Source organism: Misgurnus anguillicaudatus, chromosome 24, assembly GCF_027580225.2.
Source record: "Misgurnus anguillicaudatus chromosome 24, ASM2758022v2, whole genome shotgun sequence".
Classification (NCBI taxonomy): Eukaryota; Metazoa; Chordata; class Actinopteri; order Cypriniformes; family Cobitidae; genus Misgurnus; species Misgurnus anguillicaudatus.
Genome location: NC_073360.2, coordinates 8,061,811 through 8,121,425, shown reverse-complemented (window position 1 = coordinate 8,121,425; position 59,615 = coordinate 8,061,811). Strand labels below are relative to the sequence as shown.

Genomic DNA, 59,615 nt, shown 5'->3' with positions numbered 1-59,615 from the left:
CAAGACAACAAAGCTGATATATCTGGAAATCATCTCTTATTTGATTTCATCCTCAGATGATTTCCTCTTTATCTTTACTGCCACAAATATCTCAATTCTCACCTCATTTTCCTTTAATGGCACTGATTTATTTAATATTTTATAAAAACTGTTATAGGTATATATTATACTTGGAAGTAAATCTGGAACGAATACTTAATACAAAAGTTACACCGTTTTTTTAAATAATCTCTTTAAACTACATTATTCTCAAACTATTCAACAATAATATACTGTGGTCATAGTGTATGCTCTTTGTGCAGCTCTTACAATGTGTCTCTGTCTGAAATCTACAAATACAAATTCAGTTTTAATTCAAAGCATAAGTGGTTCTCAGTAGCGTCATGTCTGACAGACAGACAGACTCGTCGATTACATTTTACAATGGACACACTCAAATAATAATATCACTGTCAAATACAGAGTGTCATTTGTTTTATTCATTGTTATAAATGATGTACAACATTTTCTTTAATTGCTTTAATCGGTTCATGTGTTCAAAGATATACTGTATTATTATATTAAAATCCATAACATAGAAAGGCTTATATCTTGTGAAACACTAGACTTTCTGAATGTTATGAATCTGTAATACATAGCACATAACAAGCATTGACTCATTAAGTTTTCTTCATCACATGTAAGGCTATGATCTTTGCTGCCAGCAGAGCTTCATTACAGGCCTGAGGGATTAAGCTCGGAGGAAGAAGAAAGCCGTATTTTCCACGGTCCTGAAGCTCAAAAGTAAAGGAATATTTAATCCCAAGGTTATACGCCCAGTCATCAGATCCTCCAGGAGCCAAGTCTATAAACACAGAGATACAAAGCTTTACATTTTGATTGACTGATTTATAACATTTCTATTTGTCTTTATCCAAAGTGTCTTATAAATGACAAACATTTTGCCAATAAGCTTACAGATGGTTCTTGCACCGTGACCATATTTATAATTATTCCTGTAGTATCTGCGTATTTTTGTTGAGGCCTCCTTAGCAAGTTCAAGCTGTCAAAAAGACACAAAAACATGAAGATAAGAATTGTAAAACATCACAACTTTTCTTTATAAACACAACTTACAAACACATCATCATGACACCCACCAGCTCATTGTGATTTGGCACCTCATCATATGAACACGAGTATGGGAAGAGAAGCATCTGAGAGTAAGAATGAATACTAATGTATAGTTTGACTGTGTCTTTATGGGAGCGTAGAAACTTGGCCACAGCTCGAGCCTCGGGTTCAGATTCTGGATGTTGACCGCAGTATGTGGGATCACATGGATCACTGGAGGCGCCCTTTGCTTTATAACAGAACAGAAGAATAGATCATTATTACAAACACCAGAAAACATTTCATGTCACCTGAACCCAAGGTGGTGGGGGGGTGTTCAAAAATATTTTCTGAAAATAAATTATGAACCACAGGCTTATATTGATTATTCAGGGTATTAAGCTATTTCTTGTAACTGTTGAAATACTGCACAGCTCTCACAGACTAGCTGGCCTCCATTACAGACACTTAACAAAACAACTTGGAAAGTCCAGGCATGGATTAAAAAAGGATCATGACATAACTTAGACACGCTGTCAACTATTTGTTGTTGTTTGCAATATTGTGTGGCAGCATTTTTTTTTACTTATATTAAATTATCTTTATTTTAGGCTGTTTATATGGCCGTTTGATGACAATTAATCATGGGGGGATACATTTTGTGGAAAAAAAACATTTAACCAGAGGCAGGGATATAAAGTCAAGAAGGGGGATAATCCACCCATCCCTGCCAGCTCACTATGTGAACCAATATTTACATTCAAAATTACAACTGTATGCAGGCTTGTTTGTTTTTATGAATTACTGTTGGTGTTTGACACTTACTGCACCAGTTTGCATCAAAATTTCTGTTCAAATCAGCTCCAACACATTCACTTTCTTTTTGCGTCGAGCGATTTTTCCTCCACATTCGATCTGTTTGGTAAATGAATAAAAAAAATGCATTCTTTTATAAAACAATAAGATTCTGGTGTTGAAATAAACATCAAATGGAGTGTGTAGTTATTTTACATTAGCTTTGGAAATAGACATTAATAAGTACTGTGCTAAGTTTTGGGTTTTATTGGATCAATAAAAAAATCTTTCTCTTTTATGACACATAAGTGACTGAATATAATAAAAAATAGGTAATCTATTGTTTATATTACTGTTGTCCATGTGTACTTGTATCCATCTGGGTTCATGACGGGCAAGATGTAAATGTCCATGCTATTCAACATCTCTGTTATTTCAGGGTTCTGGGAGTAAAAGGTTAGTGCCTGACAAAAAAAATACAAAAACACTTTTACATTTCCCGTTTAATTAATTCATTTTATTTCACTTAAACAAATGAATCATTGTTAATTTTTCAGTTTTTGATTTGGTGTCATTTATTCTTCCGTGGAACATATGAGGGCAGATTTATCACTCGGTAAGCAGATTTGTTTCAGGTTTCCTACACTGACTTGTTGACCTTACATTTTTAAGTTTAAACAATTTGAATGAACAAGTCATTTCAACTTTCTTGACTACTATTTTAATAATTTAAAGCAACTTTAAACGTGTTAATTCAAGTTGTTTAAACTTCAACATTTAAATGCAACAATGAATTTGTACAGTGTACTGGTAAATACATATAAGTTACTCAAAAAAGTAATTAATTACTAGTTATTAATTACATCTTCAGTCATGTAATTAGATTACTGTACAATTTACTCCCTATAATATTTAATTATTTTATAAATTATTACCAGTGTTGGGGGTAACGCATTACACGTAAAGTGCATTACATAATAATAATACTTTTCTGAAGTAATGAGTAAAGTAATGCATTACTTCTGAATGCAGAACTTTTCAGTCATAAAAACACCTGCAAGACCTGAAAGAGATCAAGCCTCAGCAAAGTAAGAAGTACTTTCCATGAAAAGTAACTAAGTAACGCACTAGTTACTTTTTGGGGATTAACTTAATATTGTAATGCATTACTTTTAAAAGTAACTTTCCCCAATATTGCTCATTACTAATTACTTTCTAAATCCTATTTAAAAAACGATACAAAGATATACTTGAAACGGCTCAAATAAATCATATACAAGTACATCAATTATTCTGGACACACTTTTTAAGGTCCAATTCTCACTGTTAACTAACTATTAACTACTTTTGCCTCAATATACTCCCATTCACTGCTTATTAATACTTAGTAAAGTAGTAGTTAAAGTACAAGTTTGGTATTTTACACTTAAAGCCCTGTTTTCAGATTGTTTATGATGAAATAGAATGGTTTAGACTGAAATTTGGACATATGATGCTGGCGCGAGAATTTTCGGGTGTTTGTTGTATCACCCCCCACCTCTATAATGGCTCTATAGGTGCACAGGAACAGTCCTTCCTAAAATGCAGGTGAAACTCACCGAGTGGTCAGGGGTGTTCACTGATATGCTCACACAAAAATCGCTGCAAAAGACGCACTCCAACAGGTTGCCAACTCCATTGACTTGTATTAGATGTGCTGTGAGGTACGGTATTACTCTGCACCGGGAACTTTGTTTGTATTCTTGCAATTGGCAAAGGCGGATTATCGCCACCACCTGGGCTGGAGTGTCTATTATTCAAGCTCACAAAGGAAGAATGTACGGGTGTGAGGCCGTTTACAACGAACGGTAAAACACCTGTTGGAAAGCATCTTTTGCAGGGATTTTTGGGTGAGCATATCAGTGAACACCCCTGACCACTCAGTAAGTTTCACGTCTTTGTAAATGAAAGTTTAATGCATTTTAGGAAGGATTGTTCCAGTGCACCTATGCAGCCATTGTAGAGGTGGGAGGTGATACAAGAACACACGAAAATTCTCGGGCCAGCATATGTCCTAATTTCTGAAAACAGGGCTTTAAGTGTAAAATACCGAACTTGTCCTTTGATATTACCCCATTTCTCAGAGATCCCCAAGCGATTCGCTCAGTCTGCCTAAACCCCATTTTTCGGTAGCCTATTCTGCTCTGATTGGTCAACTGACACAGTCTCCTCACAGACCACAGATCAGTGGCACAGAACAACAATTGTGCAACATGTATTGACCTAGTGCTAACATGATTTACTGAGAAGACATTATCGACATCAATACACATCATTCATCATAAATCCAAGCAATAAAAACAACGATAGAAACTAACATTTTTGCACTCATTTAAGCATTTATGTAAGCTAACCGGGCCATAACAAACCCTAAGTGCAACATGCGTTAGCCGCTTGCTAATGTGACTTGCTGACAGTATATTAAGAGTTTAAACACCAACATCAAAACACATCATTCATCATTAGTCCAAGTTATAAAAACGATGACAGACATAAAATGTTTTACACTCATTTAAGTATGTATGTAGCTAACCGGATCATAGCCAAAATGTAAACACAAGTGCACACTGCACATGTTTTAGCCGCTTGCTAACTTGACTCCCAACAGTATGTTAAGAGTTTAAACACCATCAATACACATCATTCATCATTAGTCCAAGTTGTAAAAACGATGACAGAAATTAACATTTTTACACTCATTTAAGTAAGTATGTAGCTAACCGGGCCATAGCCAAAATGTAAACACAAGTGCACATGTGTTAGCCGCTTGCTAACATGACTCCCTAACAGTATGTTAAAGGAATAGTCTACTCATTTTCAATATTAAAATATGTTATTACCTTAACTAAGAATTGTTGATACATCCCTCTATCATCTGTGTGCGTGCACGTAAGCGCTGGAGTGCGCTGCGACGCTTCGATAGCATTTAGCTTAGCCCCATTCATTCAATGGTACCATTTAGAGATAAAGTTAGAAGTGACCAAACACATCAACGTTTTTCCTATTTAAGACGAGTAGTTATACGAGCAAGTTTGGTGGTACAAAATAAAACGTAGCGCTTTTCTAAGCGGATTTAAAAGAGGAACTATATTTTATGGCGTAATAGCACTTTTGGGAGTACTTCAACTCGCCTGAAAAGTCCGCTCCCCTTCTCACTCTCATAATGGGAGAGGGAGGGTGTTACTGCGCCGAGTCGAAGTAGCCTACTCCCAAAAGTGCTATTACGCCATAAAATATAGTTCCTCTTTTAAATCCGCTTAGAAAGTGCTATGTTTTATTTTGTACCACCAAACTTGCTCGTATAACTACTCGTCTTAAATAGGAAAAACGTTGATGTGTTTGGTCACTTCTAACTTTATCTCTAAATGTTTCCATTGAATGAATGGGGCTAAGCTAAATGCTATTGAAGCGTCGCAGCGCGCTCCAGCGCTTACGTGCACGCACACAGATGACAGAGGGATGCATCAACAACTCCCAGTCAAAGCAACAACACACCTTAACATTAAAAATGAGTAGACTATTCCTTTAAGAGTTTAAACACCAACATCAATACACATCATTCATCATTAGTCCAAGTTATAAAAACGACGACAGACATTAACATTTTTACGCTACTTTAAGTAAGTGTAACTTAAGCTAACCAGGCCACAGTTTAACTGCAACATGCGTTGCTAGCACAGCTTACTGATAAGACATTACAGTAAACTAGACATTTTAAAACACTCGGGGGAAAATAAACACAATTTAATAATCATACTTACAGGTTGTGGTTAGGAGACGCATGTTGTTCCAAATAAAGTGGGTACTGAACCATCTTTCATTGCCAAACGTCTAGTAAATCCCTCCGTGAAAAAGTAATTTTAACCACTGATTCTTCACAGCCAAACGTCTAGTAAATCCCTCCGTGAACAAGTAATTTTAACCACTGATTCTTCATATCTTCATCCTTTGGCAGTGAAAACAACACAAACTGAAAACACAGCGTGATATGATGTTTACACACTAACTAGCTGTGGGCAGGTCATAGTTTTTGTTTCTCCCGTGGGCAAGGATGTAGGTGGAGATTATTATGCAAAGTCTTCGTATTACGTGGATAAAGACAGGCAGGAGATTCAATCCATATGACGACTCGTTTCAGCGATTCATAGTCGACTCCCTACTTCAGAAGCCAATAACTTTATTAATCGTGCACTTTTTGGTTCAACCACTTTGCACATTGTTTACATTGATGGACAGCTACATGACACACTGCAATACAGGTCATTTTCGATTTTGGATCTGTGTGGCTCTTTAATATGTGATTTATACGTATTAATAAACAGACAATATCTCAGGAATATTAATGGTAATAACCAACTAGTTAATAGTGAGAATTGTAAACTACACTAGAGCGTTACCATTATTCTTATTAACTTACCAAAGTATTCAAAAACAGAAGAATACATTAAAAACCATGCATGCTTTTTCAAGAAAAATGTTATTTAATTACAGTTACTAATTACTTTGTAAGTATTTACACCAAAAACTGCATATATCTATAGAATAATGAAGTATCATATATTACAGATAAAAATTCCATTACAAATTGAGATTAAATAAATGATACTGACATAGTTTACAAACCAATAGCAGAAAGCTGGAGAGATCCACTCTCGCGCATGGATACCACAGTCCATCCACATGGCCTTCTTCACCTCAGCTCTTCTACCAGACAACTTCATGACATTGTATTATCATACAAACAATACGCAACAAAATTATAGTCATTCTACTGAAAACATCATAAAAGTGTGGAGCAATGAATATATGTACCTTCATGACATAAAGTGGTCTTTTCTCAAATGATGATCCAATGAAAATAACTTTCACCATGTCTGAATGCTCCTGACTTGTCTTATTGATCCAGTAATACATCTAAAATTTAGGAATCATTCAGTTGAGGTATGATTTAAAATATGAACATCGATTTTACATGGTATAGTTTAAAAGAAATTCAGATGTTTTTTATTTAAGACTGTACAGATCTTACATCCTCTAAAGAAAAGTATCTCTCATGATTTTCACCACCACTCCGGGGATCTGAGGATTCATTTCTGGTCTGCATCTCAAGCAGTGCTGCTGTGTTTTCTACAAGAACCCTGCAGAAATATTGAATGATGGACAGAATAAACCTTCAGATTTTATTCAAAAGCCTTTTGAATATGCAATAAAATGTCTTTAAAAAATCTTAGACTAAGAGGATTCAATTAAACAGATAAAAATATTATCTTTGATTTATTAAGGAGGATAATGATTCAGTATTAGATAGTGGTGAACTCAATAACTGCAACTACAGTAAACATTGATATTTTGAAGCATGATGATTCATGAGTATGTTTGTGTAACGTTACTGTTTATTATAAACAGACATCAAATGATTTTTAACACAATGAATTTTTTGAATAATACTCTCGCACAAATAACACTCAAATACAGATTTACATACGTAAAAGTGAGTCCATGTCTCTGTAAGAGTTGAGTTATGAACTCCACACTTGTTGACTGAATATAAAGATGAACCTCAGAGTTTGGTGTAATGTGACTAGATGAAGCTGGTTGCCATAATACTGTCTGAAAAACACACAACATCCAAACACAAATCAGACGAATTCATCTATTCAGTAAACTGCTTAATGATAGTTAGTAGCGGTAGGATGAATTCACTTTGATAAGATTATATAAATGCTAAAGCACTGAATACACATAAACTCTCACCTCATTGTGACTGGTTATGTTTTTCAGTGTATCCACATCATCCTCTGTTAATACAGTAATGGATAAAACCTGGTCACTGCATATGAAAAGAGAAACCGCTGACATTATTTACTTATAATGTATTCTTTAATATATTTGAATATTTAAATCCAAGTCAATGTCTCAAGCAAATAAATGTATATTTGTACAATGCATAGATAAAAAAAGATCAAGAATTTGACTTACTGTTCTGATTTGCAAATACAATTCTCAAGAAAGATGTGAAAACATATGAAGTAAATCAGCTTTATTACAAGCTTCATTTTTGTGTTTGTCTGTTCCCAAATATCTTGTGTAAGAATGTAGTTGTGTTAAGAGGGCAGTATTGATCCAGATCTGTTTGTTTGCTGGTTAAACTTTACTTTTCATTGGTCCTACAGTGTACATATATAACGTATATGTATTTCAAAATATTACTTTGAATTTATATGCTGTATGTAACTAAATCAAGACTGATCAATAAATGGTAAGAATGTGTGCATGTAAGCTGATCAACAGGAGAACATTACTTTATTACAATGAGCAATGAAACCACAAACTCAATCTGAACACTAAAGCACATCTTTCATATTAAAAGGGAAAACAAACCAACTACAGTCTTAAAAATAAAGGTGCTTAAAGGGGACATATCATGAAAATCTGTATATTTCCATGTTTAAAGGGGTCATAATCAGTGCTTTAAGTGGCCCAAAAGAGGTGCCGGTACTCTATTTTTGCTGACTCGACTCCTATATTGAAGGGGTTTTATATTCAGCAGTCAACAGACGACCTTGTAAAAAAATAATAAATCCTTTTATAAGTTTGTGGATTTGCTTGAGCTAGAAATAGCTACTGAACATAAATAAAATGTGCAAAAGGATTTTGAAAAAATACCCTTAGAAAGAGCTACTGTAGAGCTTTTGAACATAAATAAAATGTGCAAAAGGTAGATATGTGAGTAAAATTTTCAGCATGGTTAAATGCTAAAACTAGTTGGTCAGATAGAAAGAGCTTGAAAAAAATTTGAAACTCGAAAGTCATTTATTTTGTCCCATTGTTTTCCATTTTGCGGGTGGTAAAACCAGTGGCGGCGTTTCAAAAAAACCTAGGGTATGGCAAAAATTCTTCGTACAAGAAGGCCATTCAAAAAATGAATCCATGAAACCACATTATATCCATATGTGTACATACTCCACCAACCTGTATAAAATCATACTATGATTGCACGGATGTACACTTACTGACAACAAAATGGAAGCAATACAAATGAAAAACAAAAATAGAAATCATGGTTGTTTAAAATGCTTTTCAAGTTGTCATTCTTAACTAAGTCCAACTCCAGCAACAGATAAACTAAAACAAGATAATATCAAAACATAGCCTACTGTAACATCCCTTCACAAATCTTGTCATGACAGCCGCCAATAAACACTTACAAAAACACAATAAAGATTTTTAATGATGTGATAGAGCACACAGTTAACCCAGCCAGCTAACCAACTAAGACACTAAATAAAACTCTTAGTAAAACAGGGCTAAATGCAAAAACAAGTCTTACCTTTTGTAGTCGTGCAGTTTTTATTCCACAAGTCGCCATATTCAAAAACGCGCGCAAATAATTAATACAATTCACTTTGACTGCGCTACAATTTCCCAGTGTAAAAGAACATGTTTATTTATCCACAGAGAACAAATAATTTTACTTCTGGAATAATGTATGCAATATGCATTGCGCAAGTGTGGGGGAGAACCGTGAGTCTGTTTGAATGTTAAAACAAAAAAGGAGTTTACTTGCGAAAATAAAGATGATAACAACAGCGGTCATCATGAAAACTCCTGCACAATTCAAGCTGCGCTGCAAGAACGACAGGTTGATGACATCAAAGTACCGCGAGGGTGAGGCGAGAAATCATCGGAAGAGTTTGCTTTCAAACCGCTCTCGCGGCACGTTGATGTCATCCACATGTCGGTTCCTGTATTATAGCATGAAGTCGAGCACACGCGTAAATTATCCATATTAGTGATGTACCAATGTTCAGATATGTTCTACTGAAAATATTTAACATTTATTTTTAATGAGCATCATTATAGCCTGTTGATTTCTGGTGTTTGGTCTGAATGCTAGGGTATGGCAACTGCCATACCCTGCCATACGCAAACGCCGCCCCTGGGTAAAACTACTGTGCACGTCGTTCAAATTCATTGATATTTCGTTCACTTGTAGTATAGCAATTCAACTAAATGTACATTACAATTTCAAGAATGTTTTCTGCACATCGCCTGAGGAAATCCAAAGTTGCGTCGAGGGGAACTAAGGGTGCTCTGAAAAGCCGCAGCGCAGCCTAAGGATTAAATTAAACCTCTGATTTTTAAACAGATGTGCAAATGAGCGTTCCGGTACGCTAAAAGCACGTTCTGGGCGCACGGAGAGGTGGTGGTATGCTCAAGAGCTATTTTTGGAAGTGGCGGTACTGAGTACCCTGGCGTTCCGGCCCACTTAAAGCACTGGTCATAATATGATTTTTAAAGGAACACGCCCACATTTTGGGAATTTAGCTTATTCACCGTATCCCCCAGAGTTAGATAAGTCCATACATACCTCTCTCATCTCCGTGCGTGCTGTAACTCTGTCTGACGCAGCCCCCGCTAGCTTAGCTTAGCACAAAGACTGGAAATGCATGGCTCCAGCTAGTATACTGCTCCCAATAAGTGACAAAATAACGCGATCATTTTCCTATTTATGTGTTGTGATTTGTATAGTCAAACCGTGTACAAATAACAAGGTGATATGAGACACAGCGATCTTTTAACAGTATACATACTGAGAACTATATTCTCTGAAGACGAAGCACTGCCGCATGGGCGGAGTGATCTGCTCGCAGCACACGAGAAGCCCCTGGTGAGGAGCAAAGAGTTCGGTCAGAGTTGTGCAAATCACTCCGCCCATGCGGCAGTGCTTCGTCTTCAGAGAATATAGTTCTCAGTATGTATACTGTTAAAAGATCGCTGTGTCTCATATCACCTTGTTATTTGTACACGGTTTGACTATACAAATCACAACACATAAATAGGAAAATGATCGCGTTATTTTGTCACTTATTGGGAGCAGTATACTAGCTGGAGCCATGCATTTCCAGTCTTTGTGCTAAGCTAAGCTAGCGGGGGCTGCGTCAGACAGAGTTACAGCACGCACGGAGATGAGAGAGGTATGTATGGACTTATCTAACTCTGGGGGATACGGTGAATAAGCTAAATTCCCAAAATGTGGGCGTGTTCCTTTAAGATGTAAAATAAATATTTTGTGTCCTCAGAGTGCGAATGTGAAGTTTTAGCTCAAAATACTCCACAGATAATTTATTATAACATGTTAAAATTGCCACTTTGTAGGCCTGAGCAAAAGTGTCCCATTTCTGGGTGCGTCATTTAAAATGCAAATGAGCTGATGAAATGCAAACACTGATCACCATGATGGTGGTTTGTTGTAATTGAGGCTACGTTTACAAGTGGGCGGCTATTTTCAAAAACGGACATTTCAACCTCTCTGGTTTCAAAAATAACAGTTTTCAGAAAAGTGTTCATTGACACGTACCCGTGTATATATGCCGTCAAGAGAAGCTCAAGCCCACGTAAGCCAATCACCGGCGGCACTGGTGGTGACGCGGACTGGTTCTTCATGTTGGAGAGAGGAGTTCTTGCAGTAGGTGTTGATGACGTCAAAGTACCGCGAGAGCGATTCGAATTAGACCTCTACGTGTGATTTCTCAACTCACTCTCGCTGTACGTTGACATCATCCGCCTGTCGGTTCTTGCAGCCCCGCTGACCTCCGAGCACTCGTCTCTGCTCCTCGACATAATGGAGCAGCTGTATACAAACACACGAAAAAGTTTGCACGAACATAAATGAGATCATGGAAGTGTTCAGAGTAGCAGTCACATGTAAACATAGGTCGCACTTTTGACGTAGGTGCGAGCTCTGGTGTTGGCCGCCTAAACATCCATTTGTCTCAGTTTACATGCAAGCGTGCAAACGAACGTTTTCAAAATATCCACTTTGGCGGTAAATCTACGTTTTCGTGTAAACGAAGGGCGCAAACGAAGGTAAATGTCTCCATTTTTCAAAATAACGTGTAAATGTAGCCTGAAAGTCAATTGTGCTGTCAACTTTTTTCTCTCACTGCACTAAATGGCAGTGTCGTGGTTGGATAGTTCAGATTAAGGGGCGGTATTATTGTAATTGGCCTTGCTATCTACCTCACAAAACAGGTAAAATCTGAACGACCTAATTTTTCACATGCTTGCAGAGAATGGTTTACCTAAACAGTTATAGCACTTAAACATGGAAAAAGTCAGATTTTCACACTATGACCCCTTTAAGATATTGGATCCCCAGTGCTTCTATCAAGAAAACTTAAAAAAAGATCAACCCATTAACTTAGTTTTGGCAAACCATTCTCTGCAAGCATGTAAAAAATTAGGTCATTCAGATTTCGCCTGTTTTGTGAAGTAGGTTTCGAATCTTATTACAATAATAACCCCCCCCCCCCCCCCCAATTTGCACTAACCAACCACAGCACTGCCATTTACTACAAAGAGAGAGAAAAAATAATTGACAGCACAATAATTATGGTGATCAGTGTTTGCATTTGAAGAGTTTCGTTGCAAAACGAGATAAGAAATCTCGCTTTTTGGTTGTGCGTTACAATTAATATCAATTCAACTGCAGTTGGTTTGTTTTGATTTAAACATTCATAACTTAAAAAATACGGCTAAGTAGCACCATAAAACAAAATAATAACATGATAACAATAATAAACATGTTTTGACAAACATTTTTAAAAACGGAGTTATCTCGTTTTGCAACGAAACAACGAATAATTTCATCAACTCACTTGTATTTTAAAGGACACGTTTTTCTAGCACCTACAAAGTGGCAATTTTAACATGCTATAATAAACTATCTGTGGGGTATTTTATTTTGAGCTAAAATATGTACTCTGGGGATACCAAAGATTTATTTGACATCTTTAAAAAATCTCACAATATGTCCCCTTTAAAAGGTTATTATTCACAGTGATGCCATATAACCATTTTTCAGTCAAAGGATCTAAAAGGCATTTCTTTAAAACTTTTTAATTATCTTAAGAAACTTTTTCATTACAAACTGTAACTTTAATGAAACAGAAAGGTTCTTCAGAAGAAACCAAGGGGTAGTGATTGATAATCTTAACCTCAAGGCAAAGCAAGTAAAGCAAAAGTTTATTTCTGTAGCACTCAGTGTCTTATTTTCTCTTTGCAATGCCCCTTAAATTCTCTTAAAATGAGAACTCTGCAGTGAGTGAAATTGTGATTTATGACTACATGGGACGGACACACTTTCTTTATCAGATTTTTCTATCAGATAGTGTAAAGTGATACTTCTAGTGACATTTGAAATCTCGGATAAACTCACATCACTCCAAAAATGTCAAGAACATGCACTTTTTTTTGCTTGTGGTGTTGTTAAATGATGCTAAAAACATATTTAGGTGTCATTCATTCTTTAGCATAGCACTTACTGGCTAGTTGCTCTACTGAGCCATGTGATGGTGTTGGTGCACATTACCCCACTAGGGGGCTCTCATGATCTTAATATTGGTTAGTGTCAAAGTAAAACTTTAAAGGTGGTGTGATGTGGTGTAGAGACTTCACAGCTCTTAATTAAACAAGGATGGTGCTCCACAAATAATGATTCATTCAATATGTTAATTAAACAAATGCTATCCCAATAGCTAATAGCATTCATTTTAAATTTTAAAGAGACAATTTTCTGTCATTTTTGTAAGGGTCAGTAACTTTTGATTAACAATGCGTTTTAATAAACAATACACTTTAAATACAAATTTCCCTGTTTACTATGAGCTTATTTCAAATATATAAAAGTGTAAATACATCATAAAAATGTCTGTCGTCCCTGGGTGGGCTCGAACCACCAACCTTTCGGTTAACAGCCGAACGCGCTAACCGATTGCGCCACAGAGACAGATACATACGTGTTCCTGCTAATCCTGTTTTACTGTTACTGTAAACATACTGTACTGCTTTACAAGCCTGAGCCTTACATCAATGATTTAATATACATATTGTCACTATCATCTTACCGATAAAAAATAAGCATGACATATCGTTTGTGTGCATGTTTGTAAAATAAGTGTTTAGTGTATTTGATCAAATGTAATGAATTATAGTAACACTTTCACTTCATTCCTTATTTCACCGTTATTGTTTTTAATCGTAGAATATCGCATTCACAAAAAAAAAACAGTGGTATGAAGTCAGAATCTTATGTTTGTTTAACACTTTTTTATTTATACTCAGGCATGTGTTGGGAAGCTATTAACGAGGGTCCTCACAGCGTGCAGTGACGTCATTGGCCGTAGTCTGCCGAAAAACGTGCTTTAGCGAAGGAGTAATTTCCATCGAAGTGGACCTTTAATTCAGTTTATTGATGAGTTAATTCATTGCAGACACAGTGAGTGTTTTAAGTGTTTTACTGTGCAGTTCTGTGTGTGTCTGCGAAATATATCTAACTTATATATGCTCGTGTGTGTGCCTGTATATTTGTATATAGCATTACACAGAAACATTGTTATTATTAGATCTCTTCGGTAAAAGATCTATAAGAAATATAATCTAAACAGAAGTGGTTCACTTAAGTATTTTGATTTGAATAATTTTGGCATCCATGTATTTTATAGGAATACCATCAGGGGCGTCATGCGACTTTTTTTAAGGTGGCACAGCTGACAGCTCACATAAATTTTCGCATAACGTTTACTGTCTGTCACACAGACATTAAAATAAATATTATATAACTTTTTCATGGCACTCCCACTTACATTTCTAACAATCGAGCCCCCTGCCTTCATGTTAAAACCATCAAAATAAATGAGTTGACAAACTTTCATATCAAACACTTTTACAGTTAAATCAGAATAATGACATATTGGCATCATATTTACATCTGAAATGGCATTTTTGTTTATTTACGTTATGTTTAATTGTCCCATTAATGCATTTGCACGACAACTCCGTTATGCTATAATTTAATGTCATTTTAAATCTATAAACTAAGTTAACGTTATATTAACAATGAAAATGACATAAGCAACGGCCACGTGATTGTATGTAACGTTCGATAATGATTAAAAAAAAAAGTAAGTTTATATAACATTTTTAGAGGAACACATGTTTGCACAAAATTTTACCTCATACGTGACGAGCATGTGCATGAGTCCGTGCCCCCGTGAACTCTGGCGTTGTACCAAGATGAATCTAGAAATCTACTAATACAACATCGAGACTGTCACATTTCAAACCATGCATTTTCTACACAGTGGAAGTTAACCGAACATTTCTGGGTTTGGAAATGTTTAGAGCGATTTTGTATGATGTTTAAATCTTCAGGTAAAATGCAGCAGCAAGAAGCCCGCGACCAGCGCTCAGATGCTGATGACGTTATCGACTGCGCTGTTGCGTCTGCAGCGCCTGCCGCCTGAATAAAATAACACGATCGAAACAACGAAAATCCCTGAAAAGTGACAAGGATGCAGCACAGAAATGATACTATTGTGTACATATTAAAAATATATAAAGACAAGTAACAGATTAATGGATGCTTCTTTGATTTAGAGGAGGTTGCATGCAAAATGAATTTGGCTGAAAAAATTGAAATGGGCATGACGCCTCTGAATGCCATAGTTGTTATATACATACTATGATTACTTGGATGAACTTGTATACAATACTTTATATTTATTGTCGATTTAAAATATTTTACAAGCACAACTGTCTTTCGGTGATCTCTGTAAAATGTTAGTAGCAGCTCTGTCCTTAAAAATCGATAGGAAATAATAAAAATGTAGTATTTTTTTTTAAAAGAGTTTACTATTAAAATTACATTGATTTGTTTGTTTTGAGAGATGTCATTGCTTGTGATTAAATCGATAATATTGATCATGATTTATCATGTTATAGTAATGGAGTACATGCAAGCCCCACCATCCAGCAACCAAGGGAATATGTGAGTATTAAATATGTTTACTTACAAATATCATTCTGTTTGATTTGTGAGCCTGCTCAATTATGTGGAAAATCGTAGTCACGGTTATTTTGGTTAAAAAAACATGACGGTTATTTAACATGATAACTCTGTGACTTTGAAAGCATGTACAGTGTTGCCAGATTGTTTATTAGTATTGTATTTGTACCATAATTTTGACCTATGTATGATCAATAATTTAAAAAAAAATCACATAGTACGATACTTTCCACATTTTGTGACACTTCAAATAGTTTTTGCCCTCAAAGGGCTTTATACTCATTGATGATCTATCTATGGATCCTACGTCTACCATCATAATTGTGAGAAGAACGCAAATGTGCGTAAAGCATGTCATGCATGTTCGATCTCTTGGTTTTGGCTGGAAGGAATACAGCTACGGCCTAAATCTTGGGAGAGTTTGGGTTTAGAGTTCGGTTTGGGGTAGGATTAGGATGAAAACACCGGCCCTGGCTAGATGGAATACAGCTACGCCCTAAATCCCGGGAAATATTGGGTTCAAGGGTAGGATTAGGATAAAACAGCGCTCGTTTGGCGAGATTTCACATGATTTTGGTGGTTGCTGTATCCCTTCTAGCCACAACTCCATCTCTTCAGTTCTCACATTATTTCTTCTCGGCCAATCAAAGTTGAGAATGACTCTCTCTCTTTCACAAATTAACGTTCCCAGTAGTTTCCAGTCAGTTATTTTGACCCTCCCACTAAGGTACACCTATGTATCTACTGGAAAAATCTGCAGGCTATCAAAAGTTGTTTGTCTAGATAAATAGCTGTATTCTGCTTCAGTATTTTTATTGAAATGTCTGATGTCTTGTTATTTTTCCACCCATCACTAGTCTTTGCTGTACATGTGGCATTCCCATTCCACCGAACCCAGCCAACATGTGTGTATCCTGCTTAAGATCTCAAGTGGACATCTCTGAAGGAATTCCTAAGCAGGTCTCCATCCATTTTTGCAGGCAGTGTGAACGATATTTATATTCATTCAGCTAAGTAAAGTGCACAAAAAAAATCGGACATTGGGCTCTCGTATGGGATCTTTTGCAAAATTGTGCTGGAACCTTCTTGACCTGTGTCTTTTCTATTTCTTTAGATATTTACAGCCTCCAGGCACGTGGGTTCAATGTGCTCTGGAGTCCAGGGAGCTTCTCGCTCTTTGTCTGAAGAAACTGAAAAGCTCAATGGCGAAGGTTGATAACATACAGAAATATCTTTATAACAGAGTACAAGTTCAGCTGATTCTCAGATTGTGTTTTGTTTCAAGGTGAGGCTTATTGATGCTGGATTCTTATGGACAGAACCACACTCCAAAAGAATCAAGATGAAACTGACCATCCAGAAGGAGGTGTGTGCTTGATGTTTTTCAGTGTGATCTAGGCAAGGTGTATGTGAATATGAGACTGATGTGTTGTGACTGTTTTCAGGTGATGAATGGAGCCATTCTGCAGCAGGTCTTTGTGGTGGAGTTTGTCATTCAGGCGCAGATGTGTGATGATTGTCATCGGGTCGAAGCTAAAGACTTCTGGAAAGCTGTAGTGCAACTGAGGCAGAAGGTACAAACAGAAAGTGATTGTCACATTGTGATGTGCAAGGGGAAATATGTGACCGCAAAACCAGTCGTATGTCAAACAGGTATATTTGTAGAAAAAATACATAGCATGGGTTAATTATATATGATGATAGATTTTTCTTATGCCAAAAATCATTCGTATATTATGTAAGGATCATGATCCATGAAGATATTTTGTAAATGTCCTACCGTAAATATATTAAAACTTTAGGGGCTCCAATGGGTAAATTAAAAGTTAAGATTTTCTAGGCAGATATGGCTAAGAACTATACTCTCACAGTGTTTCCTCTAGGATTTTTTCCAGCTGTGGCTGCAGGGGGCGCCCATGATGATTATAAATGTACATTATTTTTATTTAGAATATAGGCTACAGTAAACTAACATGTATTTTTTTATCATTTTCATGCTTTCATTTACTTTTCCTTCTATTTATAACATATTGCTTTTCTATGTTTGATCAAAACTGTATTTTCTTAAAAATACGTTACATAGCTACGTTGTACGGATCTTTCATTGTAGTTTTAATGTAGTGTTCAAAGCAAGTTCGTGCTTGTGTTTAGCGTTACAGTTCCCTGTTGCAAAGTCATGCACAGTCCTGTTTGCTAATCCGCACCCCTGTGATTGACAGAACACCCGACCAGTTATCCGACATCAGCAGCGATTTTATTCCACACCCGGCCCCATTGACATAAAGACTGTGACCCTGACCCGGTCCGCAAATCACGCAGTTAAATAGAAACCTTTAACGTTCTTCAGACAGCTTAAACACAAATAAGCACAGGGCCATTTAAAAACTGTTACCTATCAGAATCGAGTCGAAATTTGGTATTGGATGTTAGACCCGCATTTCACTCTTGCCTATTGAGTCCCGACCTGCATCTACGACGCAAATGACACGTTAATATTATTACACCTGTTACATCAAATATTATGCGTTTCACCCGCGGGTACCCCGACCCTGCTGTCTGAAAACAGATGAAACAGTCTCACCTTCTGCCTCAAGTTTTTATTACCAACGTCCTATAGGGAATAATGTAAGTTTCCTTACAAACAGATTCGACTATTAATGTCTTTTAGTCCCATATGAGTAGTATTCAGTATTTAGCCTTTTGTTTTTGGACCAATATCTTATCATTTAATGTGAAACTTTGTGAGTGTTGATCTGAAGCACAGAAGATTTACAGCTGAGCGGTCAGCAATGCGCTGCGTTTATATATTCTGAATAAATAATGGCCTGATAACTTGATAATTTGAGTACAGTGATTACAAATGAAAACTCGTAATATGTTAAATCTAAAGTTTAATCATGTCTTTTCTCGCAGCCCTGCGCTGCATCCGCGTATATGCACCGGTGAACGGCATATGCGTGATGACCTTGCACCTTAAATTTCCCTAAATTTATGGTCATACATATAAAATTAAAACAACATTCGATACTTTAAATTGTGTATTTTATTTGTGTAAACTCACAATAAGAAGAAAACATTGTGCTTAATTAAAATCATTAAAAACTTGACGTGCTTTCTGCTGCTTTGGTTTTACAGCGCGTCACAAAAAAGAACAGAAACTCAAATACTTTTTTATTCGTTTTGTCAATCTAATAATTATTTAAGTGTAACATATTTCGTGAAGGCTTATTTATTTTATTATTATTTCTCAAAACAGAGACGTTATTATAATCTGTTGAATTTAAATCTATTTGTGCATGAAACTAAACCCCTGGGGGAAATTATGATATTTTAGGAGATTTATTTATAAATGAGTGAACTACGCGAATCCTAAAAAGTATTTATTTCTTTAAGACAGACAGTCTGGCAGGGCTCTTTATTTTTCGAGCGGCCGTGGAATTAGTCTAGACGGGATACAGGAAATGCTAAAAGTTTAGGATTAGATCATTTGGAGTTAGGGTTAGGATGAAAACAGCGGCTCTGGCTAAATGAGATACAAATACATCCTAAATCCTGTGAAATGTTGTTTTTAGAGTTGGGTTTGGATGAAGGATTAGGATAAAAACAGTACTCATTCGGCGAGATTTCTTTTGCTGTATCCCTTCTATCCACAACCGTGGCGGGCCGCCACAGTAGAATGTATATAGCGGAAACACTGTGTCATTCTGGCATAATGACTTTGGCAGGGGCGCAATGATATTACGCAGCCTAAAATGGTCCGCTGCTATTGAAAGTTACTAAGGGGACTATTTTCGACTGCTGTGTAATAACATTCTTGCTATAGAAAACACATTTTTACTGAAATTAGTCAAAATGGATTTATTGTGTTTTGGAACCAAACTCTTTCAAGTTCAAGCACTTTATGTGTCTGATGTAAACTCCACATAGACTTCAATTCAAATACTTTCATTATTTAGTTAATTTCTGTAAGTATGAATGTACTGCTGTTAAAGCTTTTTTTAAAATATTAATGTTTTACTATGGTAACGTCTTGTTGATCATCATTATTATTTAATCTTTCTTTGTTCTGTCAGACTGTTCACAAGAAAACATTTTACTATCTGGAGCAGCTGATCCTGAAGCACAAGCTCCATCAGAACACGGTTCGCATCAAAGAGATCCACGGTACATTTCCCATCATCCTCTCTGTTTCTCCAGTCATCTTTTCCTCCTGTGTTTTATTAACGTTTCTCTGTTTTACTTTCAGAGGGCATTGATTTTTACTATGGCTCTAAGCAGCACGCTCAGAAGATGGTGGATTTTTTGCAGTGTACAGTTCCCTGCAGGTATGGAGGACAAAAGCTATCATCTATGTCCAATGGTCATCTGTAATATTCCCATCAGTATGTCAGGAACTGGAAATAAAGAGCTCCATGCTCGAATATCTGTCTGCAAAATTGATTCACATTTCAAAAACAAAACAATTTTAATTGAATTTCACAAAGTGAATTATGCATTGTCAGTTTATCACGTCGCATACATGAGAAAATTACACTTGTATCTTTGCTTTGAATATCCATGATTGTTGAATTGAGTGTGTGAAATTTGGGTTGTCAAACACTGAGAGTGATAATCAAGGGCCGACAGCTTGTATGATTTATTTAGTTGGAAAATTGCCGTAACAAAATTTTTTTTTACTTGATCTCAAACATTAGCAGTAACATACAGTAAAACAACCTGTACAAACACACACACATACATGAAGAACAATATAATGCAGAAGTCTCACATCTCAGGAGACAGAACAATTTCCTTCATTATTTACTTGAATGATATAAGACACACATGTGTAAGTACCAGAGGAGATGTAAACATAAACAACTAGTAGCCGGTTGCATAAACTTCTAATGTCCCCTTACATAGAAATCGCTTCCCTAAACGTACAAATTGCTTTGTCGTAAAGGTGCCAAAGTTGGCCAGCTATGACTTTTAATCTGGCCTGTCATGCCACGTAAGATAAGGATAAAGGATAAATGTCATTGACACTGAATGTTCATATTACTAATTAAACATTTTCTAAAATGTAAACATTTTTTGTTTTTTTACGTGACAAAAATGTAAATTGGAATTAAATGCAAGGAATTAAACTGCAAGGACCGCAATTGAGGACCACTGACTCTAATGCATCTGAAGTGCATGAAGTTAAAGATGTTTAAAGATATCTGAAGTGATGTGTGGGATGATAAATTATCGCCATTGCTTTTCTCTGCAGGTGTAATTCATAAATTTAGCTATTTCTGCTCTGTAGTTAATTTTCTCCATCCTTTGTGTAAAATTAAAAGTGTAGTTTTGTTTGTTAAGGTCAAAGGCTTCTCAGCGGCTCATATCTCACGATGTTCATACAAATACCTACAACTACAAAAGCACATTCTCAGTGGAGATTGTTCCTGTGTGCAAGGTAAAACACTTCCACCAAACATTTACATTTGTTTTGGCTCAAGCAATTTTTATGTCACAGCATAATGTTGTGTCTTACTGTCTGTACAGATAAAGTTCCTCTGAACACACACAGTCAAATGAGTCCTGTCAGTGTTATGGTTATAGATTTCATGTAATGACATTGTGTGTTTGTGTTACAGGATAACGTGGTGTGTCTGTCCCCACGGCTCGCCCAGAGTTTGGGTAACATGGGTCAAGTGTGTGTTTGTACTCGGGTCACCAGCGCCATTCATCTGATTGACCCCAACACCCTGCAAAGTGAGTTACTCATCTCACCTGTCACCCTTCTGTTACCCTTCAGCTAATCAACCTGTATGCTACTGGACTAAATATTTCACCAGTTCTGTGTGATCTCATAAATAAGATGTTAAATGAAACACTATGGAGCGGTTTCCCGGAGAGGGTTTAGATCAATCCAGGACTAGGCCTTAGTTATATTAGGACATTTAAGTATTAAGACAAAAAAAGTCACAGATATATGTTAAGATATGTCAGTACAAGGTGTTTTTTTAATAAAGACGGCTCGAACATGCATTTTAGTCTGGGACTAAGACGAATCCTGTCCGGGAAACCACCCCTATATGCACTATTATCTGATATTGACTGTTGTTCATTGAATCAATGTGTTTTATGTGTGTTTCAGTTGCGGAGGTGGATGGAAATACTTACTGGCGTCACCCATTTAACAGTCTGTGTAGCCCAAAACAGTTAGAAGAGTTTATTATCATGGACATAGAGATCATCAGAGATCAGAAACTTGGAGCCGGCGCTGGACTCACATCCAATAAAGTAAAACATGATCTATAATCTACATGCAAGCTTAAATATACACCCTTTTACTCTTAGTAAACATTGTGAAGGTTTTTGTTGGCGGAGTTTAGGTGAAGGCAGAAAGACTGCCGACTGCTTCACTAACACTATATAGATGTTTTTTTGCTTAAACTTTACGATAAGGTTGTATTTCTTACATTAGTAAATGCATTAGCTAACATGAACTAACAATAGTTTTTCATCATTTATTGATCTTTGTTCAGTTATTATGGCATTGCCAATTTGTAGCCGACTCTATGCCGATTTGTATTAGCCGTCTCCAGTTTTCCCTTTCCCTTTTGCTTAGATTATAACATTTAATTTAATAAGACAATTAAATAAGTGTGTGTGTGTGTGTTTCTCCAGCACACATTAGCTGAGGTTTGGGTTCAGAAGACATCAGATATGGACTCTGGTCATCAGTATCACTGCAGAACATTTCTGGGTCATCTGCTGAATATTGGAGATTTGGTTCTAGGGTGAGTTCACCTCCACACAAACCTTTATTCATTCACTACATATGCAGTAGGATGATTATAACTGATATACTTCGGTTTTGACTTCAGGTTTGATTTTGCCAATGCTAATATCAACGATGAGTTTCTGAATAAGATGAACCCTCACCGTGTTCCTGATGTGGTAAGACATTTTAATTCTTTCAGCTGTTCGAAAGTTAAAGGAATAGAGATGCATTGATTGCAATTTTCTTGCCCGTTTAGATTTTTCTGTAGGTGTGACCTGCCGATACCGATTTCTTTCTAAGAACTATAATTGACAGCATGTAGACTACAAACAAAAATCCACTTTTCTTTATAAAACGTTATTTTCATCATTAAAAAATATAATTAAACATTGCACTTTTACCCAACTGCATTAAATTACAGGATTTCATTTGAACAGATCTCAAAATAAAGTGCTTTCAGACTCATTATGTTAGATAGTATGACGTGTAGACTTAGATTGATCATGCTTTTAAACAAAATAAGCAAGCAGCAACATGTAGTGCTTTCTATATCCGTCATTCTAAATATATACAAAGTCCATTTCATGTCTTTCAGTTTGTAAACCGAATTAAAGAGCTGTTTTTGAAATGTGTGCATGCTATGAGCTTTAAGACCCTGGGGAATCCTAGGGATGAGTAACATAGAAGGAAACTTGCGGATCAATTAAATATCTTAAAAAAAACCAACAACAGATAACTATAACACGACAACAAAATCACTCTTTAAATGCAATGTACGTTATTTACAGCAATAATCTGACATTAAATCCATCTGAACAAATGAATTGGTACTCCACCCCCCTCTTGACATCATCAACTATATTGTTGAACCCACATATTTTAAACAACAGATGTGCGAAAAAGTTACTATGTTTTCTGGGAACAGTCGAGACAAGCTAGTTAGTTTTTCCAACTATGCGTTGTACTATGGTGGTTCAGCAGCGAGTTATGTCATTGTTCGGGAAATGCATCACTGAGTCCTGCACACGGGCGGATGAACAGGTAGAATAATATTGACATGTCATTTGCGGATGCGGGACAGGGATCAGTATAGGCACGGGCAGACTGCATGGGCAGTTTGGGTCTTGGTCTTTATGTGAAACGGATCACGTTTCCAGTTACAAAATTAAATTAATGCATCTGTTGGGTGCTGCTTCCACTGCAAGTGTGTGTGTGGCCGTGATGTTATTGCTTGCGCCACTGGCAACAAAAGAACCGGCTCAGTCATGAGACTGATCGGCCGGTTACCGGTCCGGCCAATCATGCATAATATCGGCTAATTCCGGTCTCTAGCCGATCGATCGGTGCATCTCTATAAAGGAATAGTTAAAGGCGGAGTCCATGATGTTTGAAAGCCAATGTTTTTTTTTATTTTTTTTTTTTTTATTATTATTTATATAGTGCAAACACAGAAAGTGACTCTATTTACATGTGGTAAATAACAATGAATAGAACAAAACGGAAAAAAAACAGATAAGACAAACAAATAATAAATACAGCCATTGCCCATACATAATATGTTGTAAGTATATGTGTGTGTAAAGAATGAGGGGATATTTAGAGTAATGCATACATGTTGAACAGTAGGTAATCCAATTAATAGATACATTTAGATAAATTCATGCGGTTAGAATAGAGGTAGAAAGAAAGAGGAAAAAAAAAAATATTATTTTATAATAATAATAATAATAATAATAATTAATAATTTATTATTTTACAATAATAATAAAAAAAAAATATATATATATATATATATATATATATATACCAATAAATAAAAAGGGGGAGGTAGCACAAACCGAGGGGTTGAAAGATGAGGAAAATACATACACCACAAGCACCTAGCCTTGTGTGTTTTGAGGTATTGGGGACAGATGTGGCATCGGGCCCAAGGAGCAGCCCCTCATGGTCCCATAGGGTAGTTCCAACCTCAGGCCTACCCTGTTTTGTTTGAATAATGATAAATGAAAAATGAAAACCTCTAATGTGTGGTGCATTTAAAAAAAATGGACATGCAGTGGAGATCCAGACCCGGGTAGTGGTCAGGTCAACACACACGTCACACTTACCCTATGTTATATTTGTTATATTAGGTTGATATTGAATTAATATGTCGATCAAGAAATCTACTGGTGTTTAGTGCATTAAAAACAGTGTGATGTGCAGTGCCGAACCAGGTCATAGTAAAGCCCTTGCCAGCACACACGCCACACTTGCCCTATATTTTGGTTATGGTGTCGATATTATATTTTTAAAGTGTTTTAATAAATAGCAATAATAATAATAATAATAATGATAATGATAATAATAAACGGAGGAGGCACGAAAAGCTGGGTCAGACTGAGGCTGGGAATAGAAGAGGAAAGATTATGGGGACAACCAGGTGGCAATTTCCTCAAACTCAATTTTAGTTATTGTTGTTAATCCATTTAATCATATATTGTAATTGGTTTGCTAAAAAGTAATGTTGAAAATTTGGAGCTTCTAGGCCACCTTGTAGTTTTGTTTTCTGTAATTTTGCCAGCGATATTTTAGGTGTTTTGTTTTTCCAGTAAAAATGAGAAATTAACGTATCTAATGTTTTAAACCATTTATCTGTGGGTGTTACTGGGAGCATTGAGAATAGATAGTTCATTTGTGGTAGAATCTTCATTTTGACTGTAGCTATGCGGCCAATAAGTGATAATGGGAGGTTAGTCCAGCGTTTGAGATCATCAGTAATTTTCTTTAAAATGGGTGAATAATTAAGATTAAATAACTCTGACAGTTTGGACGAAATATTGATACCCAAATATGTAATGTTGCCCGTGTGGAGCGGGAGAGACTTATTATGAGCTGTAGAATCCCATGCGTCTTCGGAGAGAGGTAGTATGGTTGATTTGGTCCAGTTAATTGTGTAATCGGAAATCTTGGAGTAGGTATTAATAATTTTAAAGGTTTCTTCTAATGAGGTATGCGGGTCTTGTAAACATAATAATAGATCGTCTGCATATAGACATATCTTGTGTTCTGTATTTAAATCTTGTATTCCTTTAATTTTAATATTTTGTCTAATTGCTGCCGCCAGTGGTTCTATAAAGATAGCAAATAAGGAAGGAGAGAGAGGACATCCCTGTCTGGTTCCGCGATTAAGTGTAAATTTTTTGGACGTGATACCGTTTGTGGTGATTGTGGCCATAGGTGAAGTATATAATATTTTTATCCATTGAATAAACGAGTCTCCAAAGCCAAATTTGTGTAGAGCGTTAAATAGAAATGTCCAATTTACTTTATCGAATGCTTTTTCTGCATCGAGTGATACAATTATAGAGTTAGTTTGTTTTTGTTGGGCAAGGTTAATCAAGTTAAATAATCTACGGATGTTATCTGAGGCATTTCTGTTTTTAATACAGCCAGTTTGATCCTGATGAATTAATGTTGGAATGACTGACTCAATTCTTTTAGCTAATGCTTTAGTTATAATTTTTAAATCTGTGTTTATTAATGATAGCGGACGATAACTGGTAGGATACATTGGATCTTTATTTGGTTTTAACAAAAGAGTCATGTTGGCTGTGTTCATATGTGTCGGTATTGTGGACGTGCTCTTTATTTCTGCGACAACTTTACAAAATAGCGGTGATAAAATTTGCCAGAAGTGTTTATAGAATTCAGCTGGTAAACCGTCGGGACCGGGTGATTTATTATTAGGCATATTGTCTAAGGCTTTACTTAGTTCCTGTTTTGTGAGGGGTGCATCTAATACATTTGCCTGTTCTTTTGTTAGTTTTGGCAGTTGTATGTCTTTCAAGAAATTATCTATTTCCGTTTCGCCTGGGGTGTGGTCACAGGAGTATAATTTATAGTAGAAAGTTCGAAATATGTTATTAATTTTTGAAATTTAATTTATTTAATTAAATTTGAAAGCCAATGTTGATATTTGAAATCACCTAAACAAACACGCCCCTACCCCAATACAATCTGGACCTTCTGTTGATAGACCCGCCCCACACATACGCAACCCGGCATTTGATTTGATTTGATTTGATTAGCTATAAGTGTGTTTTGGTAGTCGGCCCGTCTCCTTTTCCAAACCGTTTTTCAAACATCGTGGACTCCGCCTTTAATTCTTCATTTACTCAACATCATGTGCCACAAACGTATATGGCTTACATTGTATATTTTCATAAGAAACATAAACATACTCGTACTAAAGCAATAAACCCCGCAAAGCAGTGGGTTACCAGTGCATTTTATAACAGCTAAGGGGCGTTGTTTGTCATTTGTTCTCTTATTAGTTATCACCTCTCAAATTTTCAGCTAAAAGAGATAATTCCATTTTTGTGAAGAACTTTTGTAAGAGATCAGATTCAGATCCTGATCAAAACTTACACGTCATGCTAAATCCACCACAACGCTGTTGTGTCGAGTGAATGCGTCAGTGTTTAAGTTGGGTAAGATTGCCATAGAGTGGATAATAGCGGAAATATCAATAAGACAAAAACAACTCGGAGAACGTTTTCTCTTTATTGACGAAATGACTCAACAATATTAATTGACATTTATCTGGATATCGCCATAATTGTGCAAAGGTAGAAAAATAAAAAAAATGATTAAAGACTGTGATGTTTATTTTCATAAATCAGTACACAGCAACAGTGGCGCAGTGTTACTTGTGATGCGGTCTGAACCGTGGGTTTACCGGGGTATTTTATCACGGCTTAGAACGCGTTTCAACCAATCAGAATGAAGAACCAGAACGGGCCGTTTTATAAGGTACAATAAAACATATAGACACAAATTTACAAATGTAAAAACTGGTCTTAAGTTAAAAAGTCTTAATTTAAGTTCCTCTGTATTGATCCTTAAAGATTTATACCTTAGTTATGTTTATACATTATGTTGTCTGTATTGCCAAATGTAACACCAAAATCATTCAAAAATCATTAATTTTCTTTGAAATACATTTGTAAATGTTATTTAGCAAAGTAAATGCTAGATTTGTAAAGTATTGCAGTACCTAATACAGTTTAAAGTCACAGGCATTATGCTTTTAAAATTGTGCTTCCTTACATTTCTTCAACCACCGGATCAACGTCATCAGTTTTGGGGCAGTTTTACTCTCATTTCTAGATGTTTGTGTTTGAGCCACCACATATAAAAGAAACTGTTTCTAAACCAGAACCCACTGCTAACCCATCGCGGTTTGTCAATGCAGAAACTGATGTATGAAACGGCAATGAATATTACGCGTTGCAACAGCGTTGTGAGGTTAACCCTGTGTGAAAAGTTCCTCTATAAGGGTTAAAAGCAGAATTGTTGTTTAGTTTGAACAGGAAACATGAGAGAGTATCATTTTAAGAGAGTGTTAATGATGTTCAGGTGCTGATCAAGAAGAGTTATGATCGTGTGAGGCGTGTGAAGAACAGAATCTGGAAACTGAAGGAGTTGGAGAGAGAGAGAGAAGCTGCCGACACTGATGATGAGAGGTAAAGAAGTTAGGAAAGGATTGTAAAGAAATAAACATTCATAGATCAGCTGATAAGAAAAGTGAACCTCACTCTATAAATGACATGAGAATAAAACACACACACAAATAAACTAAATGTGTTGCTATACCTGTTAAACTATCCAACATGTTTGTTGATGTTTCTTATAGACAATACAATGAGTTCCTGGAAGACTTGGAGGAAGATGAGCTCCTGAGGAAGAACATCAACATCTTCAGAGGTACACACACACACACACACGCACTTGTGTTCTTACTGGCCTATCAGGTGTTATTCTGTTAGCATTATCAACAAGTGCTTGATCAAATATAACTCCTAAATATAACAAAAATATTGTAATAATACAGATCTCAGGTCATTCAGAAACAGCGGTTTGTTGTCAGAATCCATTAAGAGTCTGATAATAAATAATGTTTGTTTACATGAAAACATGTCAGGTGCACTGAGAGGGTTTAATTTTTTACTAAACTTATTAAACTTTCTCCATTTGTACAGACACATCAAAGATCCCGGTGGAGAGTGACACTGATGATGATGGAGCTCCCAGGATCTCTCTGGCTGAGATGTTAGAAGATCTGAGTTTAAATGATGCCACGGGTGGAGAGGGAGCTGACATGATGACTGATGAATAAACAAACACATTTTCAATGATGTTACTTTATATCAATTTAATGTCATTTGAAAAGCTGTGGTGCAATTCTGCATTGCCTCAGTTAACCCATTAAAAGATTTCATAATCCAGCAGATGTGTTCGACAGACTAAATCAATTATTTTACATTTTAAAAACATTGTATACTTACTTGTTTTATTCATTTAATTTTTGGAGGTCAGAATAAACTGGTCTGCTTGGATGTAAAGTTAATTTTAACAGACTGGTCAAACGAGCAGCTATTTTTTAAGATTTAATGCCATTGACTTAACAATCATAAATGCACTTTATAGTGTTTATTTAAAGCATCATTCATATGCAGAGCAGTGTAATGTAGTTTATGGTCAGAAACCAGAAGTACAAAATATTTATTATGTACAGTAACTCACACACATCTGTGGTTTTTGTGCCATAGAGTTACTTTCCCAGTGCTGATTTGTGACCCAGTCTATGTAAACCCAGCTAAAGTCATTTATCCATGATTTACTGTTTTCTACATTAGCTCATAAAGAACATTGTGTGAAAATATAATCTTAATATATTTAATATTGACTGATTAAGATCATGCCAAAGAAATTAATGAGTGAAATCATGACAGTGTCACATCATCATGTGTTGTCAGCCATTTCGGATAAACCTGCCCCCAACTAAACTGGTTAGTTGCTTTACATGCAAGTGAGATGTGGACTACTTGAAATATGTGACCCTGTCTGTGAAACTAATACTAATCTAATGATGACATTGAAGTGGAAATCAGTTTACTAAATAATGTAAACTTCCACTTTTTTCCACTTCAAATTTTGAACTTGCTTATTGATTATGTATTTGTATAGTGGTTTTACAATACTAAATTATATACCACGTGATTAAATACTAAAGAGTGATGGCAATGTAGATGTGTCTTTGGATGCAAAAGAAAGCTTATGGTGAAGGTTTATGATGTTATATTGGTTTTAAGAGCTGTCAGGTCTGATTGTGATTCGGTGAAGTTATAACATCACACTGTTGTTATAGAGAATATCTCAATACTGCTTTTTAGTGCAGTTGGTCATGATGAGAAGCTGTTGTTTATCTGTGATTAACTATGGCAAAGTCACTGTGTTCCTGCTTTCACAGATAAGGCTTACGGCTAGTCCTAGACTAAGACACATGTTTGAGCTGTCTAAACTGAAAATAACTTGCACATACAGATCTTAAAATAAGATTTGTCTCAAGATATGCACCAATAACATTTTTCTAAAGCATGTTCAAAAGATGCTTAACCCTTATATTTTCCAGCAATCCAGCCCCTATTTTCCTTTATACATTATAGTTCCGTGGGGGTAAAAATAACCCCAGAGATTAAAAGAGTGATTACAAAAAATATATAAATTTTTTAATGATACAAATAATATATATTTTTTTGTTTACTTCCCATTTATACATTAATGCTGTGTTTTTGGAGATATTAAGTACTTTTGTAACCGTTTACCACTCAATTCCTCAACTGACCGCTAGCTTGCCTGAAAAATATCACATTTTTATGAAAAATTCACTTAAATTATGATCTAAATTTGATTTAAATTGTTTTTGTGTTGAATTTAGCCATTTGGTGTTTAGAAAAAAACATAAGACCCATTCATTTTACTTGATGTGGCCAACTGCTTAACATCACTACTTACTTTAATGATACATTTTGTGAATTTATGTTTATATAAACATTAGAAGGGACTGAATTTTTTTGTGTAGTTTTTGATGCATTTTGAACCCCAAAGGAACTAATTAAGTAAAAAATTTTACGCCTCTTTAGAACGACCGAATTAAGCCCAGTTTTTTATATGAATCTTGACAGATAACCTGGAAAAGTCACAAAACCTTTTTCCACTGAGATGAAGGGAACCATGTTTTTAAACTAAAGAAAAGTGGCTTAGGGGTAGGATTGACCCCAAGGGTCTTATTAGGGTTAAACATCTTGATTTAACTAAGACATAGTCCTGGCTTTAGCTAAGCTTTGTCTGTGAAACCAGACCTTCATTATTTATCTATTTTTACATCTGTTTCACCTGTATGACATTGTGAAGAGAAGTCTTCACATCAAATCCTCCTTTAATGAACGTAATTCCACTGCTAGACAAAACCAGATCCACTTTAAAAAGAGTCCAGAGGTCACCAGTAAAACACAATGTAGATGGGATGGAGGAATCTCCTTTGTTTGGCTCTCTTTCACATGCTTTATGTCTCCAAGTAATCATTTTTTCATTTGTATGATGCTGCATATATTTTAAAGAGTGATGAGAAGTAATAGATAAAAGAGGGAAATAATTGACTGAATAGAAGAAGAATGAGACCAAAACATTAGTTTGAGATCAGTAGGACTACAACAGCGATGCTGCTTGGATGACTCCAGCTGTGTAAATGAAATTCAAGTGGTCTAGATCAGGTTTTACATATCTTGGAATTCGAGTTTCACTGGACTTTGGAAACTTAAAGGGCCCTATCATACACCTGCCGCAATGCACGGGGCAAGTGTTTTTTGCTAATTTCAGCACGGTGCAGTTATCATTTTCATATCCAGCGTCAAGTTGTTTAAATAGCAAATGTATTTGCGCCCATGGGCATGCTGGTCTAAAAAAGGTGTGTGTTGCTATTTTGAGGCAACTAAAATCTAGTTTAAAGTCAATAACGCAATATTGTTTTTGTTAATGAGTTAATGAGTGTGTTTGTAGTATGTGCCCATAAACAGGACGACAATGTGTTTGCTAATTACACACATGGACAGCACACAAACATTTTTAAATATAAAAATTAAAGGATTAAAATGTAAAAGATTATTATTGAGTCTCTTGGACATAACTGTGGACCGCTTACGAGACATTAGAAGGTGTAAAGGCTTCACCTGTATTGCATGTTTTGCTTTAAACAAATGGATTTTTATTTAAATGCTACCCTTTATTGTATAACCTATGATGACTTTATACTTGTGGATATGGTGAGATGAGAACCTTTTTTAAGTAATGCTTTTTTAAAACACTCACAGTACTGTAATGTTTGCAAATCTTTATCTCCTGTTTGTTATAAATAAAGTATTCTTAGAGTACAAATGTTCTTCCATATTTGTAAATTATTCTGAGATTACATTTACAACAATTAAAAGCCTGATAATTTTACTTTAATGACTGAAAGAAAACAACTTTTAAACAGAACCAAAGGTTTTAATACAAATAAAAACAACAAAGTATTAAAGTTATTAATCCACCAGAACATTAATCCAGCTTCTCTCTCTCAGGCGCGCATTTCACATTTCAAAAGTACATCGACTGAAAGATGGCAATGTCGCAAATCTGTGACGTAGCACGCAAATGAGCCAATGAGCGTTTGATATCACATCGCTGGATAAAAAGCTGAATTTGGATCTGTTACTCTCAATCATATATGTTTTTAAGATGTGGATTAGTGAATGAATAAAATGGTGTAATTATTGTTGCATAGGAGAGGACTGCATAGGAGAAAACGCATTTTGTGTGTCATGGCAAACAAACTAAATATTACAAAATGGTTAAATGATTACAGAAATGTTATTCATTTTAAGTTTTCAAAGTGTAGTCTTGACTAATATTGTGTTAAGAAATGCCAATGCCCGCAATTTTTATATTTATGAATAGGAAAAGTACAAAACTGTACAATTGTACAGCTGTTAATACATAAATAGTTAACGTATTAGTCCTGTCAACACGTCGTTATAATACGTTTCAGTGTGTATAAAAATGTAAGTACAACCACACTTAATGTAGAAATACACACATATTATCATATCATCACGTTGCATTTAGGGGAAAAAGTACTTTGTTTAATTAGATATGGGGGCCAGTTCTGGAACATTTACCGACCAGCTTACAAGAAATAATGGAAACTTTGTTTGAGAAGGTTTATCATTCTCTTTACAAAATAATAGGTTAACTCATTTTAATGTTTACCTATGTTTAAAAGGTAGAGACTTGAGAGTATTGAGAGGAACATTTTAGGATAAATTCAAATATTTATGTATTGTATTGTGTATTTCTTTTTATCTTTTGAGTGTTAAAATGGACTTGCTATTACTGACATGAATTACTCAGAAAAATTTTATTGTATTGTGGTTAGACGAAAATCAATAAAAAATAACAAAAAAATGCAAGTGACGTGAGTAGATGACATACACAATGGCCTTTCTTTATTGTACTTTCATTTCTGTAATCGCTCCGCACCCTCTCATGGTTTCAAACACATTCCTCCTACAGTTTACCTTCAGTCAACATTCACACAGAAAAACAATGTGTATGTTTTATCTCTACGTCAAACTTTGATTATTATAAATATTCAGAAAAGAAGACAATACCAGCACTTGTGGTGCAGTATAGAAAACCTTTTCATTGTAGAAAACCTGTGTTGAAGTATAAACACAATAATGTTGACTTTGCTGTACAGTATCAGCTGTTAGATTTTGAAGAGTTAAGATTGAGTTTCAGTTTTCAATTTGAGGTTTTGTGACATTGTTTCTTTTGGTTTGTTGGTTTATCGGCATCACTTTGTTTTGGCATTAAACGTGTGTGTCTGTATACAAAGAGTCATGTGGGTCTGATAGTAGTTTTGTTAGGAAAACAATGTCTTGTATTGCAACATCTCAGACGCAGATGTAGAGTTTCACAAGGGAAGAGAAAAAGAAAAGGGTAGAGAACTATAGAAAGATCAATATTAATAATGTTACCTTTCAACTGCTTTCGTAAAAAATGCAAACAAATTTAACCTACAATGTTCTCCAGATAATAAACTTGAAAAAAGATTTTTAGTAGGAAGGCTCACATTGTTTTGTGTATGCATGCAGATTAGTCGAAACATCATGAAGGTGATTTTGGTTTGGTTGGAAAGTTCTCATGTAAATATTATTAAAAAAAGGTTTACTGTTTTAGCTTTATTTATGCTGTTAACTCTATAAAGTGCTTTTAATGAGATTCCTTATTTGAAGTTGTCTCGACTTTATTCGTTGTGTTGATAAGCACATAAACATACATGTCATCCATGAATGTGATAAAAGAGCTCATCTACACTGTAAACAAAGGCAGCATGAAGTTAAAACAACTTGGTTTTGCAACTTAATTCAACTTACTATTTTATGTTTTGACCTGTGCATAGTTGAAAAAACAAGTTGCATTTTTTTTACTTAACTTTTTAAGTAGCATAAAAATATGTTGATTTGATGACAACCGCTGCATTTTCTATGCCACACAGTAAACAATATTTATCCAAATAAATCTAAAATGTATTTTAAATATGACATTTACGATATCATTACATTTCAATACAGTATTAATCCAATGCCATTTCACGGCAATTCGTACATATTTTACATGTGGATAATTTGTCTTAAAGGAACAGTTGAGGGCTGCAACTCCACTTTTTAAATGACAATATTCTGGCCAGACCACTGTTGTCAGTGATATAAGTATTTGAAATGAAAATGATTTCTTAATGTCTAGTGACATATATCAGGGCCATTTTATGATTAATTGATATACATTTCTTACATACTTTCCTCCGTTCCTTTAATTTGTACGACCACATTTATACATTTTTGTGTGATTTGCCTTTGGCCCTGTGACGTTGGCGTTAGGGGCACAGTTAGGGGTTTCTTTATTGTTTTTTTATAATAATCGTATGTTTTTGTACGATTAACTTTCATATGAATTCAAACGAATTGGCCAACTCATAAAATATGTACAAATTCTCGTGAGATAAGGGTGGTTATTCAGATGTCATGTTCTGGTCACTTGTCGTCTGCATGTCTCATGAATGCAATAGTTTGATAAAAACAATATTAAACTTAACAACAAAAGAAAGAATGTAATATTTGCTGTCAGGTCTTTAGAAATGCAGGTAGGATACGCGGACTGTTAGAAGTGCATTAGATAAGCCCTGAGAGCTCCATAAAATTAGACTTGGAAAACCAGTTTGGTCGCTTTGCTCCTTTACAGTTTCTAATAGAGAAACACATATCCTGTTCAAACCGGCACATTCTTACAGTATTGTGTTAAAAACACAAGAGACATTTAGTGAAATGAGTTTATTTCTGAAAAATACATACATAATATCAGACACGAGACTTATAGTACTGTTAAAAACTAGACATGATATCAGTTTGAGATCATGTGTCAGATCAGCAGTTTAATAACTTCAAATTAACTAAAGATCATCTGAGTACACTCACTGGATAAATAAATCAGAAATAATCTGGTAAATAAAGAAGGGTATTGACTGAAAGACTATCTGGAAGTTAATTGTATTTGATGTACTATTTAGTAGCTTAATATTTCATAAACAAACATGTGACAAGCGAGTCATTGTGTCAGGTTTAGCCCATTATTTTCCAGCATTGTGTGTGCATGCAAAAAAATCATCACAGCCCCACCAAAACAATCAAATCCAATCGTGGCAAACATTTCTAAACATGATACTGTAAAAAAATGCAGCATTTTGTTCGCATCAACAAATTAAGTTAAACAATTTCCACTTGTTTTTCTAAGTTATGTCAACTTAAAATAGTAGGTTGAATTGACTTGCAAAGCCTAGTTGTTTTAACTTCATGCTGCATATTTTTTTACAGTGTGTGTGTGTGTGTGATCAGGTGCAGCAGATTTATTTTTATAAAATAAATGCTTATATGTTCACATAGAGATGCAAGATTGCATAGATCATTACAAAATATAAAATTCATTGTGCAAAAATCTTAATAAATGGAAAAGTAAATCTGACAGCTCTTCATTTGCATTGGGATAAACAGTCAGGTCAGATCAGTAATCAAAATGTCTTTGTCAAGCAGCGATGATAATGAGAAACAGCAGGTTGTCGACATACAGGTCTGCGCAGATGATGCCCAATCGTCTGTACGTGACCGCTGACAGCATGCTAAACATCAGTATCCGCAACTGCACAGGAATTTCCATGACTTTCCAAGACTTTGAGAAGCCGATGAGTCTTATTAAGTCAACTGGTTTGATTCTGAGTAGAAAAGTAAACGAGCATTTTCAGAAGAGCGATCTAGCCTGACAGCAGATCTGTCCTTACATTCAGCTCATGAGCTTCACAGCGTTCTCCTCGGCTCAGTCCCGAGAAGAACTCCAGCGCCAGACGCACGTGAATGGGCACAAAGACGTACGAGGTGTAAATGACCATGGCCACCATGGTGAACAGGACCGTGTTGAAGATGGACTTCTCCCACGGCTCCAGCACGTAGATGCCGGTCATGAGCAGGTACTGATAGTACATCCAGCCCACGTATTCCCTTATGTTCTTCATATTCACAAGCAGGGCAAAACGCAAGACAACAGGTCAGGCGCGTCCTTGAAGACTGAGACAGACACGCACACAACAGATGTGGATGAATAATAATAATAATAATAGTAGTAGGTATGTCTCTTTAAAAAAAGAAAGCATTTCAAAAGATTCAGAACATGAATGAGTAACTTCACAATTGGATTCAGTGGCTATAGTTCATTATTTATTCTCTGGGCTGTGGCCTGCATGGAAAGAAACCAGATCAAATGAAGCTTGTTTTTGTCTGCTTCCTGGTTTGAAGAGTAAGACAAACAAAACACGTTTATTTGATGTATAAGAATGTCTACTACATATAAAAAAAATCTTAGTGCTTCACATTGATGGTTTATCATTGACAGTCTCGCAAACACATATCCATGATGTTTCATAATTGAAAAATGATTATTATCATATTGTTCTTCTGCAGTAATCACAGAATGGAGCAAGTTTGTAATGGAAACTGAAGAAAGCCCCAGGATATAAAGAAAGCATGTTTAAATGTGAACCTCGAGGGTATTTAAAGATGAAACAGCCTGTAATGGCCTGCAGCAGCCATCATTTAAACAGGTGCACAGGTGCAAAACGCAGCAAAAACATTTTTGATCTCTATCGCTCATGTTAAGACGGTCAATATTTACATTCTCATACTCATAAAAAACCTTGAAAAATGCAGTTAAATTGTTCTGCTTAGGACTTAAACTGCGGTCAACTGCACAATTATTAATAAGAAAATTATTACTATTTAAATCACATTTTGCAGTTCACATAAGCAAGCCTGCACAGTAAAAAAAAATTCAATCTTTAGTTTCAGTATGAGCTCATTAAATCCTGTATGAATGATCATTTTAAAAAGCATGTGACTGTGTTAAAAGTTATAGTACTGATGCTATTCATCATTCATTTCATTAACACATTGAAGTGCACTTGACTTTTTCGCTGCTAATCTACTGGCAGGTTAATTTATTCATATTAAATCATACCATATTTCTGACTTTAATAAAGCCTGTTTATTTACAGCATGATACACGTTTAGGTTAACTGTAAATAATTGTACGGTGCCAGATTTCAGTGTCTATACAACAATATCAGATACTGTGTCTGTGTGTCATATTATCTGTAGTGTGAAGCCAGGACAACATAAAGCATAAACAAGACTGATGATAGATTACTAACAACATGATAATAATATCAGGTGTCATTGTGCTGTTATTTCCTGGCAACTGCAGAAGCATTTCACTATTAACTCAATCTTTTTCTCACATATACTATATTTCATTATATACTTTTATATATTTTCACAAATTGATATATCCATCCCACAAAACATATTAAACAACTGAACAGAAAATACAAACAGATATTGCACCTCCAAGATGAGCACCTTCCTCAAAACATTAATAATACAATATTATAACAAGTATCTCATTATTGTTATTAACATTTCTATTTGTAGTTACAGTAGCAGTACTCTACTGTTCATGTTAATACTCATAACAGCAACATCAAATTTAGAATCATGATGAAAGTAACATAAACGTGTTTATCATGTAGCCTGCATGGGTGTGTGTGTGTCTGTCATGTACAGTGTGTGTGATGAGAGTACAGTTACTCACCTCAGATGTTGTAATGCTGCAGTTCAGTGTGAGTATAGACGGTCCCGATGCAAACTTGGCCTGTGAGATGCGCACACACACACACATACATGCAGAAGCCCCACCCACTTATCGTGTTTACTCTCGCACATGTGCCTGTGTTTGTCTTTGCGCTCTCTCTCTCTCTCTCTCTCTCTCTCTCTCTCTCTCTCTCTCTCTCTCTCTCTCTCTCTCTCTCTCTCTCTCTGCGGTCCTGACGCTGTATCCGCAGTACGGTGCTCTATGACGTCATCTGACTGCCGCATGTACTTTTTTAACAGCATTCGGGTCACTGCATTCGTTTCCAAACTATTTGTTTAAGCGGGTGACCTTGCATTATGGAGGACGAGGAGTGCAAAAATTAAAAATAAATAAATAAATAAATGTAAAAAAATAATTAAATGTTCACATAAATACATAAATAAATACATAAATGTGGAAATGAATAAAAGAATAAATAAAAATGTATAATTAAATACAGAAATAAATAAAAGTTTTAAAAATATTTTAATACAAAAATAAAGAAATCAAAGTTGCAATACTCATTTATGTTTGTTTTTTATATTTCTCTGCATATTTATTTTTGTATTTATTTATTTATGTTTGTTTTATATATTTCTTTGTGCATGTATTTATTTATTTGTTTGTTTTTGATTTTTGCACTCCTCGTCCTCCATATTGCATTGTTTTTAAAATGTAATTATTCAATTGAAAAAATACCAGTTAAACAAGCTCTCTTAGCTTGGACTCTGGCCTATGAATACAACTTTTCCCCAAGGAGATTTTACATTTGGAACAATAAAGATATGTTATATAAAATTAAACACTTTTCTTTGATCATGAAAATAATATTGTACTAGTTAGTTACTTACTAAATAAAGATTTATTAATGTATAAGGAATTTTTGGATAGATTTAAAATACCAACCCAATTAAACCCAAGGTATTGACTCTTTTTAGAAATACATCGTAGGATGGAGATCCAAACCTTATTGACATAAAGAGCAAAATATTTATTGGAGATATAAATATATTGCAAAACTGAGTCACAAATAACTATATCAAAAACAAGTTTAATAGAATCGTTTATCCTCCAGCTCGCTTTTTGGGACTTCTGTTTTTGGGAATGTGAATTGGCGGAAAGCTTGGCGAACGGTGGACAATTTTTTATTATAATATTATAATAAGTCAAATAAGTCTCTTTAGGATATACCTGGTTAAACATGTGTGTTGGAAAGGTTGAATTTGAAATTTTCATTACACATGTTGTTTTTGTCAAGGTGAAAAGGAAACCTTTTTCATTTATTTTTCCATGGTATAGGCTACACACAAAGATGTTTTGGGTTGAATTGAAAAGATTTATTATGAAAAAACTGAACATTGTTTTACAGCTGCTGGACATATTAATATACTTCAATGATCAAACACGTGATAAAGAAAATAAATATCTTATTCAAATGTTGATTTTACTGGGGACATTTCATATATTTATAAAGTAAAATGGTCTGACTCCAAACAAAACTTCGCTCACTTTAAAATGAGCTTAAGAATTACTGTACAATGCTAAAGAACTCTAACAGTAACAAATCAGACAGAGCTCACAAGATTACAAGCAAATATGACATTGCTAGCTAGATGACACCTTTTTTCTCTCTCTCTTTGTTAATTTATTTATTTTAACTCTGGCTTGTTGATTGTATAAGAATTGTATACTTTTGTTTAATTGCATGTTTCTCATTGTACTGTTGTTGTATTGCAAATAATAATAATAAAAAAAGCATTCGGGTCACTGTGTTGGTGGTTTAATATGGCATAGAATTGGGAAATTACCTCATAAATATTAACAAATAAAGTAAAAGGAATCTTTTTTAAACTCATTTATAAATATAACCCCAGTAAATATTTCCTTGTAAACAGATTTAATTGTGACATTGACATGTTTTGTACTTTTTTGTGGTCAACATAGGCTACAGAAACATTTTTCATTTGTTTTGGAGTTGTCCTTATCCCAAAAAAATGTGGTTAGCTTTGCGCTCTTTTGTTAGAGTTCATATTTTGCACTGCTTTAAACTTTGTTTTAAAAATATTTTATTTGTTTTTTCCTCTTATATAGCCTATCATTACATAAGGAATATTATTTGATTAATTAATGTGTTACTTTTGTTGGCAAAGTTTCGTATACATAAATGTAAATATGGTGATTATAAACCATTATTCCGTATTTTTCTATTAGAAGTTAAGCAATAACTAAAATCTATTTATAATCTGATAAACAAGAAAGCTGTTTAATGTATTAATGTATGTCAGCATTTCCATGTTTTTATTTAACTATTTTTCTCTTTCATTCCCTGGCTAATGTAAAAAAGTGTTGAATATGATTCAATAACAAAATAAAAAAGAAAAAAGCATTTGATATCACTGCCGTAAAAAAAGCATTTTGGGTCACTCCTGTTATGCAGTCAGTACAATTTCATGTCCACATCAAATATGTCGCTTGAATCAAATATTAGACTTAATCTATTTAAACTGGAAATAGTATTAACTTGTTTCCTTTTATCATGAAACCACAAGTTAGTTAATTGGAATTCAAAAAATAATTTTACTATTTGATAGAACAGATATTACTATGTGCCAACTGTTACTTAACATGAAAAACTCCCAAACTGCATTTATAGATTGTCTATTATTGTGTTTTTTTATTTAATTATTGATTGTCCAACATTTGTTCCCATATCTTACGAAAATTAACCAGGTTTTGTTGTGGTAAAGTTTTTTGTGTTTATCATGATTTTACTACAGTAACCATGTTTTTTGGTTTTAACTGTAGTAAAACAGGTTAATTTTCATAATGGATGATCACACCAGAAAGTAGAAAAATATTTCTGTCTGTTTAGGCTAGGCAAACCAGGCCAAACAGGCTGAAATACAATTTGGAGTATCTGGCCTTTTTTGTAGGCCGTGGGTGGGCTCTAAAAGGGGTACCGCTTGACTCTGTGCTGCTGTGCAACTTTCACTCCTATGCTGGTGACAATGGGAAAATCTGGAGGAGAGTGATTTGGAGAAACAGCCGGATTTATATGGAGCTAACTAGACAATGTTTTCTGTGAGTCTCCTAAACGGATGAGTGCCAAATGTACACTAAAGTTTTCAATGAGCAAGACTAAGATTAGACACCATCAGCAGTGCCAACACTCCCAACTTCATTATATATTTTCTTAATCTGGGCCACGTTTAGCACTGACAAAGCGTTGCACAATGTTTTTTAAACAGAAACGGTGATGTGTTGAACACCTTGTTCTAATGACACAAGAGTTGCAACTACGGCAGCTGAGAAGGCCATTCTTTGTGTTCTTTTTTAAATGTTTCTAGAGCCCGATGAAATCGTTATAAATATGTGTTTAATACTGTAAATTACCCTTGATGTTACAGTCACTGCACTTGCTGTCCAGAATGAAAGGCAACATTCCAACTAAAACCCCTTGTGCGAGCTGTCTTTTTAGTACCACGTGGTTTATTTACATGTTGCACTGATTGGACTGGAGTTTTGACACACCCATCAAACAAGAGAAAACGTATCTCAAACCCTGTTGCACACTGGTGCACACCGTTTCCAGGAAACATGTCGTCCAACCTGGAAACTGTAGCAAAATGTTGCGCACCGTTTGAACTTAAACGTGCCCCAGATGTTTGTGTAACAGTCCAGAAATGCAGGTCTGTGATTGGTTCAGTTGAGTTTGTTGTTGTACATAAATAACCATTAATTGATTTAAATGGCACTTTGCTATATTCTCATTTCAGCAACAAACTACAAATAACTGGCCATGTTTCACAGTGTCGTTTACTAGTCTGATTATAATGAGTAAATAAAATCAATAAGAAGTGAGACATGTTCTATTAATTCATATTTAAACACACTTAAAGTGTTGCATTTTTCCACTAAACTTCCAGTTTAGGCCCATATTTATTGCTGTGAGTTTTATTTGTTATAATAAACAACTTCTGATCTTTGTATCAAAATTTCCCTCCTGTAGCATTAATCAAGATGCTCATTTCAATTACTTTGCTATCTCTATCTATCTCAGGGGTGACCAACCCTGTTCCTGGAGATCTACCCTCCTGCATATTTTAGTTCCAACCAAGCTTAAGCACACTTGACTCTAATTTTTAGGTAGCCCTGAAATACTTGATTGCCAGGTTCAGGTGTGTTTGATTGGGGTTGGAGCTGGACTCTGCAGGACAGTAGATCTCCAGGAACAGGGTTGGTCACCACAGATCTATCTAAAATGAAATGCTCTGTGTGAAATTGACCTGGTTGGGGTATATGACACGACATGGTGACAATATTATTATAGTAATATTCACAAAGTGTGAACTCTTGATTCCAGCATATTTCATGCATTATATAACATTACTGTTGAGTTTGTGTACGGTGATTTCACCACCATAGGCGGAGTTTCATTTTTGTGCCTGGGGGGGCACCTACCGGCAGACCACGAGTTTAGATTTTTTTATAGGGGCTATTAATAGGCCTATTTCATATATATATACCATCAACTGTACATTTAAAATACATTAACAACAAACGAGGACTGCTGTACAATCAATAGCATTAAAAACATATCTTACTTAATGCAGAAGAAGCCACCTCTTTTTCCGAGTTGCATGTCCACAATCTTCTCTTCTGATAAATTTGCAGTCAAGTCGTTCTTTATGCAGTAGGGAAAGATTTGAGAATCTGTCCTGAGCCATTCCAGATCGGAGCCAGTTTCTGCTTTGATGGCTGTGTGACAGCTGTGCAGCAACAGATCCCGATGCACCAGCCTGTTTTTAGCTCTCCCACATCTTCATCCCTTACGAAAATTAACCATGGTTTTACTACAGTTAAAACCAAAAAAACATGGTTACTGTAGTAAAACCATGGTAACCACAAAATAACCATGGTTTTGACAACCATGGTTTTCAAAAACCATAGTTAAACCATGGTTAGTGTAGTAAAACCATGGTTTTGATGATAGTAAACAATAAACACAAAAACATGGTTACTACACTTTTACCACAATAAAACCATGGTTAATTTTCGTAAGGGATACTATTTGAATGTACCTGTGACGAAGCGTGTTTCGTCAGCTTCTCTGACAGTTTTTTCCAGTTCCGAGCTCCCACTGTAAATAGTTTGTCTGCGTCTGATCTTGCAATATTTGAAGAGAAGTGGCGACAGCAAAAACAAATAAACAAATCGCGTGAAATTGAGTACTCCATCCATGGGAACTTGTGATAGTAAAATGTAAAGAAGGCACGATTAATATTTCCAATGAGGCGCTTAGGGAAAGAAAAAAGTATGGGCTGTTTCGCCCCAATAGCGTTCTCCCCGAGGTCAGCCTATTCAGATCCAGATGCGGCAGGTTGAACTTGAGCGGGTAACTCCGGTGACACGGTGGCGGCGCTGCTGGATCTCAGGCCAGCTTCGTTGTTCTCAGATGCGGCCTCGATTGCTGTGTCTGTAGCAGCAGTGGAATTAGTTGAAGCTTCAGAGTTAGAAAACTCCACACTTTTAGTGGGTTTTTTAAAAAAACGACGAATGTCCATTTTGTTTATTTAGCATGTAGACTAAAGCGGGAACAGAACGGGAAGAGAGTCTACTCACGTAAGTTAACGCGATACTTTGAGATCCGCCAATCACGTGAAAATTAGCTTTTTCAATACAGTAATTAAAAATAATTTAGCATTAACTTACTCATTATTCCTTCAAAAGAAATAGAAGATAAGACAAATAAAATGAGAAAATATGAATTCTGTATTTATTTATTTATTTTTTCAAAGCAAAGGCAGGCATTAATTGGCCCCGTCTGGGGGGGGGCTTTGCCCCCCCTGCCCCCCCCCAAACTCTGCCCATGTTCACCACAGATAAATACTGTGCATTGTGCCGTGCCAGAAAACATCCATCTCTTAGCTGTGTAAAATGCCTGTGACACAGGCCTCTCACGAGTTATTGCTTTAGTTCTGTTGTTTAATCTAGTTTTAAATGGAGACATGCCATCCCACAAGGAAAAGCCGTCACTGCTTAAAGTTTCATGTCAGTAATTACTACTCTTTCAATGAGACACTATTCAGCCACTGGATGTCACTGCTGCGCTCACTAAAGATTATAGCCCATTACAACACTGACAGCTACGGTTTATTTGTTGCAATTATTGCATTATTTCCTGAAAATGACCTTTCTTTTCTGAGCATGCTATGCAACATTTAGTCCAAGTTCTTGTCATGTCAAGACTTGACAACCACAGTGCTCTGTTGGCTGACCTTCCAGTCAGCTTGACCTAGTCTCTCCAGATGATTTTAGAATTACTAGTCATAATGTATTACATGTGCATTATTGTAAATGGTGTTAGGGTTTGACTTAAGTTTGGGGTGACCCACTGATCTTTGGTGACAGGACCCTTTACCGAGGCTAAAAACCCTATAAAATCAAATATTATTTATAGAGCCTTTTTAAAAAACAAACTTTTTAAAATACAGAATAACATCACAAAACATTTAAGAACTAATATAAAATATCGAGCAATAAATAACAACACAGAAAGTAAAAGTAGAAATAAAAATCTTAAAAAGCTATCATACTGAGTTCCATACTGTAAAAATGTGTTTTTAATTATGATTTAAAAACAGAAAGGCAATGTGTTCCTGTTAAGTGAAGCTGGTAAAGAAGACGAGGAGGATGATGCTATATAAAAATAAAAAATGATTAACACTAAAGACAATGATTACAAAATACTCAAAACACAGGTAACACTAGACAATAATGGACAAAGACTAATGGAAACAACAAGGTATAAATAGACAATGATGTAACAGTACTCCCCCCTCCCCCTAGGTGCATCCCGCACCATAAATAAAACTACGCCGAAGTGGTGGGTGGGGCAGACAACAGATGACGAAGAAACTGTTAAGAAAACCAGGGAGGTGGTGACGGAGAAAGAAGCCAGGGAGGAACCTGGAGCAGGAGGAGTCAGATGTAAACCCAGAGACCAGCCAGGATAAAGCCCCAGGGTGGAGTTGCAGGAGGGAGGAGCCAGGGTGGAGTGATGGTGCTCGACACCCTGGGGACGGGATCTCTGGAGGAAGAGACCTGGGCGTATCCGGGCAGACGTAAAACCCAGGGAAAACTGAGGTTCCGGAGTGCCAGGGCGTAGCCGACGGCTCAGGCGACTAATGCGGAGACAGGGATCCGGAAGGCTGCGGTGAAGCCAGAGCGACCGAGGACTGAGGCGGAGATGTAGGGAGGAGCCCAACAGAGCTGGTGGCACTGAGTGATGAGGAGAAGCCAGAGGAGTAGAGTCCTGAGGAGGAGGTGGGACGATGATTGACCAAGGCAGAGTTGGAAGGACGAGGGAGCCTGGCAAAGGGCAGAGGTGAAGTCAGGGTCTCGGAGGATGGAGGTGGAGACTTGGGAAACTTTCCAGAGACGGCTGGCAGATGGTTACGCCCCAGCTCCGCTTCCGGGGTGATAAAAGATGCCAGCAGACTCGTAGCTGAATGGCTGGCTGATGACGATAGAGGAGAAGGGAGTGTGAGGCTGCGTGGGACCAGTGGAGACGACAGAGAGCTGGGTGAGACCAGCGGAGATGAAAAAGAGCTAGGTGGGACCAGCAGAGACTGCAGACAGCAAAACAAATCATGCATGGCTCAGAGTCCAGTTTTAGCTCACCCTCAGCGACAGAAGTGTTGGTGGGGCTTTCCTCAAAACCCCCAAACTCCACCAGAACTCCCACAGGACGCACATTGTAGCCGGCTCACACACCTGGTCAGACGTTCTGTGAGGCTTGGGCTCTGGGACGATGTCGGGTTAAGTAGGAGATGATGTGTTCTTGCTTTTGTGTCCCTGTTAATAGGCAAGCTGCAGCATTTTGTACCCTCTGTAAGCGTGCTAGTGAGGTCACGCTAATGCCAACATAAAGGCCATTACAGTAGTCTAGACAGGATGATATAAATGCATGAATACTCTCTCAAGGTCGGTAAAAGACAAAAAAGACTTGACTTTAGAAAGTTGCCTCAACTGATAAAAACTAGATTTAATTACCTGATTAATCTGATTATCTAGTTTAAAATCACTGTCCATCAAAACTCCCAGATTTTTTACAGTGGGCTTCACATATGTACTTAAAACACCACACCAGTACTAGTCTTTCCTAGCACAGCTGTTGGTCATTGCAATATAAAGTCACGCTCATTGGCACACCACCTTTTCCTGGTACATCTGCCCTGTTTCTCCCTGCATTTTTCCTCACCCTTTAGCCAGTTTATTTTTGGTTCCCTACTGTTTTTGGTTCCCTACTCTGATTATCTATTAGCCACAATAAAGTCAAAGTTGTTGTCACCATCAAGGTTTAGAGCAAGTACAGTCATCTCTTGTGTCATTCTTCATACCTGTTTCCTGCCCAGTTACCCTGCTGCCTCCTGGTGGCTTTTTGTGGAGACCTTGCTCTTTGGGACTGCACTTATCATACCCGTCCTGCTTCCTGGACTGTATCCCCTGACTCCCTGTCATCATAGACATGCTTATTCTCCTAAGTTTCTCCAGTTCTATGCCTACGAAGTATACATCTGGAAAAAAAGCAGGCTGCCTTTGTTGTCCTTTTTATAATAAACTCACTGTTAATGTGCTTTTGCCCTTGGATCCTCTTTTATTCTGTAACAGAATTATCTAGCCAGTATGGATCCAGTGAAGGAGGCGCCAATTTGCTCTACTGTGAAGTTACAGGGAGCTATGCTGGGACAACACAGGGAGGAATTGTTTGTTACTAGACATGCCGTGGAGACCCTAGCAGTTCAGGTCTCAGATGTAACCAATTGATTTCTCCTGCATCTAGACCCCCAAGTGAAGGCAAATGGCACATCATAAACAGACTCTGCTTATACTGCCGAGCCTCTGACCATTTCATCTCAATCTGTCCAGTAAGAGCAGAGGTTTGCCAGTAGACCTGGGAGTACTGACGGCACTACTGCCCTTTTCCCAAGACATATTGAGCCACTGTTCCAGTGAGCCTCACCATTTCTGGTAATAACACTTCTTTTAGCTCAAGTATCACACCTACCAAAGCACTCAGCTGAGGAAAGCTGGCGCTCAGCTGAAAAAACAGCTGGCATTCGGCGTCCTCCAGGTGTTTCAGCTGCATTTAAAAGTTTTGGTGTGCACGCCCCTTAACCATTTAGTGGCATAAAGGAGCGAGTCGAGTGGAAGGCTGCTTTTAACATCTCACTGAGTCACTTTGAATTTTAGGTTTTACCTTTCGGCCTGCTCAACGCCCCTGGCATTTTCCATGACATCATTAATAATGTCCTGAGAGACATGCTCAATGTATTTGTCTTTGTGTACCTGGATGACATTCTATTTTCACCCTTCCTTCAGGTACATTCAACACGTACATCAAGTGTTACAATGTCTCCTTCGGAATCGTCTTTTTGTTCAGGATGAGAATTATGTTTCCATGCTCACCCTGTAACTTTTCTAGGTTCTGTTGTGTCCACTGATGGGATTAGCATGGTCCAGGTGAGGGTGAGAGGTGCACAAAGTGAGTAAGTGGAGTCTCCAAGAGTGAGTGGTTCTTCCAAGCAACTGTAAACTTCTTTTACCTCAACGAAGGCCCGCCTCTCCCCTCATATGATTGGACAATGTAAAGACGTGAATGACGTCGGACGGTTTTCCGCTCTCAGCGTTCCTTCAAAAGTGCTGCAACTGGTGACAAAAAACGCAAGGTGTTCGACTCCCATAAACAGTGCGCGTAATGCTCACTGCCCATAGAAAAGTCAAGTGTTTAATATATTATTTTTTAATACAAAGATTGTATGTTAAAAGTGCACTTTAGTTCATATTTATTGTTTCTCAAAATAGCACAAATAAGTGTACTTAGATAATATTAAAAACATCTTAAAAAGTACTAAAGATTAATTTTTAGTATGTTAAGTACAACATTACTGTATGAAAATAGAGCACTTTAAGTACATTATGGAAGTGTACTACTTTTTCACCTGAGAACTCACTCCTAGATATACAAACCCTCCTGCCATACACTATCAGTAATAAATCACCTTTACAACAAGTCACCAAATCCAAAAATACATTCAGCCATACTGTTCCTCTGTACTAAAATGAGTTAACTTTACTGTTAAACCGTAAAATTATAAAAACTATTTTATGCTTCAACTGATCTTGTAAATGTAAATACTGTGTTTATTGTTGACTCTTCAGATGTAAGGGTAAATTATCTTTCATTTGTCAGTTATTTTGGATACAAGTGTCTACTAAATGAATAAATGTAGGCTAAATTAATAAATGTAAATGTTTGTCTATTATGTCACTGTGAAGTCTGACTGGAGAAATCTTTTCTTAGATTATTGGCTGATATAAAGTTTGCACTGAACTTCAACCCTCAAACATTCAAACCCAAAATGTGTTTTTTCATTCATTTATAAGAATGCACATTAATCTTGAGTGAATGTGATTGTTTGTCCAACTGTAAAGGTGAAGCGAATGATTTTCCTGAGAATGAGCCCTACATGAGAATGAGATGAAATGAGAGTAAATGAGAAGGATGATTAGGTGAATAAAGTGCACAGTGTTCTGTGAGCACGGGTCAGGTTTCTGGGTCAGTTCTGGTAACACCGCTGCCCAGCACTTTGTTCAGGTTCAGTCTGGGTGACTGTGAAGCACTGGGCCAGAACCGTACTACACCCCCCTCCCATCTGTACTTTAAGATCCGTATGTGACCACTGATGACACACATTTACTCAGACTGGTATGGCTTGATATGTTCAGAGTTCATCAGGACCTTCATGTGCTCAAGTCCTCTGCGTTTGAAACTTCATCAGGATACAAAGCAAGAGCTGCTGTCTGGTAAACACTTTTGATTTGTAGGTAATGATCTCATGTTTGTCTTAGAGGATATGGTGGTGATGTATGTAAAGATACTTGACATGTCATATACTGTACACAAATCTGAGAGATGCATGTTTATGTTTTATATGAGTTTCTATTGAACTGGTTTGAATACATGTGAAATTTACTTATGCCATAAAAATCATCTGCAATGTTCATGCATACTACCACCAATATCAAATTAGCATGATAGTGCATGACAATGAGAATTGGAAAATGTTAACTTGAAGTATTTTAGTAATTCTTCTATAATGATCATGCATTTAGCTTTTGTGAGCTCATTAATTAAAAGGCTTTAAAAATGAATTTGTCGAACTGCATGAATGTTTTTGAAAATGTATGTGTTTTATTTAACATTGTTGTTAATGTAAATTTTGCAAACTAAAATATTAGTGACAAAAAAGGCCATGGACACGTGCTTCACTGAAAAAAAAAATTGTCGATACCGGTTCCACATAATTGAATTAAGTTTTCTTAAAATAAAATCAACATAAATTAACGTTAATTTCATTTTAAACTCTATCCAACAAGTTTTTTTTAAAAATTAATTAAATAAAAACTTAATTGAATAATGTGGAACCGGTGTTTTTTTAGTGAAAGTATGTCCAAGCTGACATATGAAGAGGTTCCAAAACGCAATAAATCAATTTTGACAAATTTCGGTAAAAACGTGTTTTCTATACCAAGAAAGTGACAAGATGAAAACCACTATTTTCTGTCACAAACTTTCACATAGCATCTTTAGGTTATAAAAACATAAAAAATTCAAATCCATAACTTGATTTTCAAAGATTTATTATAAAAACAAATTATTTTTTCCACAAAATGCAATAAATCATTTTTTTTAAATACTATAAATTTATTGAATCAATATATAAATGTGCATTCATCTTTGCCATGTTATATTCATTTAGTTGACTAGTGGTATACACTGATTTAAAAAAAAATAAACATTAATGGCATTAACCAAAACACTTACTTAGTCATATAGTCATTGCTGCGGTTATACTTGGGATGTCGTCGCTCAACATTTTTCACAGTTTTAAAATGTTTTGGTCCTGCTCGATTTTCGTTGATTTTGAGTAAAATAATGGAAAGTTTTTCATAAAATCCTCTGGGGTCAATGTGCTAGCACAAGAGAAGCTAAATGCTGTCGGGAAAACAATCAACCGGCTCAGGAGTGCCTCTTGCGCAAATTATTAAATGTTGATGGTTTACGTTTCTTTCCCGTCACAGGAAAACATCACGGGTTTATCAATGCCATTAAAGTATTATTTTGTTTTTGTTTGTTTGTTGATCACGAAGTACAAGATGAGGAAAACTAGGATTCCGTGTACTCAACGTGCCGCCATTGTTTGTTTACAATGCGTAGGATGGTGCGCTGTAATTTGTGGAGCGGATTTATTGCATTCTGCAGAGAAGGAGGAGTGGCGTTTATTGCGTTTTGGGAAAATAGGGAGAAAAGATGACAGAATAACACAGCGGATATTTTATTTTGCTTAAAAATAAGAATTTACTTTTAAATACTGACTTGATATAATACTAATTTTGTATGGTTTTTTTTGTTTTGTTTTTTAAAAAGGCGTTTATCGCGTTTTGGAACCAAACTCGTCATATATTTTGTTTCATTTTTGCAATTTTATTTCAACATAACCATCATTTTATAAAATCACAAAAAGAAATGCTGTGGTCTGTCCTGTAGGAATTGAAAAAAAGCAGGTGAATAGTCCAAAAAGTCCATCTATTCATTTACAAGGTCACAGTGATCTCCATTAAAGGCTTACCAGCAGAGCAGAGACACCTTCAGCTCAGGTGCTCATGTGTCACCCGACCCGCTCCTAAATCCAATAGGAGGAAACATACTTCACAGATCTCATGTCTTTATCATGCATTCATATGTCTCCTATACACCGTTTGAAAGCTCTCAATCAAAGGATCATTATAACTCAAACCTGTCCGCTCTGTTGCTTGTGAATGTGCAGTAGAGCAGCAGGGTCTCTGGGGTTGAATTGTGACACCGGCTCTGTGTCCTATAGTTTACTTGGTCTCGTTCCCATAAGATTTCCAGAGATGTGGGGTGTTGAGCAGAGGAGTCTCTCTTTGCATGGCCAGTGGTAAAGTGAGCGCTACTGTTGGGTTTGTGTTGAATGGTGGAGTGACACCGGCAGGTCAAGGTTGTGCGTTACCCTCCTGAAGCAGTCATTTCTCTCATGTTTCAGATGGGTATCACCCTCTTACCTCCCTATAGTCTGAAATGTAAGAGTTACTGAACTCTCTGTTCACGTCTTTATGTTGGGCGCTTTGCCTACACCATTCTAGAGGTTCTTGGATATGTTGTCCCTAAAAAGCATTTGTCTAAGTGTAATTGAACTGTGTAGTAAAATTAAACTGAGGATGTTTATTGCTGGCCATCTGAATACTAATACACCCAGTTTGATGCCTCTGACATTTGAAGGTAAACATTGAGGTTTGTTATTTGTGAAAGTAATGCATACTTACAATGGCTGGCTCAAGTACTGTAAGTTACCTTCAGTTTACCTCAAATGAAGTACGGTATTATTAGATAAGCTATGTCCTTCCTGAAAACAGGTAATGCTGAAGTGAGCTTGTGAGATTATCGGTGCTCTTTTGGACAAAAGCTTTTTTGGAGTGACACCAAGCAGATTGGAATGAGACTCTGAATTTCCTGACTGAAGCCGTTATATTCACCTGGCAGATTTTGGACTTACAGAAATCTGCAGTCAAACATCATCTGTAATGTCACAAAGTACAGAATAAAGCAATGAGCTTTACAACAAGCTTTAAGGTGTTATAGCTATAAAAGAGCTGTGCTTGGCATCTGTCCATCCATTAGCATTGAATAGTTGCTGTAGGAATTCTTCTGGGTCCAGATGTCAGACTAGTATTTGTTCTGTCCCTGTTCACCATTGGTGGGTTTGGTTGATTCAAGAGGGTCCTGTTTTTCATGCACAAAAGCACAATACACTACACATTAAGAAAGATGGCCACTGTAGCAGAGTTCAACAGAACCCGATACAGATATGTTCCCCAATATGGATGAACACACTTTAATCTATGACCACTAAACAATGTTTCATAATAATTTAATTTATGCCACGCGACTTTTGAATGCTTTATTCTGATTGGTTGAGAACTGTTCCTTGGGTGTTGTTTAATTTTCGGTAAACCGCACACCTAACCTGTCCAATGTCTTAAAATAGGCACCAGTGCAATGTTTGTGGTAACCGTGGTATAATTGACTCCAGTACTTTGAATTATTTGAAAATAATGCACATCCGCGGTGTAACACCACCTTGTGTGTGCATTATTTTTCTTTTTATAATTCAGCAGCCCGTCTTCAATTACTCCTTACGTATTTGACCAAATATGTATGATTGTCATCTTTACCTTTAGACACTATGTGCAACTGTATTAACACAAAAACAAAGATAGTTGTAAGATTGATAGCCTGCATTAGAGCCCTGCACGGCCTGAAATCTAGGCCCTGACCCGAGACGCTTAGGCCCTAGCCCGGCCCTTGTCCGACAGTTTATCAGAATTTCAGCCCGAGTCCGACCCGAGTCCGAACTTTTTAATTCTCCCCATTAGGAATCTGTGTCCGCAGATATAGTCACTGCATCGCGTGTGTTTGTCAGTAGAAGTCTGTGCTGTCTGCTGTGAGGTTTTTATGAGAGAAGCACAAACTTTTTAATAGCATATTTAATATGTAAAACTTGAATTTGACATAAAACTGACTGCGGAGAATCGTCTCTCGTGCTACGTGACGCGACAATTATTTATTATTTCAAATCCGTTTACGAGATAAATATATATACATTGTGTTGTTAAACTGATGAAATTATCTTGCTATATATGCTACATTCATTATGAGAAGCCTTTTCTTTTTACTCTTACACTGTAGACAGTAATATATGTATATTATATAAATTCTATGGTCGTGACAGTACATTATCCATTATCTGTTGGTTCATGTTGGTCCAGTTTAATTCAGGGTAATCCTTTAATAAAATGTATAATATAGTTCTAAAATATTTTATTGTTTTGTAATATTCACAGCGCACATTCTCTCGAATCGTTTTAAAACATTTTAAATCATTCTGCAAAATTCCGCATAGATTTTGCAAAAGAAATAGCAAAAAATAACTCCTTACACAGCTTGTACAGCTGTACTCTTGCATCAATTAAAGCAGTTTAGTTTAGTTTTAAATGGCAAAATAGTTATATTTCTTTTTTATTTACATTTTAGAGCAGTTTTTGTTTGTTAAAATTTTTATGATAAACAAGTGGTTAGCGGCCGACAGCAAGTTTACAACATGTATGATGAATTAAGCCTCTCAAATCAACACTTCACTTGCCTATAATAACAAGTATATAAAATAAATATTTTCAGCATATCACAATGTTAGTTTAAACGTTTATTATCAACACACAATATTTTTTGCAACGGGTGCAGAAATAAAAAATAAAAAGGGCTATACAAAACGAAACAGAATAAACATGCATGTTGCCTTATCTTATAACTTCGCTTTTGCATATACATTTTTTTAATGTAAGGACTTACCACAGAACATGGCTATTCATGTATCCATCCAACAGTTAAACTAAGAAAAAAAGTCGAAACATACACAAACAAGAAATAAAGACACACCCTTCTTACACGAAATTACTACAGGGAGAAGTCTTTTATAGATTATGTCTTGGATGCTGTTTGCATAGATTATGAGCAGTATCCAAGGTTTTAATCTAGTCCTCCATTTATATTTTTTCCTGGTGCGCTGAGGTCCTGCTGTTAAATACGCAACAGCTGGATTGTAAATGTGTGGCTGTGCGTAGCGGACTCATGCGATAGGTTAAACGTCTTCCTATGTTTTTTTTTGCAATCATCAATGTCTGTCAAAAGGTTCTTTTAATTAAATTGAAAAATATAAAAAGATGGAGAAGCCAAAATAAGCCCGAGGTCCGGCCCGCGTATCTGCTGTGATGTTAAAATTGGCCCGAAACCCGACCCGAAGGGCGTAAACAGGTCGGGCCCCGTCGGGCTCGGGCTGAAATGCAGGGCTCTATCCTGCATCATTCCAAAAAGTTTTCAGAACGCAATTTACACATGCTGTTTTCAACGGACCACTAAAAAGATTTTACCCTTCAGTGGGGCAACAGATTTGGAAAGGCATTTGTGTCTGCTCACTTGGGAAGAGTGACATATGATTTGAGATGATTCACATTTCTTCTCTTTCTCCACAGACAAAAAATGCGCAGCATCTGTATACGTTCTCTTTTCCTAGCTATAATAGCGCTGACTTTTCTTGCCTCATATGATACGATCAAGCCCACTCAGAGGCCAAAGTATCAGTACACCAAGAAACCCCCTCGAGAGGTGCCTCAAACTACTGTATATGTAGGGAAGCCTACAGTCACAGCACGGATTGTGGACTACACCAAAACAAGAGAACGTCTCCCCACGGCCATCACAGAGAGCACAACAGTTTCAGCAGACAACTATATTGACTACCCTACAGATACCACTGCATCTCCTACTGCCACTAAAGACAATTACACACTGGACTACAATGAATGCTATTTCAATGTCTGTGAGTGCTGCCCTCCGGAGAAAGGTCCACAGGGCTTTAAAGGAGACATAGGTCTGCCAGGTTGGTTAGGTTAAATATTTCAATGATGTCTATACTTTCTTTTAACTGAATATAGTGTTCTTTAGTGTAGGTATAAAGAAACATGGGTTTAATGAAGGTGTTTGGTTTCATGTTGCAGGCATACCTGGTGAAAAGGGAAAACCTGGAGCCAAAGGTGAACCAGGCCCAATAGGGCCACAAGGGATTGCAGGGTCTAAAGGACAAAAAGGTAAATATTTGATTACATGTAATATGTAAAGATTATCTCCTCATTGTTTCTCTGTTATCTCGAAGATGTCATCAAGTGATTTTTTCTTTCCAACTGTATTGGAACAGGAGAGAGAGGTGAGCCAGGAAGCACAGGATTCTCTGGATCTCCAGGCATTCAGGGAAAGGCCGGAATGAAAGGTGGACTTTGTTTATCCATTAACTGCCACTGGGAAAGTAAATAGTAAAAATGAAAACATTAAATATGTTTATCTTAACAGGTGAAATGGGTAATAAGGGTGAAAAGGGTGCCAGTGGTCTGCCAGGACTCAAAGGATCTAAAGGGGAAAAAGGAGAGCCAAATGTGAATGCATCAAAAGGAGAACAGGGAGACACTGGAAAAAGCGGGCCACCGGGACCCCACGGCATGACTGGTGAAAAGGGTGAAAAGGGGGATAGAGGAGAGTGTGGGTTACTTGGGGAGAGGGGTCAAAAAGGTGAACCAGGTGACCCTGGACCACCGGGAGTACGTGGAGACCCTGGTCCATCCGGACAACACGGCATGCACGGAACTCCCGGCATTCCCGGAGAACGTGGAGAAGCAGGAATTCCTGGAGCCAAGGGTGAGCCAGGAGGGCGTGGACCACCCGGACCCAATGGTATGAGGGGTCCGAGGGGAATAAAGGGGGATCGTGGGCTGCAAGGGAAACGCGGAGACCGAGGCCTACGTGGAATAAAGGGTGCTACGGGCCAAAGTGGTTTAAGACTACGGTCTGCATTCAGTGTTGGCCTATATCCCAGCAAGTCTTTTCCTCCCTCAGGATATCCGGTTCGCTTCGACAAGGTCTTTTACAATGGAGAAAACCATTATGATCTAGCCACAAGCAAATTCAACTGCACCTATTCAGGAGTTTATGTGTTCTCCTACCAGATCACGGTGAGGAACAAACCACTACGAGCTTCTTTGGTGGTCAACGGGGTACGAAAGGTTCGCTCTAGGGACACTCTACACGGTCAAGACATTGACCAGGCATCCAACCTAGTGATTTTGAAGCTGGATGCTGGTGACCAGGTATGGGTAGAGACGCTGAGGGACTGGAATGGTGTCTACTCCAGCAGTGAAGATGACAGCACCTTCTCTGGCTTCATACTCTATCCTGACTAACACCCTCTTCATGTTTAAACCAAGGTGCAAGGGTGTCTTGCACTAACATTTACATGATATGGACATGAGATCTTTGGGATTTTATGGTTTAACCAACTGAATGCAGTCTTTAAGTAGTGAATCTGTCTGTATCTATAACAGACAGTTTGCCTTTTTGTATTTGTTTATGGCTTCATGGCTCCTTAATAGCTGTAAGGTCTCATACTGTTAACATCAGAAAGGTTCATTTGATATTTTTTTCTAGCCTATACACACATATTTTACAAGTTGGCTAATTCGTACAAAGTTAATCCAATAAAAATGTATGATTATCATAAAACAAACAATAATGAAACTCTGCCCCTAACTCAACGATCACAGGGATGAAAGGAAACGTACAAAAATGTAAAAATGTGGTTGTATGAATAATAACAACCTCATTAAATATGCACGAATTCCATGAAATTGCATGTAACAGTCATGTGCATATTGAACATAATGGGTGGAAACAATTGTTTTGATTAGATTATTAACTTTTTTTACTAGCAATGTCTTTTGGAATGCAGTCTGTATTTGTCTGCATTTTGACAACAAATGAAAGTAAATGATCTTAACAAAAGGGATATTATGTAATTCAGGTTTTTGTGGATTGGTTACACTGTATGTAACCAACATTGGCACCCTTGGTAAATTTGAGCAAAGAAGGCTGTGAGTCTCTTTGTTGTTTAAAGAGTAACTAAACCCTTAACCAACTTTTTTTAGTTAATGATCTGTAAGAATGATGCTTTATTAGTGCTGTTCATTGATTTTAGTAAGTTTTTTGACATTTGGATATAAAGTGTTTCAATACTACAATATATGGTGTAAAAACGTCTGAGTGCTGCCCTCTTCAGGTTGAACGGTGGCTACTGCAGTTGAATTTTCCTATTGGATGTTGGGTCCAAAAAGTAACTCGTGACGTAAGCAGGTTCAAGCTCACCACGCCCTTGTTACGATCTCACCACATGCTTGGTACGAGCTTAGTTCGTCCCCTCTATCTCCGTTGGGATCTGCCCACTTTTCTTGCATTTTTCAAATATTGCCAGTGGGTGGAGTCAGGCTCTGACCAGGGGTTTAGTTACGCTTTAACCTCTTGATCTCCTGCTCACACTGAAACAACAATTGCAAACACAACACAGCAGTATATTTCTATTGATTTAAAAAAAATATTTTAGTACACTTGGGTGACTAGGAACAGGAAATTGTTCAACCATGACTTCCTGTTTCACAGAGATATAAATATAAGGTCACACATAGGCCAAACTCCCTTATGGGGCGTACACACAAAATGCGAATTCAACGATTTTCGCAAGTAGATTACATACAAAGCCAATGCAAAGATGCGAATAGACATAAACGCTAACTCGCACAGGGTGATGCGCATGACGCAAATTGGCCACAGCGATTGCTGTGGAAACTAGAGTTGTTCCGATTCCGATACCAGTATCGGAAATGCGGCCGATACCACAAAAAATTCTGGCATCGGAATCGGCGAGTACTTGAACCCATGTACCGATCCGATACCATTTTCCTACTAAACCTAGTTATGCCCGTTATAGCTAATGCTGCAAAGCGAAACTCATTTCTTCTTCGCTGCTCTGAATGCAAACACCAGGAAGTTACCTCATGCGTGACGCAACCACTGTTTACTTAGATCGGCAAAGAAATGAAAGCATGCAGCCGTATGTCCGCTGTTTGTTATTATTTCAGACTAATAAAACAAAACACTCAACGGAATCCGCGCTCGTAGATTTTGGCGGAGTACTCAACGGAGTTAATGCCCGTGATTGACAAGCACACATACCCCGCGCTTGAGCGCGTTTGTGAGTGACCAGTACTGTCATTGACAACAAGTACACATACATAGCCTCACGCGTTTGTGAGCAGCATTGATAAGTACATAAACCCTGCGTGTGCTGTTTGCTGTGATTGTTTTTAATGATAAGAGCATGAACCGTTTGATATTTGAGATGAAATAAAACTTACCACTGAGTTTTACCGCAGATCTTATGTGTCTATGTGACGCGACAGTCAGCACAGCACATCCATAATTTCAAATCCGTTTACAAGACGAATGCTCTTGTTATGTTTAATATAAAGTTTACATTGCGTTGTAAAAATGATGAAATTATCTTCATACGTGCTTAATTCATAATGAGAACGTTTACACAAGCTTTTTTATTCTGCTATAATATATATTAACAATAATATATGTCATTTTATATAGGCTACAAACTATAATTCTATCTTGACATGCACATTATCTGGTTCATGTTGGTCCAGTTTAATTCAGAGGACTCATTGGTTTGGTGTATTCATTTTAATTGTAAGCCTTTAAAAAGTAATTATTTTAGATGCAATTTTGTAATATTTAATAGCTTAAATTCTCTAATTTCTTCTAAAAACATTTAAAATCATCCCACAGAATTCCACAGATTTTTCAAATTATTCTAAAACTAAAATACCCTTTCAGTGTACAGTGTTAGATTTGTGGCTCGTTTTCTCTTAGGAAAAATAAATATTACCGCAAATGTCTTTCAGATAATAAAAATACCCTAGTTCACTGTATGTATTTGTTAATGTTTTATACAGGAATAAGTCTGAAGCACACCATAAAACCGTTATATCCATTCATACAGGACTAGTAGTATGTATAGCTGTATATTTTACAGATATACACCCAGGTATCGGATCGGTACTCGGTATCGGCCGATACCCTGAGCCCAGGTATCGGAATCGGTATCGGGAAGAGAAAAATGGTATCGGAACATCTCTAGTGGAAACACGCACTTTTCGGCTCAAACACGTCTCGCGCAAGTTAAATATATTCAACTCAAGCCAAAAATTATACAAAGTAAAATCCCGCAAGTAATCTAGAGCGAGGAACACGATGCTTCGCGTTTGGTGTGTACACACAATCAGTCCTTCATCCCTGCTGAAAAAAACAGCATACCAGCAAGACCAGCATATGTTGTGTTTTGGTGCTGGTTTGATAGTGAACACCAGCTAAACCAGCATCAAACCAGCATAAGCACCAGCATTAGCACCAGCTAAACCAGCACCAAACCAGCATTAGCACCAGCTAAACCAGCATTAGCACCAGCATCCCATGATGGTCATACCAGCATATGTTGTGTTTTGGTGCTGGTATGCTGGTGACCACCACACTGAAAAAAATGACTCATTGAATTTAATCTTTTTTTTTAAGGTAAGTGGTTGCAATCAATTTATTTAAGCTACATTTAAACAAAAGTTTTATATTTTATTTTACTTTACTAATCTTTTTTGTTTAAATGGGGCTTGAATGGGTTGATTGCGACCACTTACCTTGGAAGGAATGATTGGATTCAATTAGTAATTTTTTTCAGTGCAGTTAAACCAGCATAGACCAGCATAATTCCCATGCTGGTCCATGCTGGTTTGATGCTATTTTTTTTGCAGGGATCACAATGGGTAGAGCAAAGAATGTAGTTGTGGGGTGCGACAAAAGGTTGTTGAGCTTCACATAATGGGAAGGGCTCGAAAATAAAGCAAAAACACTGAAAAGGCCAATTTCAACTATAAGGGCAATAATTAAGAAATTTGAGTCAAATGGAAGTGTTATGAACCAGCCTGAAAGATGATGCGTATCTTTCTTGTCCCAACACACAGGAGTCTTGGGGTCAGAATGTCTCTAAAACTACAACCCAACTTCACCTACATCTAGGGTTGCCAACTGTAACGTATTATCCAGGACATCCTGTATTTTGAGCTTAATTGATTTGTCCCATACGGGACCTCCCGCATCTCGTTTATTGACTGCTACGCTGATCTAACCAGTGACTGATACAAAAGGCTTGTTTAAGTTTCACATACTGTAGCGTCACAAGAACCGAGAGGCAGATGACATCAAAATCCCGCAAGCGCGGTTCGAGAAATCACACAAAGGAGACTGCTATCAAAATGCTCTTGTGGTACTTTGATGTCATCCACACACTGCTGCGG

General features: G+C 36.6%; 4 protein-coding genes and 1 non-coding gene across 5 annotated transcripts; 2 read left to right on the top strand and 3 right to left on the bottom strand.

Annotated features, from left to right (window-relative positions):
• Positions 1-457: 457 nt before the first annotated feature.
• cpb2 (carboxypeptidase B2 (plasma)) lies at positions 458-8,063 on the bottom strand. The gene is made up of 11 exons (XM_073862554.1): positions 7,906-8,063; positions 7,681-7,756; positions 7,412-7,536; positions 6,956-7,064; positions 6,739-6,840; positions 6,537-6,641; positions 2,245-2,351; positions 1,918-2,012; positions 1,140-1,342; positions 958-1,042; positions 458-844 (listed from the first exon to the last, which is right to left on the bottom strand). The coding sequence occupies exons 1-11, from the start codon at positions 7,980-7,982 to the stop codon at positions 660-662; spliced, it is 1,269 nt and encodes a 422-aa protein (XP_073718655.1). The 5' UTR covers positions 7,983-8,063; the 3' UTR covers positions 458-659.
• A 5,580-nt stretch (positions 8,064-13,643) lies between these two features.
• Positions 13,644-13,717, bottom strand: trnan-guu (transfer RNA asparagine (anticodon GUU)). Its single transcript has one exon. It is a non-coding gene; the product is annotated as a tRNA-Asn (tRNA).
• Positions 13,718-14,052: 335 nt separating this feature from the next.
• nmd3 (NMD3 ribosome export adaptor) lies at positions 14,053-28,795 on the top strand. Its single transcript, XM_073862553.1, has 16 exons — positions 14,053-14,206; positions 15,712-15,757; positions 16,633-16,774; positions 16,897-16,986; positions 17,061-17,141; positions 17,221-17,349; positions 19,849-19,939; positions 20,022-20,100; positions 21,116-21,212; positions 21,394-21,511; positions 21,897-22,042; positions 22,430-22,542; positions 22,630-22,702; positions 27,927-28,033; positions 28,204-28,274; positions 28,550-28,795. Exons 2-16 carry the CDS (start codon positions 15,714-15,716, stop codon positions 28,684-28,686), a joined length of 1,518 nt encoding a protein of 505 aa, XP_073718654.1. The 5' UTR covers positions 14,053-14,206; positions 15,712-15,713; the 3' UTR covers positions 28,687-28,795.
• Positions 28,796-34,380: 5,585 nt separating this feature from the next.
• Positions 34,381-36,042, bottom strand: sptssb (serine palmitoyltransferase, small subunit B; the record flags this gene model as incomplete). The annotated part of the gene is made up of 1 exon (XM_055197713.2): positions 34,381-36,042. A coding segment is annotated over one exon (288 nt), but the record flags the coding sequence as incomplete, so codon positions are not given.
• Positions 36,043-53,841: 17,799 nt separating this feature from the next.
• On the top strand, positions 53,842-55,778 carry otol1b (otolin 1b). Its single transcript, XM_055195751.2, has 4 exons — positions 53,842-54,262; positions 54,381-54,470; positions 54,578-54,649; positions 54,730-55,778. The coding sequence occupies exons 1-4, from the start codon at positions 53,863-53,865 to the stop codon at positions 55,611-55,613; spliced, it is 1,446 nt and encodes a 481-aa protein (XP_055051726.2). The 5' UTR covers positions 53,842-53,862; the 3' UTR covers positions 55,614-55,778.
• Positions 55,779-59,615: the final 3,837 nt, after the last annotated feature.

Excerpts from the sequence above, each read along its gene's own strand:
- cpb2 (XM_073862554.1), bottom strand. The coding sequence starts at position 7,982 with ATGAAGCTTGTAATAAAGCTGATTTACTTCATATGTTTTCACATCTTT. Across the intron at positions 2,013-2,244 it reads GGATACAAGTACACATGGAC|AACAGATCGAATGTGGAGGA; the intron begins AACAGTAATATA and ends ATTCATTTACCA. Across the intron at positions 1,343-1,917 it reads TTTTGATGCAAACTGGTGCA|CAAAGGGCGCCTCCAGTGAT; the intron begins GTAAGTGTCAAA and ends TCTGTTATAAAG.
- otol1b (XM_055195751.2), top strand. The coding sequence starts at position 53,863 with ATGCGCAGCATCTGTATACGTTCTCTTTTCCTAGCTATAATAGCGCTG. Across the intron at positions 54,263-54,380 it reads AGGAGACATAGGTCTGCCAG|GCATACCTGGTGAAAAGGGA; the intron begins GTTGGTTAGGTT and ends TTCATGTTGCAG. Across the intron at positions 54,471-54,577 it reads AGGGTCTAAAGGACAAAAAG|GAGAGAGAGGTGAGCCAGGA; the intron begins GTAAATATTTGA and ends GTATTGGAACAG.
- nmd3 (XM_073862553.1), top strand. The coding sequence starts at position 15,714 with ATGGAGTACATGCAAGCCCCACCATCCAGCAACCAAGGGAATAT. Across the intron at positions 16,775-16,896 it reads GGCAGTGTGAACGATATTTA|CAGCCTCCAGGCACGTGGGT; the intron begins TATTCATTCAGC and ends TTTAGATATTTA. Across the intron at positions 17,350-19,848 it reads TAGTGCAACTGAGGCAGAAG|ACTGTTCACAAGAAAACATT; the intron begins GTACAAACAGAA and ends TTGTTCTGTCAG.